At 44.7% G+C, this 71,659-nt stretch overlaps 1 protein-coding gene across 2 annotated transcripts; it reads left to right on the forward strand.

Annotated features, from left to right (window-relative positions):
• Nucleotides 1–10,141: 10,141 nt before the first annotated feature.
• LOC311230425 (lipid transferase CIDEC-like) lies at nt 10,142–32,047 on the forward strand. Of its 2 annotated transcripts, none has more exons than XM_084316698.1 (6): nt 10,142–10,264; nt 11,356–11,429; nt 12,083–12,236; nt 16,707–16,856; nt 17,595–17,779; nt 31,823–32,047. In XM_084316698.1, exons 2-6 carry the CDS (start codon nt 11,377–11,379, stop codon nt 32,004–32,006), a joined length of 726 nt encoding a protein of 241 aa, XP_084172824.1. In that variant the 5' UTR covers nt 10,142–10,264; nt 11,356–11,376; the 3' UTR covers nt 32,007–32,047. The 2 variants fall into 2 exon arrangements, with proteins under 2 accessions (XP_084172824.1, XP_084172823.1); XM_084316697.1 differs by lacking the exon at nt 10,142–10,264 and adding an exon at nt 10,294–10,364.
• Nucleotides 32,048–71,659: the final 39,612 nt, after the last annotated feature.

Below are 71,659 nucleotides of genomic sequence, written 5' to 3' on the forward strand. Positions count from 1 at the left end.
CCTGTATATTGGATTACTCTACCCAGACGACGGCGAGCCTTCCATGGCTTGGATTATGCTTTGTGTGCTTTGATTATTCCATGGATAAAGGCCAACACTGCTGAGTGTTGGAATTACCCCCCGGAGAGGACTCCAGGTGAGACGGCGCTCTACACGTGAGGTCGCCTCACGTCTCTCCGTTGTGGACCGGCAGATACCGTTCCACAGAGGGTCCAGCTGTATTCGTCTGCGGTCTGAGGTTCTGTGGGCACCGTGTCCAAGACTTTGGATTCTCCCAAGACACCGTCGGCCAGATGGGATACCGCCAGCGGCTTCTCTAACCCCCCCCCTCCTACTGTCTTACAACCAGCGGGACCCCCCCCCCTTAGTGTATCCAGCTATAATCATTTAAGTACCATCGCTATCGTTTCCTAAATATTCCAGGTTGTATACTTACTCCCTGCGCAACCAGAGATTGGACATTCAATGTTGATTTACCTACGAATACTCATTTGCCATAAAAGTGCATATTCCATATTTCAAATCATAAATGTAATTAAGTGATCGTTGTATACACCCTTTGCTGTATTAAACCTTCGATTTGGTACATTTGTGTTGGTTCGTTTCATCAGGTGGGAAAGTGTTCATCATACTTATATCTTGTACTGGGTGGCCAGAAGTTAAAGTACATGAGGTAGTGGTATTAAATATCATATCTAACAATACAGTCAGGGAATTGTACCCCTCAGTTACACTCTGTAAATAACTTATGTACAAATACCGAGGTGCCCCACTATGTTACCTGTTTATTGCACAATGTTGTTTTATTGGATTCTATTATATGTTGTACTACTGTATTGCACATCGTTGCGGGCAAGACCACCCGCATTTCATTGTATACTTGTATGCCGTGACAAATAAAACTCTTGACTTGACTTGACTATTATCATAGAAAACATAGATTAGGCAATATTAAGTTAACATTGGAGTGGATTTGGGCATTCAAGGGGGTAAAAAGGAAAACACGGACTGGCTCTCAAAGTGTTAACACACTTTATATTTATTGGTAAAGAGATTTGCACTACAACTCATACCTCATTGCACCTTACCCCAAGTTGTACCTTATCCCATTTCTGCATTGTACTGTATATTGTATTGTAACTCAGTTACTTTTTTATTTAGATTTTTTACTCTGCATTGTATATTGTATATATTGAACACTTTTGTTTACACTTGTTTGCATACTTTTGACTTTCTATTTTATACTTATCTATTTTTATCTAGCACACTCTCAAAACAGAAAAAAGCATTTCATATAAAAGTATTCTGTATTTTTGTATGACAACTAATAAAGAAACTTGAACTTGAAACTAGTCTGACCAGTTTGTTTTGTGATGTGTGTAATCTTGTTTTTAGTGCCTTTGAGGTGCTTTGGTACCATGAGGTGCAAGCATAGTCGTAGTACCCTGGAATGAGGGTAACCAATTGCTTTTAGCTTGTCAATCAGAATGGATCGAGAAGCCTTTTGGAGGTCCAGCATGACCATGCCGCAGTATTTGCCCGCGTCCACCTCTTGTTTGATGTGGTTGTTCAAATAGAGAAGGCATGTGTCAGTGGAGTGGGATGTTCTGAAACCAGATTGGAATTTGTAGATTCGATTTTTTTCCGCAAGGTTTTTTTCAGCTCATTTAAATGCGTTAAATAAAAGCATCAGCTAAATTACTAAATGTAAATGTGAATGTAATACTGCATGTATTTTTGGAAATATTAATGATGAACATTTGGTAAGAACATTTGCAGCATTTTGAAATCAAGGTGTGAGCCTTCAGTCTTCAAATATGGTGCCACTCTGACCTCTGTTTGGAACCCTGTATATTAACATCTGTGGTGGTGTGTTCTAACCAAGGAGGTCGTACAGAAAGATGAGGGCTGCACTGAAGAGGGCTGCCCATTCATATCAACAGTGGTGGAAGAAGTACACAGTACTCTGAGGCAACAGTGGCTCAGGAGGTAGAGCAGTCGTCTGGTAATTGGAAGCGGCACGGTGGTGTAGTGGTTAACACTGTCGCCTCACAGCAAGAAGGTCCAGGGTTCGATTCCCGCTTGGGGACCAGGTTTCCGCGTTGCCAGGTACCCAAATGGGGGATCTCCCAGGCCTTTCTGTGTGGAGTTTGCATGTTCTCCCCGTGCTTGCAAGATTTCCCCCCCCGATAAGAGAAACCCAATGGAAAAACATGCACAACCAACAGATCGCTGACGCTGACGCTGACGCTGACGAAGACGCGCAGACTTGGATTGGTCCCTGGGCGCGGCCCCTCGTCGACGCCCTGTCTGCTCCCGGCTGCCCTTGGAGGGAAGGACAATGGGATTGAGCATCGGCAACTGAGAAAAAGACTGACTGACTGTGTGTGTGTGTGTGTGTGTGTGTGTGTGTGTGTGTGTGTGTGTGTGTGTGTGTGTGTGTGTGTGTGTGTGTGTGTGTGTGTGTGTGTGTGTGTGTGTGTGTGTGTGTGTGTGTGTGTGTGTGTGTGTGTGTGTGTGTGTGTGTGTGTGTGTGTGTGTGTGTGTGTGTGTGTGTGTGTGTGTGTGTGTGTTGCTCCCATTGCATGTCCAGTTCGTTGCATGCCGAATAAAGACCTCTAAAGAGGTCCTGCATTATTAAAAAAAAAGAAAATTCCCGGTTCGATTACAGCTCCCGGCAGCGTGTCGAAGTGTCCTTGAGCAAGACACTTAACCCCTATCTACTCCAGATGAGCAGGTTTGGCATCCTGCATTGTCGCCTCCACCATCGGTGTGTGAATGTGAGGCATAAATTGTAAAGCGCTTTGGATAAAATAACTATATAAATGCACCATTTACCATTTACTCTGGTAAACGTGAAAGGCATCCATTCAAATTTCTATTTGTGGTAAAGCTTAGGTGGTGTTTCATATAAGGACTCGGACAGCGTGGCCATTTCAAATAACGTCTTTATTATCTAACACAACTGCGCCTGCGCCACGCCTTACAGCAACAGCTATGGATGCCCGTAAGGGACATCCACTACATCTCCCCTTCTCCCAGGAATAAACCTAACATCCTCAAGTATAAACATCCTCCAGTATATTCAGACATCTACTACAGACATCCATTACATCTCTCCTTCTCCCAGGAATAAACCTAACATCCTCAAGTATATGTTGAAATACTCTCAAGAGAACCATAATGATGTAACATTACATAACATTCCTGCACAGATAATACAGGTAAGTGCCTTCTAGCTGTAAGGTGAAGCACTCCTTTTTCTTTTTTTCTTTTACTGAACGTATACCTTGAGCCATTCTGGCGGCTTTATCTGCCGTCTCGGAACGTCTCTCACTTTAGTCCCTGTACTCTCTCTCTCTCTAGTCAGGGCGCCTGGTGCTATTTCCTCCTCCGTTGTTTGCTCCTCCTGTGGAGTCGGTGTCTCTTGTGGCTCAGGGAGAGCTTGCAGATGAGCCCTGTTCCTCCTCACCACCTCTTCTCCTGCCCGGACCACATAGGAGCGTGGCGTGTCAGCCTTCCTGAGCACCGTAGCTGGCCGTTTTGAGGTGGAGATCCACACCGATTGACCCGGTCTCAGTTCCGGCCTCTGTGTGGCCTGGTGTCTCTCATTAAAGTTCTGTGTCTGTCTCAGTTTCAGTTGGTAGTCCTTTTCCTGAAAGGCCTTCGTTTTGGGCCATTGTGGTTTCAGGTGGGCAGGCGCCTGTGGCAGTGGGGAGCGGAGCTTCCTGCCCATCAGGAGCTCAGCAGGTGATGGTCCATGGTGCAATGGTGTGACTCTGTACGCTAACAGTGCCCTGTGTGGGTCTTCATTCTTACTCAACAGCGACTTAGCCGTCTTGACAGCCCTCTCTGCCTCTCCATTGCTCTGGGCAAAGTAAGGGCTACTTGTCACATGAGCAAAGTCATAATCTGTGGCAAAGGCAGCAAACTCCGCTGACGCAAACTGTGGACCATTATCACTCCGCAGGACCTCTGGGACCCCGTGTCTGGAGTACATGGCCTTTAACGCCTCGATCACTCCTTTAGTTGTGGTAATGGGGGTTTTCTCTATTTCAATGTACCTTGAATAGTAGTCTACTGCTAACAGGTAGGTGGTGCCCTTTAGGTAAAACATATCCACCCCTACCTTTTGCCACGGCCGCTGAGGCAATGTCGATGGCATCATTGGCTCTGGATGCCGTGTCTGACTCTTCACACATGTTTCACACTGTGTTACTACCTTAGCGATCTGACTACTTAAGCCCATCCACCACACTGACTGCTCTGCTCTCGCTCTGCACTTAGATATCCCCATGTGTCCCTCATGTAAACGTGCCAGCATTTCTGTTTGCAAAGTCTCTGGTACTACTATCCTCCGTCCTTTCATTAAAAGGCCTCCTGCACAGTATAGCTCACTCTGGTAGATCCAGTAGGGCTTTAGCTGCTGTGGCAGTTCCTCCTGTCTTGGCCACCCCTTTTTGCACTGCTGTATAAGCTGTCTGCAGACAGAGTCCTTTTGCTGTTCCTCAGCAATCTGTTGCAGCTTTGCCTTAGACGCTGGTAGGCCCTGCTGTACTGCCTCAACAAACACCTGTGCTTCTCCTTCCAGCTCTCTTTCCTCCTCTGTCAGTGTGCGCACGATTGGGGCCCTTGATAATGCATCTGCCGTTATCAGCGCTTTCGGAGGATACAGACCACTAGTCTGGATTAAAACTCTGGGAGAGGTGTTTTTGGCCAACAATTGGATAGCTGGTCCATATCCGCTTCCATTAAATGTACTAAACTAGGCTAGCTTGCAGCTGGATAGCTAGTTTCTACTGAACGCACAGAGAGGAAATTGGTATCTATCTTGAGAAGACGGTAACCACATTTCTGATCATTTAGAAAGTAGAGAAGAGCTTGATATTGAATGCAGTTAAGTATCTAAAGTAGAAGTACCTATTACGTTCTTGTATTCCAGTGGTTGGGACTGGGAGCATTCGGCCCTTGATCCATTGATGTCTAAAGGTTGTGTCAAGAGTCAAGACGAAAGTCTTTCTCTGGTCTGCAACCCCTTAACAATTGTGTGTATTGAGCTGTACTGTATTGTACCCATTCTGCAATCTGTTAATAAAATGTTCAATCAATCAATCAATCAATCAATCAATTAAAGTGGTATGTGGTCCATTTATATTGGCTCTGATTACGTCCTTTTGAAATTGGCAGGCTCTTCAAAGTAACTAGTAACTGATGGGTTCAGATAAATGTAGTAGAGTAAAAAGTACAATATTTCCTTTCAAATGTAGTGGAGTAAAAGTACAAAGTTCCTTAAAATTTAAATACTCAAAAGTGTACAAGTACCTCAAAACTTAAGTACTTGAGTAAAAAAAAAACATACTTTACTTTACACCACTGCACATCAATGCCACTTTCTCACCCAACCAGCACCCAGCTCATAAGCAGAAACAGAGCAGCAGCATTGATACAAAACATGATACAGAAAAAACCTGCATTGAGTCGTGATATATTCAAGATATTGGGATTCGTAATGTATAATAATATAATTCAAAGAGTACTCTGTGGACATATGCAACATTCAAGGTCAATTCGAATAGCAATATCTTTTCTACGGTTTTGGAAATTAATATTTTTGCATTGCGTGGAGGATTAAAACTGCAATATCAACGTCCGCCAGTAGGGAGGAGCGGTGGATAGGCTGAGTGAAATGGGGCCGTGTGTCATCCAGGTGAGGCTAATTGGTGTTGTCGTCGTGTTGAGTAGAGTGGAGACAAAGATTGAGAACTGTAAAGTAAGTATGTATACCACGACATTATTCCCCTGTTTTCGGGAGATTAGACCGTGAAGCAGCCAACAATCGTTTATGTTTAAAATGATTTTTTTGTTGCTCCAATTGCCTTTGCAAACAAGTGCATACGATTTGGTTGGATTCATTAATTTCACAGCATACAAATAATGCTGACAATCCAGCAAAATGTGTATCCATATGCATACTACACCATGTACATGTGTCCAGAGTTTGTTTGTTATTATGGCCATTCAACTGAATATTATTCTATTTTTCAAATGCGCCAGAAATTGGTCTAGATTGTTCAAGCTTTTTCATCTGTATAGTTTTGAGAAGAGGTCTGCAAATCTGGAGTAATACTCTCAAACGATATTGGCTTCACCCATTGGCAGATCCTATGTGTAAACGCAATAACTCTTTCATTCAAATCTTGTAGTTTCCTGTAGGCACTACATTATTATGGGGGTGTATTTCATTGGTCAAATGTATATACTCCCCTTTTTTTTTTTTACTCTTTTTGTATCACAAACAGTACTGTATTTGCGAATCTGGTATGTCATAAATGTATAGATGTAGCAGTACTGTCTATCTGTATGCATGTATGTCATATGTCCTGATGAATTGAAAATGGGGGACCCTGATGTAAACAAGACGAAAGTCTTTCTCTGGTCTGCATCCCCTTAACAATTGTGTGTATTGAGCTGTACTGTATTAGTGTATTGTACCCATTCTGCAATCTTAATAAAGTTTTCAATCAATCAATCAATCAGAAAATAGTTCCTACATGAAACTGCTCACAACAAGGACTGTGGATCATCTTGAGTAACCTGTGTCATGGTGTCTGAAGAAAGAGAGACATTGCTTTTGAGTTTAATGTATTTTTGGCGTGTTGAGCACCACAAACCCAGTGCCATTCAGCTCCATTGTACTGGAGTGATGGCAGACATGTACAAAACTAGGCTAATCACACATACACTTATCTGGATGGATAGATAGCACCCGGGTTAAGGGGGGGATATGTTGTTTCTATTATTATTTTTGGGTGAACTCAACTACCCCATTTAAGTATGACTGCTAAATTAACCATACCATTGTGAAATGCCTGCAACCTGTTTCTAAGCAAATTATGACACATTCCGAATGAATGAGAACTTTATTTAACAGATTGCAGAATGGGTACAATACAGTACGGCTCAATACACACAATTGTTAAGGGGATGCAGACCAGAGAAAGACGTTTGTCTTGTTTACATCACGGTCCCCCATTTTCAATTCATAGTTATTATAAAAGTATTTCCACTCGCAATACATTACACATTTTCTTTGGCCATCCAGGGGTAGTCTATACATTGTGTTCTTGAGGACTTCTGAATTGTAGAAAATATGCTTTTAGGAATTTTCTCATCCTGTCTGTTTTATGGTATGGTTTATTCTTAATCCCAGAGGGGCAACATGGTTTGCCACCAGAACAAATACAAATACACAAACAAGAAACGATAACATACAGTACAAATTACATAACACAGTAAAAAGAAGAGAAGAAGAGAGCCTCTCAACACAGAGCTAGCGGTGTTCATTAAAGTATTTAACCACAGCAGGAACAAAGGACCTTCTCAATCGCTCAGAGCATCGAGGTATCAAAAACTAAATGAGCTTCGCAGAGCATCAAATACCGTACCGTGTTCGACTCCCGGAACCGGCGACATTTCCTGCATGTCTTCCCCCCACATCTTCTCCAATTCTTCCCCTCCCGCCTGTAAAAGCTGTAAAAATGCTCAAATAAATCAAAGAAATATATATAGCGTTCAATTTAGTCCTAGTTCGCTTGGCTATAATGATCTCCAAGGAATCAGGAGAAAGGCCAATCACTAAGCCAGCCTTTTTAATAATTTTATTTATAAATACGTTTTTTTTGTCAATGACCGTGATGCTGCCCCCCAGCAGAGCACAGCATAAAAAAGGACACTAGCAAGGATACACATAGAATACATGAAGAAGTGACCTGCTGATGTCAAAGGATCTAAGCCTCAAATGAAAAAGTCGAGACTTAGTAGGATTTCTTGAACACAGAATCTGTGTTCTTCTTCAAGTCCAGCTTGCTGTCCATGGTGGACACCAAGATACTTATAGGACTGGACTATTTCTACCTCCTGCCCCTTAATGATGACGGGAGAGACATTCACCTTCTTCCTACTGAAGTTGATTACTAGCTATTTTGTCTTTTCGACATTAAGCTGTAAAAAATGTATAGGCCCGGTCATCACCTTTTGTTGATGAGACCGATAAGAGCAGTATCATCTGAGAATTTCTGCATATGGCTCATGGCCTTGCTGTGTCTGCAGTCCGCAGTATAAAGAATACAGAGAAAGGGAGCCAAAGGGGCTCTAGTTTTTGTCCAGATGACATCTGATATACTATATCATCCAGCCTAACAAACCGAGGTTGAGGAACAAGATATTTCATGCACCAGGTGATTGTTGAGAATGATATGCAGTTTAAACTGGATCGTTTTGCTTGCTAGGATATGTGGCTGGATAGTGTTGAAGGCGCTAGAAAAATCAAAGAACATTTCCCTAACAGAGCTGGCAGACGATTCAAGGTGGCTATAAATTAGATGGAACATTTTATTCCAATGTTTAAAAACATTTAATCCGTAAACAAAGCGGTAGGATTTCAGCTGTAACTGTTCTATTCAGTCCTTATGTCAAGAGCTCAGTCAAGCAATTTGAGAATAAAAAAAAGAAATCCTTCTGCCTTTATGGCCATCCTCCGGAAATCATCCCTCAAAGGCCTGTACATAATTCTCCCAATTCCCTCCTGGCCACCCATATTAAATGTAAAGTTGTCCATTTATCCCTGACAAAAACAATATTTCAGATGGTTGGATGTTCCTTTAAACAGTCCTTTAGAATCCTTTGCTCAATTTGACAATCCACAGACCTCGCCCACTGACAGAAAGTGGAACATTTATTGCCCTCCTTGCCTATATGGTACAGAAATTGGCTCAGTGCACGTCGCATAGATAATGTAGCTTAAATTGCATAACATGGAATGACTCAGTTGAAGGTGTGTGTGACGTGTAAGATGTCTCCATAGCATATAATGTGGACTGTGGTTAGACTTTGAACTGTTAAACGATTTATTTGTTTATAGTATGTATCCGGTCAGCATTTAGTTACTTATAGCACAGCAATGTGATTTGTCACTGACCAATTTTATTTCACATCTGTTCGTAAGGTTTAGTTTTGGTACCTTTTGTGTGGTTATTAGGTTGGACATTACTGGTCTAATTTGAATTCTAATTATTTATTTTCTTGTCTAGTTATTGTCAGATTAATTTGAGTCAATCTTTAGACCTATCATAGAGAGAGTGAGGGGGCAGAGAGAGGAGCCAGATATGCTGTGGGCTTACATAACTATAAATATTATTCACATCTTTTGTTAACACTGACCCAATTTAAAACATCGTCATACATCCGGTAGCCTACTGAGGTTTTCCCAGCCTGTGTCCACATAGATGACCCCAAATGGGCTTTTATTTTCACTTTTGTGTGATCGCACTGATGCCACAAGGTGCCAGTGTAGCTCTTTATTTGGTTTCATGTGATACAAGGCTGTTTTTCAGGTCAGATTGTGTTGTGTTGAAATCCCCCTCACTTCACACTCACTAACACATGATGCAGAAATACTTAACAACTCACAAATACCCTATGGTAGGCCTCTGTATTTGCAAATCTGGTATGTCATAAATGTATAGATGTACTGTCTATCTGTATGTCATGTATGTCATATATGTCCTGATGAATTGAAAATGGGGGACCCTGATGTAAACAAGACGAAAGTCTGTCTCTGGTCTGCATCCCCTTAACAATTGTGTGTATTGAGCTGTACTGTATTGTACCCATTCTGCAATCTGTTAATAAAGTTTTCAATCAATCAATCAATCAATCAATCAATCTCTGAAGCTTACTCTTCAACCAGTAGAAATAATAAGGCCCTATGGTAGGCCTCTCAAGCTCATTCTTAACCCTGTAGAAATAATAAGGCCCTATGGTAGACCTCTCAAGCTCATTCTTAACCCAGTAGGCTGACTCACTATACATTTCCCCATTTACTATTATTCACACGTCGGCCATTTTGCTCTTACAGTATGTCATAGTCCATTCTGATAAACATCGATATATACACCAATTTGTGTCTCATTGTATAATGCTCTGAACTGTAACTATATCGGCTGTGCGACACAGACTCTGTGCGATTACTTGAAGGTAAAGCTTTGATAGGGCTTTGATAGGGGAGGGACGGTGGGAGGGAATGGAGAGAATTACTCAATAAAGCTGACGTGCAACAACTCGCAGAAATCAGAGCAAAGTTGAACAAGTGGTGAAAGAAAGGGGAAACACTGAGAGTCACACAGAGGAAGACAACTGTACTGTATCTTAACAACATAGTAGTGACATCAGAGCGAGGAGTTGGTGTGGCAGAGATAAGACTAAGGTAAGAGGCATTAACTCATCTGGAGAACAACTGTACTGTATCTTAACAACATAGTAGTGACATCAGAGCGAGGAGTTGGTGTGGCAGAGATAAGACTAAGGTAAGAGGCATTAACTCGTCTGGAGAACAACTGTAGTGTAGTCGACGTCGTAACAACATAGTGGTGTGGTGACATATGATCAGAGCTTACATTTTATGTGTACTATGAATGGACATTGGAATCCTGAGATGTATCACTTGCAGTGTAGATATTTTGCCTTGATTATTACTTATTACAGATAGAAATTATCTGTAAATATTTAGCTCAGAGATGCATGTTCCAGTTTGAGGTGATTGCTCTCTGGTGGTGATTTGAAGTACTGCAGTGTTAGAGCTCACGTACAAACTGATGTTAGTTTTCAACCCCTGTGGGTATTTCAAGTAGCACTTAGTGGACTGGATAACTAAAATGGTAATTAAATAACCTTAGTGGACCAGATAGCTCTAAAATGGTCATGATGACATATCCTTAGTGGGTCGGATAACTCTAAAATGATCATGACATATCCTTAGTGGGTCGGATAACTCTAAAATGGTCATAATAACCTTAGTGGACCGGATGGATAACTCTAAAATGGTCATGACATACATATCCTTAGTGGACCCGATAACTAAAATGGTCATGAAATAAGTTATAATCTCCCAAGAGTTTCTTGTAATGATGAACGATCATTAGTCCGTACAAACAGTACTGTATTTGCAAATCTGGTATGTCATAAATGTATAGATGTAGCAGTACTGACTATCTGTATGTCATGTATGTCATATATGTCCTGATGAATTGAAAATGGGGGACCCTGGTGGAAACAAGACGAAAGTCTTTCTCTGGTCTGCATCCCCTTAACAATTGTGTGTATTGAGCTGTACTGTATTGTACCCATTCTGCAATCTGTTAATAAAGTTTTCAATCAATCAATCAATCAATGCAAGACATGGAACATTAATTGATGTTATTCAAAAGTCATCAAGAATTACAAATAAATACAAATATAATTACTCATAGATATCTGTCACACATGTCCCTGCCGTCTTGACAAATCCTCCCCCTCCAGATCTACACTCGCAGCCAGAAGATGGATTACGCAATGAAGTATCTGGGTCTCCTGAGTCCGACCTCCCTCTCCAAGTAAGATCACGGGTCCTTGTCCATCAGTGGGAGGTGGCTGTGACACTTAGTATTGTCCCACAGCACACACAGCACACGCATCCACACGCACACACTCACTTTAAACAAACAACTCACTGCAGCACCCACTTTACACACTTTAGATCACCTAAAAACACTTTATATTTATTGGTAAAGAATTTGCACTACAACCCATACCTCATTACACCTTACTGTAAATTGTACCTAAATTGTACCTCATCCCATTTCTGCTTTGCACTATATAGTATATTGTATATTAGTATATTGTATAGTATATTGTATGGTAACTCAGTTACTTCTACTCTGCATTGAACATTGTACATATGTACATACTGAACACTTGTGTCTACGTACGTGACTTCTATTTTTTACTTGCTATACTTATTTTATTTTATACTTATCTATTTTTGTCTAGCACAGTCTCTGGAGCGTAACAGAAAGAAGCATTTTGTATAAAAGTATTCTGTACTTCTGTATGACAACTAATAAAGAAACTTGAACTTGAAACTTGTCTTCATGCCAGATGGGTACTTTGTATCGTCTTTTGTCTGAACTCTCTGAAATCACACGTACCATCAGATTGCATGTCAACATTTGCAGCATTTAAAAAAAAAATTGTGTGTGTCTGCAAGGTGTGTAACAGCCAGCATGTCGGCCAGTGCTTTGATGACGCAGCAGATCCTGTCTGGTAGGACTCCTTGGCCAAAGCCTTTCCGGGTCAGCAGTGCCGATCGTAGCCTGAAGAAGGGCATCACGGCCAACGGGCTAAGAGACCTCATCGACAAGGTGAGACAAGAGTTTGGAAACAAGTGACGAAAGATGAGGCCAGAGACTATTTTTTAAAGGGGAGGCTAGACCAAGTCCTTCTCACTTCTCACATTTACTTCTCAAGGTAGCTCCACCTCATACAGCTGTGGTAGACCTCCACCTCATACAGCTGTGGTAGACCTCCACCTCATACAGCTGTGGTAGACCTCCACCTCATACATCTGTGGTAGACCTCCACCTCATACAGCTGTGGTAGACCTCCACCTCATACAGCTGTGGTAGACCTCCACCTCATACATCTGTGGTAGACCTCCACCTCCACCTCATACAGCTGTGGTAGACCTCCACCTCATACAGCTGTGGTAGACCTCCACCTCATACAGCTGTGGTAGACCTCCACCTCATACAGCTGTGGTATTTTGATTTGATTAGGAACATTACAAGTATCATACATAACATTGAAGTATCATGACCCTGCACTGCAGATGATTGCACCTAAACACATTACAGTGATTTGCAACGTGTGTTTTTTCCTGACATATAGCCCCATCTATTTCTAGACTCATGTTTTGAGCCTTTTTTCCTTTGTTAGTACATGAGGATCCAATATCTTTAACAACAGACCATCGTTTTTTAGGCTGTTTCAGTTTTTCGTTTACAGCGGTTATATGGTCATTTGACTTTGCTTTGTTTATTTTGTATTTTACTTGGTTCCTTAGTCTGACATAATCGTCATAGTCTTGTTGCTGATTTGTTCTTTTGAACATGATAAGGGCTCTGTCTCTACTCCTGATGGACTCCAATATCTCTTTCTGTATCACAAACGGTACTGTATTTGCAAATCTGGTATGTCATAAATGTATAGATGTAGCAGTACTGTCTATCTGTATGTTGTGTATGTCATATATGTTATGATGAATTGAAAATGGGGGACCCTGATGTAAACAAGACGAAAGTATTTCTCTGGTCTGCATCCCCTTAACAATTGTGTGTATTGAGCTGTACTGTACCCATTCTGCAATCTGTTCATAAAGTTTTCAATCAATCAATCAATCAATCAATCAATCCAGAGTAATCCATTTGGCAGTGTTCTGCTTTACCCAAATGTGTGTTGGAGCCAGTAAATCCAGCACTGATGGACATTTCTCTTTAAAAATATTCTATGTCTTTACTGCCCAGTATGTCCGTCCAATTTATCTCACTCAGTGATTCGATAAAGTGGTCTTTTGAATAGTGTTTCATTGACCTTGTTTTTACATAATCCCTTTGAGCGTGGGGAGCTTTAGTGCGTTTGCGGGTACAATATGTACCCGCAATAATCACTGAGGCCGTAGGCTAACACTCCTGACTGGCTCATTTTCTCTGAATCAGATACCAGGATCAGATCTAAAGTTGTTCTACTGCTGACACAAATACGCGTTGGTTCTTTTATCAGTTGTTTCAAACTATATAGTTGTGTAAGTTTATATAGTTTATCTAACAAGCCAGCCTTTTTGGATGATGCCTGCATATTCGTATTGAAGTCCCCCTACATTCATTATTAGTTTATTTTCTTTATTAGTTATATAGAAATACAGAATACTTTTATATGAAATGCTTCTTTCCGTTTTTGGCCACATTTATCTCATTGCAAACTGAAGTCTCATAGAAGTTGTGTTGCTTCGGGGGCCTATAGCAAACTCAGATTAAAATGGGTCGACTTTTGGGTAGGAGTATATCTACACTGACCATCTCCAATTCTTCCCGCTCCAGCTCTGCCCGGTGTTCATATTGTAGGTTCTACCTTACATATAGGCAGACACCTCCCCCATTACGATTTCGGTCGCGTCTAATAATATTATAGCCTGGAATTAGGGATGCTCGATATTGGCTTTTTTACCGATACCGATATACCGATATTGTCCAACTCTTAATTTCCGATACCGATATCAACCGATATCACATTTTAATGCCGATAATATCGGACATAATTTCTATAGAAAGGTAAAAAAAAAAAAACGATACCGATATTTTCCGATATCACATTTTAATGCCGATATCGGCCGATAATATCGGTAGGCCGATAATATCGGACATCCCTACCTGGAATGGTTACTTCATTATTCTCTACAGTGTCATACAGTACTGTATACCTGTATGTCATGTATGTCAGAAATGTCAAGATATACATCTGTATGTTGCGTATGTCATTAATGTCATTATGAATTGAAAATGGGGGACCCTGATGTAAACAAGACGAAAGTCTTTCTCTGGTCTGCATCCCCTTTACAATTGTGTGTATTGAGCCGTACTGTATTGTACACATTCTGCAATCTGTTAATAAAGTTTTCAATCAACAATCTAACCATGTTTCTGTTACTGCCAGTGCTGCGGGTCTAGTCTTAAATACAAGTAGTTTCACTTCTTAAATTTTCTGTAATAGACTCTGCACATTGACGTGAACTAAGTGCAACCCTCTTCTATTAAAACATGAAAGATCGACTTGATCCAAACGTGCGTGTTCTTCTTCCTGATCTTCCCTTGTAGTGCAAACATCATCATCCTTGACCCCAATACTTGGAATCGCTTGTAGACAACATACATTACACACAAGTGGAATTTCAGAGTGGAATCTGACTGCTTTGTTATATGCATAGTCCGATATCTGTCTGCATTTTATGTGTACAAATTTATCACAAATGTCACAAGCTACGGCTTTTGCATTTGATCTCAGAGTAAACCCGCAATTTGGACATCATTTTGTGGTTGGTAGACCTCCACCACCTCATACATCTGTGGTAGACCTCCACCTTATACAGCAAGCTGGAGTTTTGGCAACCGTTCGACCCAGTGTTTATGCACACTCAATCCGAGTGTAGTGAGCTCAGGAGGTAGAGCGGTCGTCTGGTAATCGGAAGGTTCTTGGTTAGATTCCCGGCTCCTCCCGGCAAAGTGTTGCCTCTGCCGTTGGTGTGCGAGCGAATGGGTGAATGTGAGGCACAAGTTGTAAAGCACTTTGGATAAAAGCGCTATATAAATGCAGTCCATTGACCATTTAGCGCAGAGATAAACTTCTACATGACTGCTTTATTCAAAATGGAGCTCCATTCAGAGTTCATTGGTTGGCTACTCACTGGACCATTTTATTTGGTACATAGGAACCTCACCAGGCTTAATATTGTGATCAGGGCCAAGACAGAGGCTGTGGATGTAGTAGACAGAGAGGATAAAGACTGAGTAAAGTGGAACAAGGTAGGGAAAACACGTCCTCCTCCTCCCCTCGCTCTTCCTCTCTTTCCCTCTCTCTCTATCCTTCATCATACGTTTCTGCCATGAATCAATGTGACTCAGCTGGATGATGAAAGGATGAGGAGGCAAAAGGATGAGTGAGTCAGAGCGACACTGAGGGAGGCAGAGAGAACGGCTGTCTCTAACCGCTCTCTCTTAACAACTTTAATTTACTGGCCTGTGACTCACTTGTTTTAAGGGAGCCATCTGTGATGCTGTGATGCGATTCTTTGTGCAAGTCTTCCCTACATTTTCAGGAAGTGTAATATATATCTTCTTGCATGTTTAAGTGTGTAACTCTTTGAGGGCGGCCGGTTAGCACAGCGGACTAAGCGTCTCTACCACCGCAGAGACACTGGTATCGAATCCGGCTGTCAGCGGTGCCTCCGGCTTAGCCGGTCGTCATACTGGCACAATTGGCGGTGTCAGCGGGAGGGAAGCCGGTGGGTGGTAATCTGGTCATTGTAAAACAGCGACTCCTACAGGTCCGTCAGGGCGCCTGCACAGCGAGGGAGGGAAATGGTGAAGGTAGTGTGACCTCCCACGCGTTACACTTCACCAATGAGTCCTCGCTCCCAGGTGAAAAGAGGCTGCTGCCTGTCTCCTATATATCGGAGGAAGCATGTGATAGACTTCAGTGCTCCCTAGACCGACCAGTGGGGGTCACATGCGCGCAACGACCAGGAAGGGGGGAATTGGCATAATGACTAAATTGGGATGGGAGGAAAATACAGAAAAAAGGAGGAGAAAAAGTGGATTAAAAAGTGTAACTCTTTGAGTGTGTAACTCCTTCAGTGTGTTTGAGTGTGTAACTCCTTGAGTGTATTTTCAGTGTGTTACTCATTTTGTGTGTGTTGGAGTGTGTATACTGTATTATCCCCTATACTGCTGATTTAATTCGGGATGACATGACATCTTGATTTATGGCTCATAAATATCCCTAAATATAATATTCTGAATATTGCCACAGAAACGGAACATACTGTACAAGACCTCAGAGACTAACATTATGACTCAGGAGCATCCCTGATAATACCAATAGTTTTCTGGTATTTGGTTTCTCATGACTGGAATAAGTCATTTGTACAATTATAAATGGGGCATGTTTACGTGAACGGCAAAAGATAAATCTACATTTTCACTGAAAATCACAGATTCACTTTCCAGGAAACTAACGTCATGTTCCCCTGTGATTTCTCCCCCCCCCCCCCGTCCTCTTAGGTTACAGACTCGCTGGAGATATCCTGCGTCGCCGCCCTGGTGCTTGACGAGGACGGGACAGGGGTGGACACAGAGGAGTTCTTCCAGACGCTGCCAGACAACACGGTCCTCATGGCCTTGGAGAAGGGACAGAAGTGGACTCCATGTCAAGTAGGTGTCATTCAATGTGGTGAGGTGCAAGATGTCTCACCATCAAAATGGTGATTTTGACTGGATAGGTAAATTTCTTTCATAATCATATATTGCTACTACTACTGATTTAAAAAAAATCTTTTTTATTTGTTCCGTTCATGGCAATGCGCAGCTCCACAAAAGCACAATAGCGTAATTTCGTAATAAAAGCTCCTCCCAATTTGCACATTCCATGAGCGAAAGGGAGCAGGGAGAAATAAATCATAATGTAGCCTGCCCCCTTACTCAAAACAATAAATAAACAATAGAAATAGATGGTCCGTCAATTACACATATTTAAAAATCAATACTAACAATAACATAAAAAATAAATGAAAAAAACTACTGCAGTTTCATAAAACATATAAAGCAATCGTCAAAAGCAACTACAAATATGTCAAGATTTTACATTTATTTCTCCAAGGTAAATACACAACACAACATATAACATGTGAATAAGACAGTGCTAGGCTAGCCGATCCTCCCCGACTTCCAGTAATTGTGCTGAGCTAGGTGAGCCGGATCTCTTGTCTCTACTCAATGCACAGAGACTGAGAGGACATTGGTATCTACCTTCTTGTCTGACTTTGCAGAAGATGGCAAATAGGCGACTTTCCCAAAACGTTGGCACGTTCCTTTAAGCTTGACGGCTGCTGCGTGTTACCGTTCCAAACGAAACGTCTCTCCATCCTCTCTCTCTCTCCATCCCCGCTACAGAACAGTCCCTCCAGAGTGCCTCTCGGCGACTACAGGCACAGGAAAGATGTGGCCAGGGTGACCTTTGACCTGTACAAGAACAGCCCCAAGGACTTCATCGGCTGCCTGAGCATGAAAGCCACCTTCTATGGCATTTACACGGTGTCTTATGACGTGCGCTGCTACGCCGCCAAGAGGATGCTGAAGTAAGTGTGAGAAGTGTCTGCATCCATGTGTGTAAGAAGTGTCTGCATCCATGTGTGTTAGTGTGTAAGAAGTGTCTGCATCCATGTGTGTTAGTGTGAGAAGTGTCTGCATCCATGTGTGTTAGTGTGTAAGAAGTGTACATCCATGTGTGTTAGTGTGTAAGAAGTGTCTGCATCCATGTGTGTTAGTGTGAGAAGTGTCTGCATCCATGTGTGTTAGTGTGTGAGAAGTGTCTGCATCCATGTCTGTTAGTGTGAGAAGTGTCTGCATCCATGTGTGTTAGTGTGTGAGAAGTGTCTGCATCCATGTCTGTTAGTGTGAGAAGTGTCTGCATCCATGTGTGTGAGAAGTGTCTGCATCCATGTGTGTTAGTGTAAGAAGTGTCTGCATCCATGTGTGTTAGTGTGTAAGAAGTGTCTGCATCAGGGGCTTTTTTAGTGTTAGAAAACATTGGGGGCTTTTTTTTCTCCACACAGAAATACGCAATTTTAGAGTAATTAGAGACAAATACTGAAGAACTAGATTAGAGTTTTTTAAAGTGAGGTCCAGGTCCATGAGAGGGATCTGGGCAGTCCCCATAGAAAATTCAAAGTTAACAGGACCAAATCATCAGTTTCTTATTTATTTATTTAACCTTTATTTAGCCAGATAAAACATTGATATGGTCCAAGAGGCCCCAATGAGAGTACAAATATACATATACATACATATATATACTAGTGCTGTCAAACGATTAAAATATTTAACTCGATTAATCGCATGATTGTCCATAGTTAACTCGCGATTAATCGCAAATTAATCGTTTTTTTTTTTTTTTTTACCTTAAACAGATCTTTTTCAATTTCCAAGTTTTAATACTCTTATCAACATGCGGGTCAACAAATGCTTGCTTTGTGCAGCCATTTAACACAAAAGGATGACCCTCATGCATTGCAAATTTGCATCAAATTCAAAACAGAGTGATGCACAAAATAACTTAAAAGAAAATAATAATTTAAAACAATGAATAAAGTGTGCATGAAATAATAGGGGAAAGAAAACGTTAGGAACTTGTTACATTCACACACACAAGGGCTAATTAATCACACACCCCCCTCTCTCCCTCACACACACACACTCTCCCAGCTCTTTTTCTCTTTTGCCCCTTCCTCATCTCTCTCACCCCCCTCTCTCTCTATATCTCACACACACACACACACACACACACACACACACACACACACACACACACACACACACACACACACACACACACACACACACACACACACACACACACACACACACTTCAGAAACAAACATAGTATCAATGAGAGCATCAATAATACACCTGAGTGAAGTCTAGTAAAAAAAAAAAAAAAAAAAATGTTAATCTTGAGTTAAAAAAATTAGTGGCATTAATAGAATCGGGAGTTAACGCGATATATTTGACAGCCTTAATATATACATATACATATACACCAATAACAAAATAAAAACACAGTTAAAAATCATACACATACGCAAATAAACAAACAAACATTATGCACAGCCTATGTACAAAAGAAATAAACAGTTAATCTCTAGTCTACAGTTTTCTTCGATTGCATAAACACTCAAATAAAAAGTATTACACAATTATCAAAACCTTACACTCAAGGAGCAAAACATAGGCCCAGATTTGCATCAGGGCCCTGTTCCTCGTACCTGGCTAACTGAGTTAGCCGGTTAATTTTCAGCATAGCTTGACTTAAGCCAGACATTTCCGTTCCCCGACGTCGGATTTTCTAAGTTGCTATGGTAACAGATCAGAAAGTTTTAACCTGCTCCAGCGCAGGTTTAAGTTCAGTTAGCTGGATAACCTGCATGGCCACACCCTCGCAAAGAAATCCCAGCTCGCTTCCTGAAATAATTCTCAGAGTCCAGATCCCATTATACCATTCTGAATTATGTTTTTGTGCTTAGTTTTTCTAGAGGGGGCTTTTGAAATGTAAAATAATAGACCTAAAATGCTGATAATAAATCATATTCAGCCTATGAATTTACTTTGTCCTAAATAATGCACGTCATAGTTATACGGATATGGCGATCGCGACACAGTTATTTTAATAACGGACTAAACAGATAATTGCAAATGTGAATCCTGCAGGGATATTTTTAATGAATGAAACCTATCGGGCGTTTGGCTCTGATTAGTTTAATATTCTTTGCTGTGTATTTGCTTAACGGAGCGCCCGGATTGTGTTTCATTCAAGCATAATATATACATTGAAGCGTCTATGCGTGGATTGTGGATATGAATTATGAGGAATCGGAATCTGTGGATTGTTTAATTGTATCACGGTCACTGTGACAGTGTCACACGTTGTTGTGATATTGTAACTGGGTTTAAAATATATGAGGAGATGCGCTGTTTGATGGATTTGATGACGTGACGTGACTTGATAAATTGAATGAGCCTTTGACGTTTTTGATGAATGAATTTGAGAATGCATTTATCTGTTCAAGCACTGTTATCTGATGATGAACATGAGGTGTCACTGGTATAAACCAACGGTTAATCAATTCAATGCATGTATGGATGATGTCCGAAACAGATCCTGATTAAGTGAAACTGTAGCCTCCCTCCAAGCCTCTCTTTGGGAACCATGTATTTATATAGTACATAATACCTAAGCACATACAGTACAGATATCATCATAATATAATTCGTATCAATTAGATATACTATTTGGACTTGTTTTTATCCTTATTCTGAAAGAGTTGAACTAATTATTTTCGCTAGCAAGATCTCATTTAAAGAAATATAATCTGATTGATTGGGGTAATGAGGGATTTAAAATTAGCCTATAGATTATGCATTTAACTTGTCGTCGAGGCTATTGAGCCGTACTGTATTGTGCAATCTTGTTAATAAAGTTTTAAATCAATCAATCAATCAATGCTGTTAGAAAATCAGGATTTCTGCGATCTACATCTGCTGTCTTTTCAGGTGAGGCGGCCGCGCGCAATTATCCTGAGTATCAAGTCTGGTTCGAATTAACTAGACTGAATCAGCGTTTGAGGAACAGGGAAAGCCCGGATTCAAACATCGGGTTAATTGAATCTGGATAATGGGACTTTTGATCGACTTAGTTGAACCAGGTACGGGGAATAGGGCCCAGGTTTAAGCACTATAAAAATGCAGCAGGTGAGTTCACCTGTCTTCAACCAAAATGGAAGGAGAGTGAAGTACTGTACACAGAGAACGTGAAAATATACAATACATTCACCAAACACGACACAAGACAACCAATGATGCAGACTGATGAAAATATAAATGTTCTCTCCATATACCCAAATCAGTCAACATGGAGAATCGCAACAAAAAAAATCTCTTGCCAGATCCAGCTAGGCAAAGAGATAATGTCTAGTATTTTCTTTACTCCATTTACATTTTTTTTCAATTTTTGTTTTTGTTTTACTGTAATTTAACCTGTACTGGATACAGTATTTTATGTTTGTCTGATATTTGCTGAGCTTACCGAGTTATGCAAACTGTAGTAGCATGAAAACTGGGACATGTTTTGTTGTGATTCTCCATGTTGAAATGTTGACTGATTTGGTTATATGGAGAGAACATTTATATTTTCATCAGTCTGCATCATTGATTTGGGTATATGTTTGGTGAATTGATAAGTAAATTATAATTTCATCAGTCTACAGCATTGGTCTTGTGTAGTGTTTGGTGAATTTATTGTATATTTGCTCATTCTCTGTGTACTTCACTTACAGTACTCTAATCACTGAGAAGTAGAATTGCTAAATGTGTTTTAGGTTAAGCACAGCAGTGTGTAACTGGTTCAAACTGAATTAAGTCATATGAAACGTGTGTTTCATATGGTAACAAAATGTAGTTTTTATAAATTAGTGTATAGTTTGTGTTTAATTTAGCAAAGGATCTGAGGTGTTCTGATAATTGTGTGTGTGGTTGTGCTAATTGTGTGTAGTGTTTTGAAACACCGGGCCCTGTTTTCAAAATCGTGCTTAAGCAATCGAAAAAATTATATACAAAATGTTTCAGTCTTCTCATAAAAAGAATATTAGATTTTGGGGTCTTTTCCTGCCTTTGGTCCGTTTTGCATTCACATCTCAAATGAACCGCAGCAGGGTTCACTTGCAAGAGTGAATGAGCTTTCACACCACCCCAAACCAACCGGACTATCCGAGGAAATGAACGAGGGTTGGATTAAAGCTTATTATAGTTTATCACAGTGTAGCATCCTGAATATTCTGCTAATTATTCAGAAGTGCTGACTAACTTGTTACTTCCCCTGTGTGCACAAAGAATGTGATAAACGGTGTTCCTTTTTGATATCTCGCCCGGACTAATGATGAGAGGTGCTCTTCTTTCTCCGGCTTCGATATGGATCATTAACATGACATTGAAGCATCTTTCTTCCTGCCTTGAGTGTCCTATAGTGGGACCAGTTGCGGTCGCCAGCAGGGGGCAGTGGTGGCAGGTGGAGCGGAGGAGGAAGGAGCAGCGAGTGAGAGATGATTACCTGGAGGGCGGAACAGAAGGAAGTCCTCTTCGACAGTGAACTCGGACGTGAGCGGACGTGAACGGGCGTGTGCTCTCGACGAGCCCCGTTTGAAGAGTCCCGTTGAAGAGCCCCGTTGAAGAGCAACGGGAGATAAAGTGTACTCTGCTATAACACGGGTTATCCTAGAAGTACAAGCGATAGAGAAGTGCGAGTAAGCGATACGGAAAGAAGAACCAACGTCCATAGATAACTTGTTATCCTAGAAGTGTGAGCGGTGTATTAGCATGCTGCTAACGGCTATAGTGACTCAAGTATACCACCAGGCGAGCGTCGCTGAAGACCGGTGGTGCATACAGCCACGTTGCGTTAGCAGTACAGACGATAGCAGGAGGGTTCACTAAGACCCACAGTTTAGCTGTGTTTAAGGTAGCCAACAGTTTAGAGCGCGCCAGCCCAGTCAGCAGCCCCGCAGTGGACGTCTCATCAATGCAGCAGAGGACACCTCTTCCTCCAGCAGAGGTCGCCACAACACAGCACGCTCCTCCAGTTCAGCCACTGCCCCTGCTGCCTACCCCAGCCCGCTGGCTGTGCTCGCGGGACCGCCCGACGGCCATCTTGTCACCCGGACGAGGGGTGTTGAGAGTGGATCCGCCATCTTGGTTAAGTACAGCGGTACTTCGTGTGCCAAAACAGTATCCATTTGAGCGAACGCTAACGACCAGTGTCTAGGGTTACCCCAACCATTATAAGCCGGCTTTAGTGTAGGTTTTTATTTGGTAACGTGGGCCCACATGTAACTTATTTTTGTGTATTGTGATAACTGTGTGACGTTCTTGAATTCCCATTGAACTCCTTGATACGTGCCTGGGTCTTCCCCTAATCCAAGCGGGGTTTTGAAATAATGTATTGAGCACTAGGTGCCTATGTTGGGAGTAGCGTTCCCCTAATATGTGAGTGAGAGCACCCGGTGCCTAATGTGATTATATGCCATATGAACCACATAAAGTATAAACTGTAACTTGCTAATTGACCAGGCTTATATAAAGGAGACGTAGATGGGAGCACGGTGTGCGTGTCTATTTCTGAGCCCATATTCTAACCTTGTTGACCGGGTAAATATATATGACTGTAGTATATTTATTTAACCCTTCCACCCTATTCGCAGCATATGGTTAAAGGTCTCTACAGGTGGTCAAGGAAGGGTACTGCTTTGAGTGGAGCCCAATATCTTTATTTAACTAACAGTCACCAGGTGTGGGAGGGCTAACAGAGGTACTGGGGGAAGTGAGAGTGTGTGGGGAACTACTGCTGACCGCCCTGGAAGGCGAGGAAGACCAGAGTACCACCCCCCAGGTTAGTAAATCCTGGGCCCCATCCGCTCCTGCTGCCCGCCCTCCAGAACGACGTTCCGGGCCCAAAGACGGGGGTTCAGATAGATTGAAATCTACTGCATCCCGCTACCAGGTGGCCGTGTACAACCACTCCCATAAGCAGGGATAATCCACCCTTCTACAACAGTATCATGAGCATGTCTTTGTCAGTGGACACTGGACATGGGTATGGATGGCTCCAGGTGCTGCTGCGTTAAAGTGCACATCTTCAATACCTAACTGTACTATTTAAAAGTGCAGTGCATGACACACTCAAAGGTTATCGCACCTCAGAGATGGCAGTGGACATGTATGACAGGACAAAGGCCATATGTAATGGCCTTGGGATTGAGGAACATACTACCAGCCAAAGGAGGAAGCAGAAAAGGATGGACGAGTATGTAGTTGAGTCATCTTGTGGCACAAGCTCAGACCTCATGGAAATCAGCTGAGACAGAGACTGTTCTATCCAGTCCTCGACAGGATGCTGCAAGCACTTGAGAGCAACTCATGAGTTGGAGAACAACGTATGAGAGGCATACAGGCATGTTATCCAGCCTCAGACCAGTTTCTCTCAGTGGAATTGCTGCAACCCCTCGCCACACATTACAATATCCAACTACTGCCAGAGGAGATCACAGTTGCAAAGTGTTTCCTGGCCAGGACAGGCAGAGATGCAGTCCCTACTATCCAAAGTGTCTTTTCCCTCCTGGATGATAATAATAATAATGCATTTTATTTATAATGCGCCTTTCAAGACACTAAAAAAAAGTCCACAAATCGGTGAATGAAACAATTATATAGGATCAATGAAAACTACTACTTGCTCAAAATCGATGTTTAAAAGTACTAAAAACCAAAGAAAAATACCAAACACAACAAACATTCAGCACAGACAATGGGGAGGCTAGGAGAAAAACATCCGGGGCTAAAGCCCCGGAAGCCCAGGGCTAACGACGCCACTGGTCTGCATCCATGTGTGTTAGTGTGTAAGAAGTGTCTGCATCCATGTGTGTTAGTGTGAGAAGTGTCTGCATCCTTGTGTGTTAGTGTGAGAAGTGTCTGCATCCATGTGTGTTAGTGTGAGAAGTGTCTGCATCCATGTGTGTTAGTGTAAGAAGTGTCTGCATCCATGTGTGTTAGTGTGTAAGAAGTGTCTGCATCCATGTGTGTTAGTGTGTAAGAAGTGTCTGCATCCATGTGTGTTAGTGTGTGAGAAGTGTCTGCATCCATGTGTGTTAGTGTGAGAAGTGTGTGCATCCATGTGTGTTAGTGTCTGCATCCATGTGTGTTAGTGTGTAAGAAGTGTCTGCATCCATGTGTTAGTGTCTGCATCCATGTGTGATTGATTGATTGAAAACTTTATTAACAGATTGCAGAATGGGTACAATACAGTACGGCTCAATACACAACATTTTTAAGGGGATGCAGACCAAGAGAGACTTTCGTCTTGTTTACATCAGGGTCCCCCATTTTCAATTCATCATGACATTTATGACATACACGACATACAGATATACAGTACTGTTACATCCAGATATTTATGACATACAAGATATACAAATATACAGTAGGCCTACTGTTTAAGAGACAGAGATCATAAAAGAAAATATATACATTTGAGGTGGAATAAACTGTACGTTGGAGGGGTTGGGTGGGTGGGGGGGGGTTTGTACATTTACCGTGGCCAGTTTAGAATGGCAGCCTCCCGTAGGTGCTCTTTGAGAGCGGTTTTGAAGGAGGGTAGGGATTCACATTATTTTACGGCTATGGGTAGGGCGTTCGACATTGTTGTGGCATAATTGAGAAACGTGTTTAGTCCCTTGTTTGAGCCGAATCTGGGTTTAACATGATTTGTGGAGCTCCCTCTGGTGTTGTGGTCGTGGTATTCACTGACCTTTGGGAAGTATTTCGACATGTACACAGGTTTTAGTGTGTAATCATGTGTACGGTATGTGTGTAACAACCTCTTACTTTGCATAATCCACATTGATTGTTAAAGTAGCGGGGGAAGCATGTGGGAACATTCAAATATGTTTTTCCTTTATTTCGGCGTGCAGTTGTCCGGTTGCACATGCATCCTCTACTTTCACCTGACGTCACAGCGCTCCCTTGTGGCCATTTTTCAGAGGCAGTTTTTTGCATCTTTCCAAGTGACTGTTCAGTTGTAATTCAAGTCGGCATGGGAGGCAAAATAGTGACCTAACCTCAAACTCTGCCCTCTTTCTTTTTAAATGTTCTTTTTATCCTCCAATTACAGCTCCAATTTCCTCAGACAAAGTAACAGTTGCGATTGGAGGATCAAGAGCAGAGGGCAGAGTTTAAGATGGGTCACCATTTTGCCTCCCATGCCGACTTGAGTTAATACTGAATGGTCACGACGAGGAGGATGAGGGGGGTCATGTGTGTTGCATGTGTGTCGCAGGATGACAGATGAGGGCAAAAGCAGAGTAGCCGAACATCCTGATCCTGCGGGAGGCACGCGTTGATCTCCAGCTTCAGCTCCTGTCAGAGGATTAAATAAAAAACCCTATTCGCAGCATATGGTTAAAGGTCTCTACAGGTGGTCAAGGAAGGGTACTGCTTTGAGTGGAGCCCAATATCTTTATTTAACTAACAGTCACCAGGTGTGGGAGGGCTAACAGAGGTACTGGGGGAAGTGAGAGTGTGTGGGGAACTACTGCTGACCGCCCTGGAAGGCGAGGAAGACCAGAGTACCACCCCCCAGGTTAGTAAATCCTGGGCCCCATCCGCTCCTGCTGCCCGCCCTCCAGAACGACGTTCCGGGCCCAAAGACGGGGGTTCAGATAGATTGAAATCTACTGCATCCCGCTACCAGGTGGCCGTGTACAACCACTCCCATAAGCAGGGATAATCCACCCTTCTACAACAGTATCATGAGCATGTCTTTGTCAGTGGACACTGGACATGGGTATGGATGGCTCCAGGTGCTGCTGCGTTAAAGTGCACATCTTCAATACCTAACTGTACTATTTAAAAGTGCAGTGCATGACACACTCAAAGGTTATCGCACCTCAGAGATGGCAGTGGACATGTATGACAGGACAAAGGCCATATGTAATGGCCTTGGGATTGAGGAACATACTACCAGCCAAAGGAGGAAGCAGAAAAGGATGGACGAGTATGTAGTTGAGTCATCTTGTGGCACAAGCTCAGACCTCATGGAAATCAGCTGAGACAGAGACTGTTCTATCCAGTCCTCGACAGGATGCTGCAAGCACTTGAGAGCAACTCATGAGTTGGAGAACAACGTATGAGAGGCATACAGGCATGTTATCCAGCCTCAGACCAGTTTCTCTCAGTGGAATTGCTGCAACCCCTCGCCACACATTACAATATCCAACTACTGCCAGAGGAGATCACAGTTGCAAAGTGTTTCCTGGCCAGGACAGGCAGAGATGCAGTCCCTACTATCCAAAGTGTCTTTTCCCTCCTGGATGATAATAATAATAATGCATTTTATTTATAATGCGCCTTTCAAGACACTAAAAAAAAGTCCACAAATCGGTGAATGAAACAATTATATAGGATCAATGAAAACTACTACTTGCTCAAAATCGATGTTTAAAAGTACTAAAAACCAAAGAAAAATACCAAACACAACAAACATTCAGCACAGACAATGGGGAGGCTAGGAGAAAAACATCCGGGGCTAAAGCCCCGGAAGCCCAGGGCTAACGACGCCACTGGTCTGCATCCATGTGTGTTAGTGTGTAAGAAGTGTCTGCATCCATGTGTGTTAGTGTGAGAAGTGTCTGCATCCTTGTGTGTTAGTGTGAGAAGTGTCTGCATCCATGTGTGTTAGTGTGAGAAGTGTCTGCATCCATGTGTGTTAGTGTAAGAAGTGTCTGCATCCATGTGTGTTAGTGTGTAAGAAGTGTCTGCATCCATGTGTGTTAGTGTGTAAGAAGTGTCTGCATCCATGTGTGTTAGTGTGTGAGAAGTGTCTGCATCCATGTGTGTTAGTGTGAGAAGTGTGTGCATCCATGTGTGTTAGTGTCTGCATCCATGTGTGTTAGTGTGTAAGAAGTGTCTGCATCCATGTGTTAGTGTCTGCATCCATGTGTGATTGATTGATTGAAAACTTTATTAACAGATTGCAGAATGGGTACAATACAGTACGGCTCAATACACAACATTTTTAAGGGGATGCAGACCAAGAGAGACTTTCGTCTTGTTTACATCAGGGTCCCCCATTTTCAATTCATCATGACATTTATGACATACACGACATACAGATATACAGTACTGTTACATCCAGATATTTATGACATACAAGATATACAAATATACAGTAGGCCTACTGTTTAAGAGACAGAGATCATAAAAGAAAATATATACATTTGAGGTGGAATAAACTGTACGTTGGAGGGGTTGGGTGGGTGGGGGGGGGGTTTGTACATTTACCGTGGCCAGTTTAGAATGGCAGCCTCCCGTAGGTGCTCTTTGAGAGCGGTTTTGAAGGAGGGTAGGGATTCACATTATTTTACGGCTATGGGTAGGGCGTTCGACATTGTTGTGGCATAATTGAGAAACGTGTTTAGTCCCTTGTTTGAGCCGAATCTGGGTTTAACATGATTTGTGGAGCTCCCTCTGGTGTTGTGGTCGTGGTATTCACTGACCTTTGGGAAGTATTTCGACATGTACACAGGTTTTAGTGTGTAATCATGTGTACGGTATGTGTGTAACAACCTCTTACTTTGCATAATCCACATTGATTGTTAAAGTAGCGGGGGAAGCATGTGGGAACATTCAAATATGTTTTTCCTTTATTTCGGCGTGCAGTTGTCCGGTTGCACATGCATCCTCTACTTTCACCTGACGTCACAGCGCTCCCTTGTGGCCATTTTTCAGAGGCAGTTTTTTGCATCTTTCCAAGTGACTGTTCAGTTGTAATTCAAGTCGGCATGGGAGGCAAAATAGTGACCTAACCTCAAACTCTGCCCTCTTTCTTTTTAAATGTTCTTTTTATCCTCCAATTACAGCTCCAATTTCCTCAGACAAAGTAACAGTTGCGATTGGAGGATCAAGAGCAGAGGGCAGAGTTTAAGATGGGTCACCATTTTGCCTCCCATGCCGACTTGAGTTAATACTGAATGGTCACGACGAGGAGGATGAGGGGGGTCATGTGTGTTGCATGTGTGTCGCAGGATGACAGATGAGGGCAAAAGCAGAGTAGCCGAACATCCTGATCCTGCGGGAGGCACGCGTTGATCTCCAGCTTCAGCTCCTGTCAGAGGATTAAATTGTGCAGAATCGACAAGTACAAGGTCCCTGAGCTCCTTCAACTTCTGCTCACATTGCGCTGTAAAATCATGGGATTTAGAGGCGTATCTGAAATGACAGATTTACGAGATGCTGTCGATGTGAGGAATGTCTGTATAAATCTAGATACTGTGTATTTTACGTTTCTCCGTGATTTATCTATGCCGGCTTGATCTTCTCTCGCTCGTCTGTTTTATCTTTGATGTCTATCGTCTTCTCTGTCCACCATCACGCTTTCTTTCCTATATATCTGACCTGCTCCGTTTGTCTGCCTCTACCCTCACCAGCGCCAGTAGGCTCTGCTGAAAACCTCATATCTCTAAAAGGAGTCAATTATTTCAGGAATTACCCCCCCCAGACCGACAGTAGGGCAGCATGTGGTAGTCTACACCCTCCATAGTCCGACAGTAGGGCATCATGTGGTAGTCTACACTACACCCTCCCCAGACCGACAGTGGGGCAGCATGTGGTACTCTACACCCTCCCCAGTCCGACAGTAGGGGATCATGTGGTAGTCTACACCCTCCCCAGACCAACAGTAGGGATCATGTGGTACTCTACACCCTCCCCAAACCAACAGTAGGGGATCATGTGGTAGTCTACACCCTCCCCAGACCAACAGTAGGGCAGCATGTGGTAGTCTACACCGTCCCCAGACTGACTGTAGGGCATCATGTGGTAGTCTACACCCTCCCCAGACAGACAGTAGGGCAGCATGTGGTAGTCTACACCCTCCCCAGATCGATGGTAGGGCAGCATGTGGTAGTCTACACCGTCCCCAGACCCGACAGTAGGGCAGCATGTGGTACTCTACACCCTCCCCAGACTGACGGTAGGGCAGCATGTGGTAGTCTACACCCTCCCCAGACCAACAGTAGGGCAGCATGTGGTACTCTACACCCTCCCCAGACCAACAGTAGGGCAGCATGTGGTACCATAGCTGTCAACCCTCCCGTTTTTCCCGGGATTCTCCTGTTTTTTCAACCTTCTTCACGCCCTGTTCACGGTTCACGGAATTGGCACGTATTTTGTACATATAAATTTTTACAAAATGGCTGCAATTCCCCTCCGTGACGACAGGTGGCAGCAGTGTAGATTAGAACGTTATCACAGGAAGTCAGACCGGGAGGCGTGTATCGCTTCCGCAACGGAATTCGGTTTCCTGGTTCCTCTGATTGGCCGCGACCCCCACGTGACCCGCCCCCCTATACGCCCGCTCTGCCGCGGACTCGCTCGCTTCCTCAATTTATACGCATGGAAGTATTGACTGAATGAATGAATGAATGAGAACTTTATTTAACAGATTGCAGAATGGGTACAATACAGTACGGCTCAATACACACAATTGTTAAGGGGATGGAGACCTGAGAAAGAAGTTTGTCTTGTTTACATCAGGGTCCCCCATTTTCAATTCATATAAAACGACTACGCCGTAACAAATCATTAAAAAAATATACCGTTAACTGGAATATGTTGTGCCTTTACACATATGTTGGATTATGTAATTGGTTTGTCATGACAAACAAATAAAACAACACACAGTGACTGCATGTAGTCACTGTGTGTTGATGTTGTAGCCACCTCCGCGGCAGGAATACTAAGCTCCCCCTTAAGCTCCAGGAGAGAGGGGAGAGGCTGAAAACCCGCAGTTCTTGCCCGCCTGATGGGAGCCGAATCCCCGCATCCGATTTGTCTGATGAATACCCCCAAACACGGAGGTCCCGAATGTATGGAAGTATTGATTGCGCCGTAACAAATCATTAAAAAAAAGATACCGTTAACTGGAATATGTTGTGCCTTTACACATATGTTGGATTATGTAATTGGTTTGTCATGACAAACAAATAAAATATTGCGTCGTTCTATATGAATTGAAAATGGGGGACCCTGATGTAAACAAGACAAACGTCTTTCTCACGTCTGCATCCCCTTAACAATTGTGTGTATTGAGCCGTACTGTATTGTACCCATTCTGCAATCTGTTAAATAAAGTTTTCATTCATTCATTCATTCAGTCAATACTTCCATGCGTATAAATTGAGGAAGCGAGCGCGTCCGCGGCCGCTTGCTCTGCCGCGTGCGGCAGCGGCAGAGCGGTGGATAGGGGCGTGGGTCACGTGGGGGTCGCGGCCAATCGGAGGAACCCGGAAACCGAATTCCGTTGCGGAAGCGATACACGCGACAGGGAGACGGTTGCGACCCGAAGAAGAATAAGAACAGCGACCCGTAAGCTCAGAGCTCAGGGGAGAGACTGATGCACCGATGGTGTCAAATCAACTTAGCCAGTGTCTCTTGATTGCCCACTCTGTGGCTTTTGTCTCTGGAACAAAAGGTTTGCAAATCTTCTGTGGATAAAACAATACAAAGTTACTGTATGTGATGCAGGAATGTGTAAATGTATTGGTGAACAGCCGTTTGCTCTGCGCCTCCCCTGTCCCCTCCTCCCATTCCTCCACGGAGAGCATGCCTTCACTGACGCCCAATTTCCTGAATGCGATTTATAAATATAAATTGATCCGTTTTAAAAGTTGTCGTGAATTGTCATGGTATGACAAATACAGTTACTGGTAACTCGCAGGCATTGCAGAGATATTGAGGAAAAACACAAAAAATGTACACGTTTTGTCTCCTGCCAATGTTGACAGCTATGTGTGGTACTCTACACCCTCCCCAGTCCGACAGTAGGGCAGCGCAACGACCAGGAAGGGAATTGGTAGAACGACAAAATTGGGGGATGGGAGGAAAGATGGAACAATTCTGGCACGAAAAGGCTGTATTGTCCAATAAGTAAAATGAGAACGAATATCCCATCATCAGCAATTTCAATGTGTTCAATTGTGACCTTTCATACATCTTCTCCTTTTCTATCCCGTGCATCCAGGGAGGCGCTGAGGTGGACCCTCTTCTCCATGCAGACCACGGGGCACATCCTCCTGGGCTCGTCCTGCTACATCGAGCAGCTGCTGGAGGAGGAGGAGGAGCGGGCGGAGAAGAGCCTGGCGCTGCCAGAGGAGGGCAGAGTGAGGCGGCTCAAGAGCATCCTGCTCGGGAACTCTGCCCAGTGACACTGGGGTTACAGTACATACTCTACCGTGGTGGACTGGATTCACGCTGTCTTAGACAATGTTAGACAAGGAGGGGGGGGGGGGGTGGGGGGGGCATAGGGGCGGAGCCACACTGTCACAAAGTATATTGTTTTTAACACGGAACACGTAGTCGTGCCTTGAGTGAAGGACGAGGCGTCTTCAACTGGCACGGCTGCTGTATCTTCGACACACTACGCGACACTCGCAGCACTTTATCACCGCGGTTTGTATCGCGATTGAATCTGTTCTATTCCGTTGAAATGAACACGGGATAATGTGCCGTCCCCGTATCGGCCCACGAGGACGGGTCAATATACACGTAAGAATGCAGTGAGGATGACGTCATTGATGATGTCATTGTTATTTTAACAGGCTGTTAAATGCCTACTGGTTATGTCGCCCCTTCCGGTAGACTTTGAGGAAAGGACTGTAAGCAGTACTCCGGTCGTTTGCTTGCTCTCTGTTACAGTTCTTTCCTATATTTAGCATCCAGTGGCGCACAAGTGATTCCACAGAAATGCACTTTAGTCGTAGCTGTTGCTATTATGATGTTGTGCAACATTTGCTCCGTGCTGTTTATCTTTTTTGCTCTTGTTGTTGTCAATAAATAAATGAAATCATTTATTACCTCTATCTCCACTTTTGTGACACTACAGAAAGTGCAGACTTTGGGTTGACCTTATGAACACGGCGTGTAAGGACACCCTGTGTAGAGAATGGTCTTACAGAGCCCATTAGGCAGAGACGTGTGTGTCTGTGTGTCTCCTGGTCAGCGTAATTGGTACCGGGTCCAGCTGTCTCTCCCCACAATTCTGTAATTGTCCCCTGCCTGCTGATGTACCGTCAAGCTGCAGCTTGGCTTCGCCTCAAACGAGGGAGAGGGAGGAAGACTGGGAACAGGGGACGGCCGGCAGCTGTGGGAGGGATGGAGTGGAGAGGGGACGGAAACCAGCCATTATACGGGCCGAGGAGCGGAGGACAGCTGTAGTCCCACTTTCTCCTCCTTGCCAAGGAAAATGGCAGGGAATGCAGGGCTGTCATCGTCACCATCGAGAGATTGAGCCAATTTGGCCCTTGTGTCTGATTACATAGAGAGAGGAAGGTAGCGAGCGGGTCCCTGGGTTTCTCCAGGGTTGGGTGCATTCGTCTGCAAAAGTATCTTTTATATAAGAATATTATAACAATAATACAATTAATGATAACCACCTCCCCCTCTCGTTAATCTGCTGCTTCTCTGCTTGCATTGTTGGTGAAGATATGGAAGTAAAAAATCATTGCTGCCGCAAAATGCATATTCTCACTCGTTATTCACGTGGAATGCCAACGCACCATCGTACTCTCACTTGTGATTCTCGTCGAAATACCGACGAATCTCGTCGAATACCATCCATGCCCAGGTGGATTACCTAATCAACTTTTTTCATTCAGTTTGCTATAGGGAACTGATAACTTGGTGTTAGAGAAAACATGCACACACACACACGCATATGTTTCATTCCATTATGTTGCATTCACATTGAAACCGGTATCAGAATCTCCCTCTCTATAAACGCCTACACGCACACATGCAAGATGAGAGAGAGAGAGAGAGAGAGTATATCCATAATATGGATATAGTCTAAGTGGGTGCTTCAAGCCAATATTATATCCTCATGTTTACTTGTGGTGTTCCGAAGTGAGATTGCCACAGTGAAGTAAATATCACACATAGACTCTGCGTCTCTTCACTATCACCATTGTCTCTGGCATGATTCATCGTGCTGTTGTTCCCTAATGGGAACATTCATGAATTCAAGCCATACAGATTGTGTTATCTTGAATGTCTTCAGGCTGTCAGACTGTGAAATGGAACAGTGTGACTGACGCGGGACCGCTTTGATTTCTTTCCACGTCAGGGTTCCGCAGATGTTCCCACCACCAGGACTATTTTGGTGTGGAGAATTCTATTCAAAATGAAAGGGTGGTAAACGCTTGTAGAGACGTTTTAATACTCACTGCCAGGGATGAAGATGTGGCTGTTATTAGCCTGTGTCCACATGCACAGTGTTCTGGACCTTGGGGCCAGGGAGGTAATCCTCACCAGCCAGAGTTTGAGGCTAATACAGAAATGTCAGTCAGCTAGATTAGCTGTACTAGTGCCCAAATCCTTAAAGGGGCATGTTACCCATTTTAGGGGGCAACAGTGGCTCAGGAGGTAGAGCGGTCATCTGGTAATCGGAAGGTTCCCGGTTTGATTCCCACTCCTCCCAGGCAGCGTGTTGACGTGTCCTTGAGCAAGACACTTAACCCCTAATTGCTCCTGATGAGCAGGTTGCACCTTGCATGGTTGCCCCCAGCCGTCAGTGTGAGTGAGTGAATGGGTGAATGTGAGGAACAGAATTGTAAAGTATACTTTGGATAAAAGCTGTTATATAAATGCGCCATTTACCATTTTAAGAATTCTCATGTAATTCACATTACCGTGCATCATGGTTGCCTCCGCCATCGGTGTGTGACTGTGAAGTGTGAACATGAGGCATACATTGTAAAGCACTTAAAATGCACCCCATTTATAATGTGCATTCTCAAAATGGGTGACATTACCCTTTAAGTTTCACCTCAGCTTACTTAATTTCAAATGTTTTATTTTATAAGTCTCCATCAATGCAAACAGAAACTTGTCATCGACACACGGTTGATTCAGCTCCTTGCCGTCCTCAGTGTGTGGAGGCTGATGTTCTTGTTTGACCTTGAACCTGAAGACAATTTACCATGTTCCATGTGCATCACTGCCCGGTCCCAAGTGTGGTGATGGTGATGGTTGATCATCTACCCCGTCTCCGCATTAAACCACAGTAAAGTAATTCAACTTGTGTTTTAGACCTGTACTTCGGGTGTCGTCCGAATGGCCGTCATAATAAATAAAACGTGGAACCGCCCTCCTCCTGTCACTAAGGCGCGAAATACAGTCACCCTCCGATAGGCTCCATCTAGGAATCGGACACCAACAACAACAGCCCAGAGAGCGAGAGGAGGCAGAAGCTCCACACTCACCAGACTGTCAGTGGCTGCTTGTGGAGCGCGCAGTGAGCAGCATGTGTCGGACTGGTCCAGCAGAGAGGAGGATGATGCACAACCAAAACACACATGTTGTTGTTGAACTTGAGACGGATCGGTGAACAACACGTGTCTCTGTCACAAAGAAAGGTAAGAACGCAAATGTCGTTAACGTTTGAGATTAGTGTGTAAACCGTTTTTTTCTGCTAGTGTGTGGAGCAATTTGACAAGCAGTTGTGTTGGCAGTGGCACTCGATCTGTACTCTGTTCATGTGTAAAAACAGCTCATCACCGAATGTAACTTCAAAGTGGCACTAGTAGTAGTATACCAACGAGTACTAGGCTACACATTACTCGTAGATTTTTATTTTCAAAATAGATATTTTGCTTTACTGACGGAAAAAGAATTAGCGTTACTTCTACTGATTATGCCCACTTCGCGGATATAGGTTCCTGTGGAGAAGTTGCGCGCAGCGCGCTACGATACTAGCCGTCCGTATTAGTATGCCATAATAACTATAAATTTTTAAACAAGCGCAACATAATATTGATTTCCTTCTGGAACATGGGCTGTATTACTAGGAACCGCGGGCTATGTAGTGGGAGTAGGTGCTTGACACAGTTCCAGGCTTTGAGGGCTGCGTGTTTCTCCCACGCTCCTCTGGGAACCTCTCCACATCCTCCCCTTTCAACTCAGACTACCCAAACAGCTGTGCATACTGTATATCAAAGTGTGTATATGTGGATAACGTGTGCACGTGCACGCCTGTGCATTGAGGGTGTGTAAGTATGTGTGTGTGTGGGGGGGGGGGGGGGGGCTCATATATGTTAATTTGTGCGAGTGTGGGCGTGCGTGTGTACATAGTGTTCTTAAAGTAGCTATGTTTATCAGTTTAGGCCTGTGGCAGTTTAAATCATTTGTCAGTTAATATAGGCCTGTAAAAATAAAGTGTCCTGAACTGGGCTTTAGGCCAAATGGCAATAATCTGTAGTCCTCCTCCTCCCTACAGCAGATAAGAACATGATGGATTTCTCTCTAAAAAAGCGACACCACTTTGCTACCGAATATATTCATTGCTCCTGTTCAATATTTTCCAAAGTATAAACGATGGCTCCTTCAGAAAAGTTACTGTTTTACAAGCAAAATCAGCTCATAAAAGCAATTACTATCAATAACGTCTGACACCCATTTTATTTTAAATGAAGGCTGAGTCATTTTGGAGTGAATCTCTTCAATGTGAAGATATATATATATATATATATATATATATACATAATTCCTCAGTCCCAACAGATGGAGGGAAACCAACAACAGAGAGGATGGAGAGGAGAGAGAGCTTCACTACAATATGAAACGAAGGTTATTCTATAACCCTAGTTATATGAATACTGACTGAGCGTCTCGCTCTGCCATAATGAGATATCGTCTCCATGCACCTATTGTGCATGTGAAAAAGTTGACACATGCACGTCACTTGCACGTGACCACGCCTACTCCTGTGTGTTCCTTCAAAACACAGGAAGTGGTCACGCTCTTCCAAGTTTGAATTCCATGCGTGAAAAACATCCAAGGGTCCTCAGGGCACTGAAGAGCGAGACCCTCAGTCAGTATTCTATTCATATAACTAGGGTTATAGAATAACCTTCGTTATATTTCATATACTGACACCGCGTCTCGCTCTGCCATAATGAGATCAAAGGGGCAGAGCGGACGCGTGGCCACGTCAAATGCACCCCCTGAGGGCCCATAAGCCCCTGCCAGGGAGGAGGGGAGTCCCGCCCACCCGCCCGTCCTAACGAGGGGGGGGGGGGGGGGGCAGGCAGTCAACTCCAACCAAAGTGCGAAAAAGGGACCAGTCACCCTAGAACGCACAGTGCAAGCGGGACCACGTGTGACAGAGCACTCCGTGGTCCACACCCACACACACCTGCTAGCCCACCTAATGGCGGGGAGCAGGAGAGGTCCCGGCCCTCAGGACTGGCTGGGAGACAGAGCCCCCAGTCATGTCCATGAGGTAAAACCTAACAAAAGGACCCGGGGAGGACCAGGAAGCCGCAGCGCAGATGTCCTCCACAGAGGCCCCCCCAAACAGGGCAGCGGAGGCCGCCACTCCACGAGTGGAGTGTGCCCTGATGTCTGCGGGGGGAACCAGTCTGGCCAAAGTGTAGCAGAGGGCAATGGCCTCGCATAACCAATGTGACAGGCGTTGCTTGGACAGCGCCTTACCCGCGTGAGAGCCACCGTAACAAACAAACAGTTGATCGGTAGCCCTGAGATCCTGCGTGCGACTAAGGTAAACCATCAGCGCACGGACAGGACACAACAGGTGAAGGCTCGCCTCCAACTCACTAGCGTGAGGAGGAGGGTGAAACGCCTGGAGCACAATATCCCTGGAGCGGATATTCTTTGGCACAAAGGCAATGTTATGTTCAGGCAATGTTATCGGCCTGAATAGACAGGCACTCTAGTGCATCCAGGGAGCACACAGCTCACCCACACGTTTAGCGGAGGTGATGGCCAGAAGGAACACGGTCTTGAAAGACAGTCGATCCAATGGCGCCTGCTCAAGAGGCTCAAATGGGGCCCCCAACAGCCTTTCGACAGGCTTGAGACGCCGTGCGCCAAGCAGGAAACGTCTCACGAGAGGGTGGCTGAACAGCGTTCTGCCCTCAATGCCCACATGACAAGAAGATATAGCTGCAGTGTATACCTTCACTGTCGAGGCCGACAGCCTATCCAGGATAGACTGGAGAAAGGACAACCGAGTCCAGGAGGCATGACACCGGGTCCAGGCCCCCAACCTCACACCACTCTTGAAACATACGCCACTTCCCTGCGTAAACCGCGGTAGTGGATGGAGCGTGCGCATTCTGGATGGTGTTAACCACAGTAGAGTTAAGACGCATCCCCTCCAGATTCACCCTTTCAGCAGCCAAGCCATTAGAGGCTGCCCCAGAACAGGAGGCAGAAACAGTGTTCCGCGTGCCTGAGAGAGGGCCCTCTGTGACCACGGGACAGGCCACGGCGGGGGCCACCAAGAGCTGAATCAGGGCCAGGAACCACACGGCTGTGCCCCGGTCCGGCACGACCAGGATCAAAGTCCTGCGCTCCTGACGTACCCGCTCCAACAGCTGAGCTATCAGGTGTATGGGGGGGAACGCGTACAGAATCCCGGGCGGCCACGGATACATCGAGAAGGCATCCACTCCCAGAGAGGGGTTGTCCTTCCGACTGACCGAGAACCACAGAGAGCACTGGTAGGACTGACTGCTTGCAAACAGGTCCATCGCGGCCTCCCCGAACCGGTCCCAGACCTGTCTGACTATGTCTGGACGTAGTCCCCACTCGTCTGGGTGGGGACCGCCCCACGACATCACGTCTGCACCAACATTCTCCCTGCCGGGGGTGTGGAGAGCCCTCAGGCTGCGCAGATTGAGAGACGCCCATAGCCAGAGTTCGACCGCCGCCCGGTGGAGACGGGGGGAGCGTACTCCTCCCTGTCTGTTGATATACGACGCCAACGTCGTGCTGTCCGTCCTGATCAGAACATGCTTGCCCACCACACGATGGCCGAGCTGTTTGAGGACTAGAAGCACTGCCTTCAATTCCAACACATTGATATGTAGTGCAGACCGGGCAGCATGGTCTTGCCAGCTGCCCCCTACTGCGTCGGTCCGATACGTCCCCCCCCATCCCGTGAGGGAGGTGTTGGTGAAGACCGTGATGTGTGATAGCCTGCTGCTCATGGGGACCCCGCTGGTGATCAAAGACAGTGGGCGAGGTCCCCCAGTACTGACATGGGAACCTTCAGCTGCTTCCACCTGCCTCTCACAGGGTCTATTTTCATACTGAAAAACCACCTCTGTATTCTCCTCATGAAGAGGAGGCCAAGAGGGACCACAGTTTGAGCAGATGCCATCATACCGAGCAGGTGCATCACGGACAGCGCCGTAACCGTCCTGCCAGGACGGAACCTCCCGAGCGCGCCGAGAATATCCTCTCGCCGCCGCTCTGAGAGGGTTGCCCTCATAGACCTTGAGCTTAGAATTAAGCCCAAGTACTCCACCTGTTGACTGGGAAGAGGAGTACTCTTCTTCCAGTTCACAGCAAAACCCAGGCTGGTGAGGATTTCCACCACCTGCCTGGTATGAGACCTGGTGATCTCCTCTGACCGGCTGAGGACCAGAAGGTCGTCTAGGTAGAATACAATTTGAATCCCCTGACGACGCAGAGGCCCCAGCGCGGTCTCCACGCACTTGGTGAAGGTGTGAGGAGCCAGAGAGTAGCTGAACGGCAGCCTCTGGTACTCGTACGCTATGCCCTGAAACAGGAAGTGTAGGTATTTCCTGTGAGGAGGGAAGATCGGGATGTGAAAATACGCATTGTTGGAGCCAAAATGCCCTTCTGTTTATTTAGTTTTATTTTAACTCGCGGTGCAGAGGTGTGGCATTATCAGTCACCATGGCAACCACCACAGGGGGTGGTTACCCATATATACTGATCAGTGGGTGACGAGCCCCAGGTGCGCAAGGGGAATAGCCAAACAGTTTTTGACCGTGTCTTGTCGTGTTCGTGTTGATGTGCCATATAGGTCGGCGTTCAGTGTTATTAGTAAAAAGAGTTTTTGTATATATTACTTGGTGGATAATGGTCAATAAAAGGATTGGCATATTGAAAATGATACGAGCACTCTGGACATTGAATTCTTCAAGCACGCGTCTAACTCAAGCCAGCCCACTTGCCCCTCGCAGTATGCTTATAGGTAAAGGCTCTACACGCATCCTTCAGGTCTATGGAGGTGAACCAGTCTCCCACTCTGACAGCGCTTAACAGGTGTTTGACGGTCAACATTCGGAACTTTCTCACCACGTTCAATCAACCGATTGAACGCAGACAGGTCCAGTATGGGTTTGACACCTCCCGATTTCTTGGGCACCAGAAAATATCGGGAGTAAACGCAACTCATCGCGTCCTCCCATGGGACCACAACGATGGCCTGCTTCGCCACCAGAGAACGAATCTCTTCGGCCAGAGCTGTCACTGCCGTGGACTCTGACAATAGAGTCCGTACCAAACCCAAAAACGGAGGGTGGGGGTGTGCAAACTGTAACACAAGCCCCGCCCTCAGCGTTCTCTCCATCCACGCCGACATATGGCACTTCTGTAGCCATACGTGGTAAAAATCCCAAAGCGCCCCGCCGCCAACTGCCGCTGGTCCGCTAAGAATCGTAAATAGGTGACCCGGTCCCTCCCGCTGTGCATTGCAAACCCTGGTTTCGCCAACCACGCGAGCAAGGTGTCTCGTGGAGTCGGGATATCGCACCCTGACTCTACCAATGAGGCAATTGTACCCAAGGGGGGACCCCGACAGAAAGGGGCGGTCTGATATGGGGGAGCGCTCATCACCCCCGGTGAATGAGGTAGTTCCCCCGCTGAGCATCTTCCCGTAGCTTGCTGGGGACAGCCTGCTCTGCGGCTGGACATGCATGGTGTGTGGTCCCCATGCTGCCCGATAGGGTGAGTCCCTACACACCGTAGCCCTGTAGTGATATTACTACCACCCAAATTACGTGTGCCTGACTCACTACCGCTGCTAGGATTGGAAGTCTGGACGGGGGAGGCACTAACGTAATACCCGGCCTGGCGAGGGCGGGGCTGGGGGAACCCGCGCTGTGACCTCCTGGGCCTAGGGTTCCCCCTCTGACAAAGATTTTTTGATACAGAGAACCCTGCTCCGTCGTCAGATATAACACCAGGCTCACCAAACGTGTGGTGCGGGAGCCTCCTGACAGTACAGCATCCTCATAGACAGACCCAGGCCTAGCTAGCAGCTGGGTGTCAGCCCCTGTCTTCATGAGAAGTTATATGTGGGGCCGCTTGTGCTTCACTAGAAGAACGCGGCCCGCAGCCAGAGGGGACACAACAGAGCCCTGAATCCCATAGTATAGCGGGGGGGGAGTGAACGGAGAGCGTGCTAGACACAGCTAGATGGCAACGTTTTTTTATGGCGTGCCCGTCTAATACAGCCGATCCCTCGGCCGCCGAGGCTGTCGGCACCGTGATAACCTTCTCTTTGTTTCCAGGTTATCCCAGGCGGGGGACTCATGGCCGCCGGTCGGGGGTCCCGCCGCAGCCGCTGGCGAGACCGTTCTCTCACCTCTGGCTGCGCGGTGTGGGGCGGCGTGGGGCCCCGGTCAAATACCGCCCGCGCCTCCGTTGACAGACCAAAAAGTCCATCCACGGAGAGGGGAGCCCTGAGGAGGAGAACTCTCCTCTCCTCCTCCAGGGGAGATTGCTCCAACCAAAGATGTCTGTGAACAAGAGTCGACAGCATCCTAGCCCTCCCTGTGGTTATTGCCTGCGGCTGGGTCAAAAGCTGAATAACCTCAAAACCATGCGTGATGGTTTTGATGTCGGCTGGCCCTAAGACCCCATCACCCGACACCATTTTTGACAGAAAAGCAGCCAATTGAGCAATGTTATTAGTTGCTGCTAAATTCTGTACTGCGGCGGTATAAGCTTCATCAGCCCACTCAGCCACCTGCCGGGCCGACTCGCCCCTTGGCGTCGGCTTCCGGGCGGGATACCGCTCTACCATGTCAGGGCAAAGGACCGATGCCACCTGCTTCTCTAAGCACGGCACACCTGTCCTGAGCCCCGTCGTCAGACCATCCACCCGTGTAAAGGGTAAATAAGCCTCAGCCAAACCCCCAACATTAGACACCGATTGACCTTCAGTAATGTAAGGGTTAAGCGGGGGGAAAACTGGACACAGTCCCCGCGGAACGCATGGGAGCGGCGTCCCGAAAGCATTAGCAGTAGCTGTGCGCGCCATGACAATTGGAAAAACATTTAACAACGTGTCATGTTGACCACATTCATCCAAATACACAGCCCCCCATCACACCGCCCGGTCGTCTCACGGGACAACAAGCAGTAATGAACATGCTAGTACCAAAACCTGCCGGTGTCGGCCCTACCTGAGCACGACGTGGCTCGACCGTCGCGCGAAGTCCGTCGGTCCACTGCCAATCGAGGACAAACCAGAATAGGGCCGCCGTTCCGAACCTCCGGCGAAAGTCCAACATTGTTTAATTTCTCCTTTCGCTTCATAATAACTTCCACTGGTTGAAAAGCATATGAACAATCTCACGCTGGAAAAAGACGAAGAAGGGCGTGATCGTGACCACTTCCTGTGTTTTGAAGGAACACACAGGAGTAGGCGTGGTCACATGCAAGTGACGTGCATGTGTCAACTTTTTCATGTGCACAATAGGTGCATGGAGACGATATCATTATGGCAGAGCGAGACGCAATGTCAGTATATGAAATATAACACTTTCAACTCTTACGAAAACTATTCAATATTAGGCGATGTTGCAAATTTGACAATACAATAATGAGACCCATATGAGCACAATATGAGCACATTCGATTAAATGCAGTAACATAGGACCAATATGTAGGGATGCACCGAATATTCGGCCGCCGATGATTATCGGCCGAAAATGGTCAAAAAGGCTCTTTCGGCTTTCGGCCGAAAGGGTTTTAGCACCGAAAATATATCACTGAATGTCAAAGAACAGGGTTACGTAACGTTCATAACCTAAAGTGTTGTTGTGATGACGTAATCAAAACGTGCAACGTGTACCGTGAGCTGTTTGGCAGCTCTTCCTGCATTCTGCAGCCTGTGATAACTAACTCCTCTTGGGAGTTGCGCTGTTTCTATAAACTCTGCGAGCAACGCATCCAATAAATGCGTCTTTTAACATGCTTTATATCCTCGCCATTACTATATGCCCGTCGCGGTTAAACGTTAGCGTTAAGCTAGCTAACGCTTCCATTCCTCTTTGACCAGTCTCTCGTAAGCTACGTCATCCCCCGCTAAGAGTCATGGGAGATGTAGTAAATACAACAGTCCTGTGTGTGTGTCTTTATGCAGATCGTTATGCAGTTTTAAAGCACCTTGGCTTTGTTCTGAATGCACTTTGTTGTAGTTATCCTACAGAGAAAAGAAAATGCACTTGACTTTAATGCACATTTTGTTGTATGCAAAGAGAAACTGTTTAAATTGTACAATCTTTCAGCAGTCAGTCTGGAATTAATGTATTCATTCAAAAGTGCTGAATAAATGTTTTATGGGCCCATAATAGTGATTATTAATATTATTTAAGTTAAGTTTTGCCATAATCATGTCTTTTGCCATAATCAGGTAGCTAAAAAAAAACATTATATATATATTTATATTAATCATTTTCGGCCTTTTGGCATTCGGTTTTCGGCCAACTGTTTCCTATTTTCGGTATCGGTTTCGGCCAAGAATTTCCCATTCGGTGCATCCCTACCAATATGTTACAATATACTGTGATCGAGCCCAAACAAACAATGTCCCAAGTCCCAACCAATCTTTTAAGTCACAAAAATGCAACCAAAATGAGTTTTAGAATGCAGGTTTATTGTTTATGCAGGTTTATTGTTATTCTCTGCTTATAACTGGAATGTAAAACCCAAACCAAAGGGCCATATTATTTAAACCTGAACAGCAAAATAAGAATTCTGAACTGCTGAATGGTTTTACAATATACAGTATTGTAACAATATGTAACTATCTGAAACAATATTTGTACATTGCAGCGACTTAGATCGCAGCCTCATGGATTGACCGTGTATCGTCTCCCCTAACATGGTTGATTTATTGATTGTTTGATTGATTTAGTTCATTTGATAGAGAGTGCTCTCATGTATGCTGAAGCTGAAGAGGCTTGTTGGGATACCCGATGAAGGTCGTTTGACTGCAGTGCTTATTTCCCCTCCTCCATCAAGTGGTTTCATTACCATTTGTTTGTCTGTGAACAGGATGTCTCAAAAATAACGACTGGTTTGACACAAAATTTGCCGTGAACATTCACAACTTTTGATGTTCTGTAGGGTTGGGTACCGTTCACATTTGTACCGATACCAGTACCAGTACCAGTGCCAGTTCCTGGAATTCGCTATCGGTACCCAATGGTACCTTTTTTCGGTACTTAACTCTCTCTGTAATAACAAAAAAATTATTTCAGTTGTAAAAAATGTGAACATTGTTATTTATTTAGAACATATAGTTATTTATTGTTGTAACACACCACACAAAATAAATTGCATGATCATATATTATGTTTTTAATGTAAATGTTTAAATATCAACATTATCTGGCCATCCTCTGTAAATACTATTAAACTCCTCTGACCTCGTCTGGTCTTTCCAAAGACCCAAGAGAGGGGACAGGCTCTCATCATAAGGCTCCCTCTAGTACATTACACTCTTCTACTAATATGTAAAGGTACTGAAATTTGGTACAGATTGATCTAGTGTGAATCGGTACTCTGTAGTACAGATGTAATTCGGTCGGTACCCTTAACCAGGGATGTGATTGCGTGAATTCATTGACCGCCAAACCCGAGATAAGTCGGGTTTCGCCGCCAATGGTTGAGCGCCATACCCGCGAATGATCAGGTTTTGATCCTTTGATCTTTTTCCTTTGATCCCCGCGCTAAACACTTGGCCGGAGCTCCCTGAGTCTCCCTGGCACAGCTGCCTAGAGCTGCCGTGGTATTGATGTTTTCCTTACCACACAAATTTGCGAAATATTTCAGACCGCCGCGGTTATTGCACATGCATTTTTTTTTAGTAGTCTACTCTTTATAGCATATAGCTTGCCTCTAGTCTAAATGTCTATCTTTAGAGGATGACTTTGCAGCATGAATATTGTTTGGGATTCGGCAAGCACGCATTCGTTATTGAAAGTGAAACACCAATTCGAAGTCTCCACTCTGGTCGTGCACCGTTCACTCTGTGTCGCGGGCAGGGGTGGTAGTAGCGCCCGGTGGTTACCCCCCCGACCCGTTCTTCTTCTTCTTCTTCTTCTTCTTCTTCTTCTTCTTCTTCTTCTTCTTCTTCTTCTTCTTCTTCTTCTTCTTCTTCTTCTTCTTCTTCTTCTTCTTCTTCTTCTTCTTCTTCTTCTTCTTCTTCTTCTTCTTCTTCTTCTTCTTCTTCTTCTTCTTCTTCTTCTTCTTCTTCTTCTTCTTCTTCTTCTTCTTCTTCTTCTTCTTCTTCTTCTTCTTCTTCTTCTTCTTCTTCTTCTTCTTCTTCTTCTTCTTCTTCTTCTTCTTCTTCTTCTTCTTCTTCTTCTTCTTCTTCTTCTTCTTCTTCTTCTTCTTCTTCTTCTTCTTCTTCTTCTTATTATAAAGTTACTACATGATTAACAAAGGCATTCGTTTTGTGGCATTAACGTTATATAGTTACACGTTCAATAACATCAGCGTATTTATTAGCATAATATTATTATTTTTTTTTTATTTTTTTTTCGGTTTCTCACTTGATTCGATACTCGACGTGTTTCGGTTCGGTACCTCAAAAGTACCGAATTCGGTACCCATCCCTAAAGATGACCCCCCCCCCCCCCCCTTGATGATTTTGTGAAGACACATATGTATAATTTATGGTATATACCCTTGTTTTGGAAGTATTTGGAGTTTCAGGCGAGCGACCCGAACGATTTGGGCATAATGCATATAACGCGTTTTATGTCGTGATCTAGGAAAAAAGACTAGATTATTTTGAAACGGGGTGATGTTTACCGTGGTATGGCGCACAAACGAAGGGATGTAGAAATGAACTGTTTGTACTATAAATAGTGCCTGTCAAATGAGCCATACTATTGTCTCCATAGCTATAATACAGAACACACTAAAATGGTAAATAACGCTGGCGCCATTGAGTAGAGATGAGAAAACAGCGTGGCGGTCAATGAGTTAAACACGATTACTCTACTTGATTTGAGAACATCACGACGACTGAATTTGTTTTACCTTTCTTCTCGAAAGGCTGCCTTTCTGTCATCTTCTACAAGTTACCTAAGACGTTTCAAAATAACTTGAGCCCTCCCTTTCAATATGAGCTCTGTTTGGGCTTGAGGAGGGAGGGGCAGAGTGCACCACTGTGAAGGAAGCATGCGCTGCATTTACAACACAAGACAAAATGAGAGCAACACAGCACGTGGCACAATAATAGTTTTATCTCGATTATCTTGTTTTCATGATCGTGGGAAGACGAAATCGTAATTTAAATTTAATTCCTATGATGACGATAATGATGATGGCGATTATGAAGATCAATAAGTGAAGCATGATTCTTCTTTAGACACTGTTGGTGGTCTCAGACTCTGCTGCTTTGAGGACACTATAGGCTATAGTGTATAGCCTATACATTCTGAATAGAAATTGTATACATGTATGGTATTGTAATATATCAAAAACAAAACTGTCTCTGGTGTTGGTGTCGGCTATGACCATTTTTGGTCTTGACTCAGTCGTGAATAAGTCTTGGGCAGGCTACGCTTGGACTTATAATGAGTCTTTTATGACTCTATCATGCCAGAACACACACCATCACACAGCATGTGGCCGTGTCAGGTTTCCGTGCATGCCAGGGCAAAATAACATACATCATGAAATAATGGTTGATAATCAAATAATGAAATAATGGTTCAATTCCAGTCTGTAAATACTTTTCAGCTTTTCTTATTCTATGGATTTAGGAGGTAAAGCAATCTGAAGATAACCACACACTCGGATTATGTGTTTTGTCAGATTATTAGGTTTGATTATTCCAGTGGATTTTACAGATTCTCCCGTAATCTGTAACCGATTGCATTTAAAATTGTTTTTACCTACCTAACCCTGTGTGTGTTTTGTGTGTGTGTGTTTGTGCATGTGTGTGTGTGTGCATGTGTGTGTGTGTGCGCGTGTGTGTATTGGATTGTCCTAATTGCCTTCACTCTCTGTCCCTCTCTCTTTTTCTCTCCATCTCTCTTTCCCTCTGTCACTCAACCTCTTTCTCACACTCTCCGTCTCTATTCCTCTTTCTCTCTTTCTGTGTCTCACTCTTTTTCTCTGTCACTCTCTCTCTCTCTCTCTCTCTCACATATACACATACTCACATGCACTGACCACACCCACCCAAGCATGCACAAACACAGTCTCTCTCTCTCCCTCCCTCTCAGTCCTTCCCTCCCTCTTTCTCTCTTTCTCTCTCTTTCTCTCTCTCCCCCCTCTCTCTCTCTCTCTCTCTCTCTCTCTCTCTCTCTCTCTCTCTCTCTCTCTCTCTCTCTCTCTCTCTCTCTCTTCCCCTCACATCTTTTTCATCCACATCTCTCTCCAGCTCACGTTGTTGGCGACTGGCTATTTCAGGTCCATATTTCAGTAAAAGCTTGAGGATGAATAATTAAAGTAACAGGACAACAGAAAGGCCTTGTGTTAGAGTGCTCGGGTGCATCTGTCAAGGTCGAATGGTACACTGGCTGTTTTGGGTGTTTTCCTGAATAATAGATTAGATATCAGCGGATGCATTGTTAAGCCAATACCTCCAGGGTTGAGGGAGTCAAGGATGTAATGGGAGCCCAATAATCTGATTAATAAAACAAACCTGCACCTGTATTCTGTTTCCCGTTTCCAACGGCAATAATAATGCATCACAGTTTATATTTAGGGATGGAAAATCGAATGTGAAATTGAACCGCATGGTAATGTGAGGTGTGAAGCTGTAGTTTTCAGATAACATTCTCTGTGTTTAAAAAAATAATCTCAATAAAGTTATCACAGAGAGACGATAAAAGGTAAATATCCATATATTTTCTAGCCTGATTTTTGAGAAATAAATAGGTGATTAATTGTTGGCGTCCTCACAAAAATGTTTCCTCGTGAAAAAACACACATAATAGCCTATATAATATCTCAAACATAATTTTGCACATCTTGACATGATTGATGGTCATATATAACACCATTCAAACTACAGCATGTAGGTTTTAATGATTGGTTAATCTAATTTAATTTGGATGCAAAGTAACCAAAGATAATCAGATTACTGAATTTGAGTACTCCAACAGATTAGATTAATTATTACAATATCTAAATCTGTGATGTATTGAATTTTGAAAGTATCCTGCCCGACCCCAAATAGCTCAAAAGGACAATAATACAATAGGAGTGAAACATATACAATAGGAGTGAAAGAGGCTTAAGAGGACTATGTCTGAAGTGTGGAGGACTACGTCTGAAGTAATAATAATAATAATTCATTTTGTATAGCGCTTTTCAAAGACCCAAAGTCGCTGACAATAGGCAAAAAAGAAACAAAGAAAACAAAGAAATATAGAACCACAGGGAAACGGAGAACAATAAGAATACACAGGAACATAAAACCACGAGTAACGGATAACAAATACGGGAGTGAGTAGGGGAGACAGTCGGGAAGAGAGTAAGGGAAAACCAAGGGGGGTGGGGGGCGGGGGCAGGAGAGGAGAGAACGTAGGGCGGGGGAAAATGGTGGTGGGTTGGAGGAGGGTGGTTATGGGTAAGGAAGGTTGAATGCTAGGGAGAACAGGTAGGTTTTGAGTCTGGATTTGAAGGTGGAGAGTGAGGGAGAGTCTCTGATGGTCTGAGGGAGGGAGTTCCATGCGGAGGAGTGTGGAGGACTACCGGTACATACTGATATCGTAATATGAAATGTTCATACCATAACAGTACATCTGTAATATGCAGTTCATATCTGCTCACTTGTTTTGAACATGGTCATGAACATTTTTGAGAATGGTCTCTCAACACATCTAATAGAGTCCGTGTTGGACAGGGCTGTGGAGCCGTGTATGTAGTGAATGTTTTTTCAAGGTGTTTTTATGTTTTCATCTCTGCTGTATGCGACCCTTCCTGATCTTTCTCCCAGTGACAACCCCCCCCCCCCCCCACCATCACTCTCATAGTTGATTTCTTTATTTATTTTTACACATTTGCATATTTCATGCCATGCCACTCTGCTAAACAGGTCTGCATGTACAACCGCACTCTTTGGCCTCCATAATGAAATGAGCCAGAAATATTTATGACCTGGAAAGTAATGATAATTGGATTCCTTCCGCATAAAAAGCAAGGATGAAACTGTAGCACCTGCAATTAGGAGCTGTAAAAGCCACAGACAGATGGTCAATATTCTAACAATTGCTTTGGAACCAGGCCATGCACTTATTCAAGCAATGGAAGGATGATTCTCATTGTAAGTCAATGGGAGTCAATGGGTTGAGAATATTTATATCTATCTATCTATCTATCTATCTATCTATCTATCTATCTATCTATCTATCTATCTATCTATCTATCTATCTATCTATCTATCTATCTATCTATCTATCTATCTCTTCTCGCTCTTCTCGCTCTTCTCGCTCTTCTCGCTCTTCTCTCTCTTCTCTCTCTTCTCTCTCTTCTCTCTCTCTCTCTCTCTCTCTCACTCTCTCTCTCTCTCTCTCTCTAAGGGTCCCACACTAGCGGTTGAAATAGTTTTTTGGGTGCTGCCAACTCTTTGACTGGTACTTTTCTTTTTTGTATTATATATATTTTTTTACACCTGTACTGTAGGCAAGAAATTTATCTAGCCAGATTTAAGAGTAGTAGGGGCCAAATGAAGCATATTTAAGAGGAGTAGGGGTTAGATGAAGCACATTTAAGAGGAGTAGGGGTTAGATTAAGCATATGTAAGAGGAGTAGGGGTCAGATTAAGCATATGTAAGAGGAGTAGGGGTCAGATGAAGTAAATAAAAAAAATTATTTATACTAAGTGCTAACTGGGTCATTCTCAACCTCTTTGGTTCTATGGTTCTAGCACAGTCTCTGGAGCGTAACAGAAAGAAGCATTTTGTATAAAAGTATTCTGTACTTCTGTATGACAACTATTAAAGAAACTTGGACTTGAAACTTGAACTTGAAACTTGAACTTGAAACTTGAACTATGCATTTGTGACTTGATAGAAAAGATTGGGTTAGCTGGATAAATCACTGAATCTAGTCCTATCATAGTCGTTTTTAATATCGCCAACTATTGAATCATTAACACATTGGGTGCCAACAACGAGAAATCTTGTTGTTGGCCGCCATGCATTGAGTGCCAATGACGAGAAATCTTGTTATTTAATCGTTATTTCTTTTATTAGCGATATCCATAAATTTTTCATCCATCCAGCCTCACGTTATCATTGGGACTGGCTCTGAGCTCGAAAAGGGCAAATACCGCCCCCTATCGTCTCCCGGATGGTATTGCACCCATTAGAATGGAGTCAATGGAAATACATGAGAAAAAAACTCTGGGCTCCACATTTTACTTCTGAGCCATGTACCCTGAGACTATTGCATTCATTGAGGCAACCGAAAGCAGCGTGGATTATCTGTTTCGAGGTATAACGTTGGATCAATAAACGCAATCGATATTTGGAATGGCGATCAGGAATTGGATTCATCTTTTTGCAAAACATCTGATGTGAGGTAAGGACTTTATTTTACCAGTCTTGGGGTAATCAGAGTTTTTTTTTCACAGCGTTCACAATGTGTCTCATGTGTGTATGTGTGTGTGCGTAACGTTAGCGCCAGGCAGGGCATAGATAATCGATTTTTCAGCCCGCTTCTCTAGCGTGCATAAGTACACATATACTATCGATAATCTAGCATTTATTTGAAAACTATTCATAAATAGGCCGAAAAATGACAACGTGTTTTGTGTATTCCAGTAAAGGGCTATTTTCGCGGATTTTTCTGAAATCACTAGAAATCTTCAAAACTATACTCGTATTCAAAACGGTATAAAACGGAAATGTACTGATGAAAAAACAATCCGTTTCGTACATGTTGACTGCAAGCAAGTCATTGATAAGCGACGGTTGTATTAGACACATAGCCATAATTTAAGATATAGTTTATGCGTTCGCAAATATCCCCATCCTCTCATTGACAAAAGCGCTGGCACTCTAGCGATAAATCGTGCACCCCCTGCTGGCAACCAATGTGTTAAGGTATCCAGTTGATATTTTGACCACTAGAGTAGTTGGCGCCATGGAGCACAGTAGGAGAAGAGGACAGTGTTTTTCCAGCATGCGTACAAGGACGTACAAGGACGTACAAGGACGCACAAGGATGCCATGAGAACGCCACAAGCACAGGGTAGAACACAAAGTGTGCATTGGAGGCGTGTAAGAACACACTTATATTGATTATTCTATATCAGTGATTCTCAACCTTTTTGGGGTCAATATAAGATGTTCAGGTCCATAACCCCCCCCCGCCCCTTAACCCCCCACACCTCATGGGAATAAAATCTTTGGTTGGTTTGTGGTCGAGTCAGTCACTAGAACCTAGGCTATTGTACACACATGACTTTATATTAGTTACTTGGGGACCTTCTGGAATTGAGAATTACTCCCTGATCTCTTTTATAAAGACACATTTCCACAGGATATGATTTTACCCACTTGACTTGACCTGCTCCTGGATTTTACCCACTATTATGTGCAATTTGAGTAACATGTCAGGTGACTAATATGTCAAAATAACCCCAGAATAATTACTGTAATAACGAGTGCACTGCCTCAAGGAAATAATTAATTAACTGGTTCCTGTGAAGCTAATTTTGTGCCTGAAATTACTGGGATGTGTATTCGCATTGGATTGATGTTATCAGGGGACCTTTTCACCAAAATACAGTAGGTAATTGCAGTTTGTACCACCAATGTGTGTATTAATTAAACATTACAAAGTGACACATTCTCTGTTTCTTAAGTGGGAATTTAGGATTTTGATCGTGCTCACTGCATGTAGGCCCGTCTCTTGAGTCCAGTCAAGTTGTTGCTCTGATGTGTAGAAATGTGCTACAAGGAAATAGGATACAGGAGCCTCAGTTCGTGCCACAAGGAAGATGCGTCTGTCTCGCTCTGTTCGCCTCCGTCCGTTTACTTTGCATGTGTTCAAGCCGCCTCTAAACTTCCCTCAGAGTGCCAAGGAGAGCATCGCATGGGGACTGCTGTCATCTGTTCAAACCTTCTGAGCTTGTGATTCTTGTACCGGATCTCCTCTCTGGTAAACAAGAATACCCTGAAGACTCTGGCAGGAGCACTCATTCAAGGGTACTACGACTATGCGTGCACCTCATGGTACCAAAGCACCTCAAAGGCGCTAAAAACAAAATTACAAACATCACAAAACAAACTGGTCAGACTACTACTTGACCTTACCCCCAGAACCCACCTCACCCCTGCCCACTTTGACAACCTAGGATGGCTTAAAGTAGACGACAGAGTACAGCAACTTGCAATGGGCCTGGTCTACAAGATACACTATACGACTAAGGTACCCATGTACATGTCAAAATACTTCCCAAAGGTCAGTGAATACCACGACCACTACACCAGAGGAAGCTCAACAAATCATGTTAAACCCAGATTCGGCTCAAACAAGGGACTAAACACGTTTCGCAATTATGCCACATCAATGTGGAACGCCCTACCCAAAGCTGTAAAGGAATGTGAATCCCTACCCACATTCAAAACCGCTCTTAAAGAGCACCTACGGGAGGCTGCAATTCGAAACTGGCCACTGTAAATGCCCAAACCCCCCACCACCCCTTAATAGACAGTCTCCTCCCCACCGCATGTATATATTCTCTCCCCGCCATATGTATATTTTTCTCCCACCCACCCACCCCCTCCAAATGTACAGTCTCCACCCCACCGTATGTATATTTCTCTGTTGTGTATGTCATAAATGTCGATATGAATTGAAAATGGGGGACCCTGATGTAAACAAGACAAACGTCTTTCTCTGGTCTTCTCTGGAACTCCAACATTTTGGAAATTACAACTAACTTTAGGTTAGTTGTAACGTTAGTTTAGGTTCGTGTTAACGTTAGATAATGTACAAAATAAACGTTTTCCGCTGCTATAAACGTCGCACTTTTATTTTGACAACCCCAGAAAGGAAGTCATTATATATGCTTTGCGATCCTGGTCTGTGTTAGCTCCGGTTAGCTCAGAGCGTCCGGTATATAACAATACCAGCCATTGGATTACTGTTTTCTAAATTGGGGAGGCTTTTAATCGTCAAGGTAAGAGGATTTCAAGTCATGGTATCCATAAACTTCAATCGGTTTGGATCTTTTGAATGAATGAGAATGTAAACACACACGGCGTCACGTTGAAATCACTGGCTGCGCTCATAGAGTAGTGGTTGGTCAAAAAAATAGTTCAGAGTATATTTGCTTATAAAACGTAATTGTCTAATTCAATTATTTTTTATTTCTCCACGTGGTGAATACACAGGTCACAACATGTTTACATGAACGTTTTGGAGTTGTATTTGCAGTGTATTCTGCAATCTGTTAATAAACTTTTCAATCAATCAATCAAACTATACACTGTAAGGCACTGTAAGGCTCTGGATCTGCCTCACTTCCAGTGATGAAGCTAAGCTATGCTAACGGAGCGTCTGTTCCCAAAGCTAAATGCACGCACAGAGACAAAAAAGGTATGTATCTTCTTGTCTAACTCCAGGGAAGATGTTAAATAAGCTAATTTCCCAAAATTTTGGAGTTCCCCTTTAACAATTGTGTGTATTGAGCCGTACTGTATTGTACCCATTCTGCAATCTGTTAAATAAAGTTTTCATTCATTCATTCATTCAGCTTTTACACATTTGATTTTTCCAATACACAAACAGCATCCCACTAAGATCTGGCCCCAATTCTTATTGGCCAGGTTTTATTTGTCTAATTATGGTATTAATTGCTCATAAAGACATGAATATCATAATATATGTGTTTCCCTAAAAGCTCAAAATGCTGTGTTTATGTCTGGATTCCATTTTTTAAAGTCAGATTGTATAATTCCATCCTTAATTTCCACCAAACAGAAGATATTAAGCTTTTTTACAGTTTATAGGCCTAACACTTTAACTGGAATCAGCAACTTTCTATGTTGCATTGGATAGTTGCTCAATGCATCAATGATTCAGAGCAACGGAGACAACTGATGGGCAGGTGATGGAAGTCTGCTGTTATGTTTAAAGTATAAGTAGGGAATATTGCACTCACCGGAAAGGGAAGTAGTTAGGCTACTGCTCTGATGTAAACAGACACACATTTCCCCCGGCTCGTGACTTGTTTGATTATTGTCATTTCGCGGATTAAAGCAAGTGAACAAATAGAATGTTGTTCTTATTTATAATCAAACAACTTAGCTCAGCCAAGTGAAGATCGCCAGCAAGAAGGAGGACACATGTACGCAAACAGATCACGGAGACGTCGGCAAATAACGCCATCCGGGAATCTGTATGCAAATGGTGCCACCTAAAGGACAGAACTGGTAGATAAACCTGCTTTGCTAATTTCGTGGAGCTACTGGGAATACAGTGCCAATGACGTCTGTGCAAGTTGAATGTCAAGGGTTGTGAATATATAGCTGAACATAAGGAGATAGCAGTGGTAGTGGCCATGCTAAACCTACACGCAACGGAACATGCTGCAGCCTCCAGGACGCCGAGGGCTAATACCAAAATGGAGAAACTCAGGCGCCCCTCTATAGCGCTAGCCGGGACAGCAGAGACTTGGTCATACTTTATAACCCGCTGGGGTGAGTACAAGAGGGGCACCAAACTCGTCGGACCCGATGTTGTCACACAGCTTCTAGAGTGCTGCGAGGAGGATCTGAGGAAGGACCTCACTCGCTCGGCGGGCAGGAGCCTGGTGGACAGTGATGAGAGAGATGTCCTCGCGGCCATGAAGACGCTCGCCGTCCGTGCGGAAAATATCATGGTAGCCCGAGTGGCCCTGTCTAACATGCGACAGGGACACGAGGAGCCCATCCGGTCGTTCCACGCCCGCTTGAAAAGGCAGGCGGACACATGCAAATACGAGATGAACTGTACAGGGTGCAATCAAGTCAACGACTTCACAGAGGAAAAACTATGTGACGTGATCGGAAAATACAGCTCGATCTGCTTGGTGAAAAGAACCAGGATATTCCATTAAGGGACATGATAGAATACATCGAAGCAAAGGAGTCTGGAAAGCGCTCAGCGTCGCGCCTGCTCGACCCCCAAAGCACGGATATGGTCAGTAGCTCATACCGGCGGGGGAAACAGCAGGATCTCCGCACCAGAGGGGCTACCAGGCCTGAGACACCGAAGGCCAAGCCTGAAGGAACGTGCGTTTACTGTGGCGGGATGGGCCACGGCAACGAGTGCCCCGGATATGGCAAGACGTGCCGGAAATGTGGCCGCCAAAACCACCTTGTGTCCGACGAGCAGACGGCAGCCTTTGTCGAGCTATGCACGCTCACCGTGGCCAGTGCGGGCGACCAGCTACACACGCTCCCCCTCGCTCACCACCTATACGACGATATGTGTGACAAGTGGATGAAGCGCACATCCAACCCGCACCCCTACATTAACCTCTCCCTCACTGCCAAGCGTGAGGATTACAGAGCACTGGGCTTCGACCTCCCGAAACGCACCCGCACGGTAACCCTGCCCGCCATGGCCGACACAGGGTGCCAGAGCTGCCTGATCGGGATAAAGGTAGCACAACGAATGGGCCTGAGTACGGAAGACCTCATTCCCGTGTCCATGACCATGAAGGCGGCGAACAACAAAGGCATTCGGATTCTCGGCGCCACGGTGGTCAGATTCTCCGGTGACAGCAACGACGCTCGGAGGTTGGAGACGCGCCAAATCGTATATGTGACGGACTCCTCCGATCGCATATTCCTCTCCCGCTCAGCCTGCGTGGATCTGGGTATGATCTCCGACAGTTTCCTAACGCTTGGGGAGGTGAATCTGGCGACCTCAGGACTATGCGACTGCCCGCAGCGTGCGGAGCCGCCAGCTAGGTCGACCACGCTCCCCATGCCGGCGACCGAAACTAACGCGAGCACCTACTCAAGACGTACGCTCAAAGCACATACAATACATGCCCCCACCAGCCCTTACCAAGAATGTCTGGCCCGCCGCTCCGTCTCATGCGCGACGAGAACGCGACGCCGGTCGCCCATCACACCCCCATCCCCGTAGCCATACACTGGCAGGATGAAGTGAAGGCGGCCCTCGACCAGGACGTTCGCCTTGGGGTGTTGGAAGAGGTACCTGTTGGTACACCGGTGACGTGGTGTCACCGCATGGTGATCTGTGCGAAGAAGAACGCCAAACCGCGACGCACAGTTGATTTCCAGGCGCTCAACAAGCATGCGTTCCGCGAAACCCACCACACGCAGTCCCCATTCCACCACGCGAGACGCGTGCCGAGCAGGAAACGGAAAACCGTGTTCGACGCGTGGAACGGCTACCACAGCATCCCACTGCACAGAGATGACCGCCACAAGACAACGTTCATCACTCCGTGGGGGTGCTACCGGTACCTCTCGGCCCAGCAGGGGTACATGGCATCGGGGGATGGTTACTCACGACGGTACGACGAGGTGGTTGCGGACATTGGTAACAAAACCAAATGCGTGGATGACACACTGCTGTGGGCTGACATGATCGAGGAGAGTTACTTCCAGGCGATAGAATGGCTGGATGTATGCGGCAGGAACGGAATCATCCTCAACCCGGAGAAGTTCGTCTTCGGCGCGTCCACGGTAGACTTTGCGGGCTTCACGATCACCATGGACAGCGTACGACGTGCGGCCGCTACCTGGAGGCGATCCACGACTTCCCACGTCCACACAACATCACTGACGTCAGATCATGGTTTGGGCTTGTCAACCAAGTGGCCTACGCCTTCAGTATGCCTGAACGTATGCTGCCGTTCTGGAAACTCCTGCAGAGCGGAGCGCGCTTCGAGTGGTCTCCGGAGGAGATATTCTGCGAGTCGAAGGACATGATTGTCCAGGAGATCGAGCGCGGTGTCCGCATCTTCGACAAGGCCGACATGCCTTGCCACAGACTGGTCGAAGGAGGGCATCGGATTTTGGTTGTTTCAGAAGCACTGCCTGTGCACACCAGTTAGACCCTTCTGCTGCACCGACGGGTGGAAGATCACCCTAGTCGGCAGCAGGTTCACGCATGCAGCGGCGTCCAGATACGCACCTGTGGAGGGCGAGGCCCTCGCGGTTGCAGACGCCCTAGACAAGGCGCGCTACTTCGTATTGGGCTGCGAGAACTTGATTGTGGCAGTCGATCACAAGCCGCTACTGAAACTCCTTGCGGACAGAGCACTTGATGACATACCCAACCCCCGCCTCAGGAACCTCAAGGAGAAGACCCTGCACTATCGCTTCCGCATCGTCCATGTCCCGGGCATGAAGAACAAGGCGGCGGATGCCATGTTCCGCAGGCCGGTCGGCACCTCGCGGCCGTCACTCATGAACCTTCCAGACGACAGCGCCGCCGAGGTGACCCACCTCTCGCCCAGCACGCACACCGACGTGCTGTCTTTCCTGCGCCGAGCTGAGCCGGAGGACGACGGTGACATTGAGGATGGTGACCTGATGTGGTGCACCGCGGGGCTGGAGTCATTACGGTCTGTGACATGGGATCGTGTCAGGGATGCCACTAGCAGCCATGTGCGTGTTCGGCCGCCCGATACGTGATTTCATCCCGATTGCCCCCGGAAAGTACAGGCCGCATGAGACTTGGAGCGAGACGCTGACAGCGAGGGAGGAGGCCCTCCGCAAACGCCACATCCGCACAGCGAGCACCTGGGCAGAGCACACTAAATGCCTCCCTCCGCTCGTAGTGGGGGACTTGGTCCGTGTGCAGAACCAAACGGGGCTCCACCCCAACAAGTCACGCTTCGGAACAGGAGATTCCTGCGCAAGTTCTACCCGTTTTGCGATGACCGGCTTCCGCCCCGATCGATCTATGATGATCTGCCAGTCCGCGTCGCTGCGCCAGCGCCCGTCGTCGTTCCTCGGCTGCCTGACCTCACACGCAGCTCTGGGTTGCCCGTGACGGGGCCTCGGTCCGGCCTGCCACTTGCACTGCCGTCGGCAAGCTCTCCTCAGCGCTGGACACGGCCCGCCTCTGCCCTGCCGGTGACACCGGCTCGGGACCCGCTGCCGGCCCCGTGGCCCCGGTGGCTCTGTCTCCGCCGGACTTTGTCGCGTCGCCGCCGCCGCTGGCATTGGGATTGCGCCGGTCTGCCAGGGCGACCTGCATGCCCGCCTGGCACAGTGACTTTTCTATGGACTGACTTTACGTGGGTGGTGCTCATGTTGTATGCTATGCTTATTGGTTCGCAACTTGTGCACTTGACTCTGCTGTTTACTGTTTGCTGTTGCAGTATTACTGTTCTAGGATTGTTTTTGTTTTATTTCAGCCTTTATTGTAGTCGTGTTAAAGACTCGGGAGGAGATAGGGAATATTGCACTCCGGTTACGTAGATTGGTGCACGCACCGGAAAGGGAAGTAGTTAAGCTACTGCTCTGATGTAAACAGACACACATTTCCCCCGGCTCGTGACTTGTTTGATTATTGTCATTTTGCGGATTAAAGCAAGTGAACAAATAGAATGTTGTTCTTATTATATATGAATATGAACCTGCTGGGGTAATTAAACTGACAATATAATAATAATAACTTTATTTGTATAGCACTTTTCATACAGAGGTTGCAGTTCAAAGTGCTTCACAACAGTAAAAAATACAGGCATAAGCGAGCATAAAAGATAGACAGGTAGAATCACAGTGTTTCACATTAGGATCTAGCATCCCAATAGGCTCTCCGCTTACAGTTTTCAGTAACACAGATAGTAAAAATAGTTTAAAATGATTCAGTTTAAAAATAGTCAAAAAATTATAAAATAGAACGGACATAAAAAATACAGGCATGAGCGAGCATAGCAAGGTATGGCAAATCACAGTGTTTCACATTAGGATCTAGCATCCTAATAGGCTCTCTATTCAGTAATACAAATAATCAGTGTTTCACATTTGGATCTAGCAAATAATAAAAATAGTTTAAAATGATTCAGTTTAAAAATAGTCATCAGTAAGAAGTAAAAGGTGCAATAACCGACACATGAATTTGATAGGCAGTGTATAAGAGTAGGCAGGGTAAGAATAGTGCAGGTAAATACAAGTTGTGTCAGGATATCCCTGATGTTTCCTCTTGCCACTAGGTGGTAGCAGATATCTATCAGTGAAATGCCTGAGCAAAGAGATAGGTTTTAAGCTGTCTTTTAAAGATGTCTAGCGAGTTGGCTTCCCTGATGTTTTGGGGTAGTTTGTTCCATAGTTTTGGGGCATAGTTGATAAAGGCTGCATTACCGATCCTCTTTTGACTGCTTCTGGGAGCCTCTAGTAGTCCAGCAGCTGATGATCGCAGTGTTCTTGCTGGTGTGTAATTTATTAGAGTGTTGGCGATGTAGCTAGGTCCCTGTCCATTTAGAGCTTTGTATGTAAGGAGAAGGACCTTAAAGTCAATTCTAAATGTTACAGGAAGCCAGTGTAAAGCAGCTAAGACTGGACTAATGTGCTCTCTCCTTTTGGTTCTAGTTAGCAGTCGGGCTGCAGAGTTTTGGATTAGCTGAAGCCTCTCTGTGGTTTTCTTAGGGAGACCTGTGAAAAGTGCATTACAGTAGTCTAACCGGCTAGATATGAATGCATGAATTAGCTTCTCAGCATCGTTCTGATTAATAAATGGTCGTACTTTTGCTATATTTCTGAGATGGAAGAACGATGTTTTCGTCACTTTGCTAATATGAGAATTGAAGTTCAGTTCTGAATCTATGACTAGTGACCTCAGATTTGATCCAAGGGGTTAGTCCCCCCAGGTTCTTTATTAATGTGAAATATGAAAGCAATTATAAATATGCACAGTCTCTGGAGCGTAACAGTAAGAAGCATTTTGTATAAAAGAATTCTGTACTTCTGTATGACAAATATTAAAGAAACTTGAAACTTGAAACTTGAAATAATCTCAACACCATTCTGCACCCAGAGTCCCCCAGTACTCCCTGAATTCCCCCTTGGGGGGGGGGGGGGCGGTACAGCCCCCATTGAGAAACCATAGTCTCTATACGATCTGACTTGGATTCTACAATTTTGCCAAACTGAAAGTGATGGATATTAACACATTGGTTGCCAGCCGGATATGGCGATTTATCGCTTGGATGCCACCACGTTAACACAATGGGGACGAACAACGGATATATACATGTTTCAATTCCACCCGTTGTGGACAGAAGCACGGATATATACGTGGCAAGTTGTTTTGACTTTTATTCCATTTTAATAACCTATTCAAGGTCGCCGAGCTGCACTGCAGATTTACCCTACTCTTTGAATTTGAGAAAGTGCAATACCGGCCAGATCCTCTTAGGGGCGCTATCGCGATAATGCAGTGTGCCCTGTGGCTGAACGGAGCATTTTCTTTTTTTTACTTTCAATGGAGTTTTCAGTTAGCTGGATTCTGGATGTGCAGCATGTAGCTTGGATTACGTTTTGGATTGCGGATTTCACTATGCAATAAGGGGATTTATCATCAGCCAATGGACATATCGATCTACCAGATGGCGATCGATAACGGGGAAATGCTCGGGGGGATCCAACCGGCCCGATCGAGCCTTGTTATGATACGATACGATCGACCTATGTGGCTACTTAGATGAACACGCTTATTGGTAATCAATAATAAGAAACAACGTCCCCCGCCCCCCCCCCCCCCTTTTTTTTTTTAAACTTTATTTTTTAGCGTTTATCGCTTTTCTGGTCAAGCATGACCGACAGAAACAGGTTGAAATGGGATGTAGAGCAGGGGAAGACATTCTGAGAAATGACGGCGGGTCCGGGAATCGGACTCGTGTCCCCCAGATCCGTGACGAGCATGGTTTTCCCCGACGCAGAAATAGCGCCGAGATATGCGGTGAGCTACGGGAGCTCCCCCCCCCCCCCCTTTCATGCATACATGCTTGAGGATCGTGCCGATCATATGCAGTTTGAGTTTTAACTGTAGCATCTGTATAACGGAAATGCCATTGGATATAACGTTAGCAGCTATTAGCCCTTTATCTCGCCTTCCAGGAAATATACTAGACCAAATGCCGTATAACGCTTATATTCACGGCGCTATAAAATGAGAACGTATTGATGAATTTTTTTTTTCTTTAATCCATTTTGAAGGGACGGTTTATGGTCCCAATTGCCAATGAGAATGGACAGATAGCAATACTATAAAGTATAGATTTAGCTCTACAAACAGCCCCAAGTCTGTTTACATTTGCCGGTCCTCTAGAGATTTATTAGACGCATCCCAATGGCCCCGAATGTGTTAATGAATGGGAGGACGAGCACATTTGCGAATGCATAAACATTATCTTAAATTATGGCTGTGTCTAATACACCCGTCGCTTATCAATGACTTGCTTGCAGTCAACATGTACGAAACGGATTGTTTTTTCATCAGTACATTTTAGGGCTGAACGATTAATCGATTTTAAATCGAAATCGCGCTTTGGAATGATGCAATTATCAAATCTCAAAAAAAAAATCCCAATTTTTTTTTTTTTTATTTAAATTGAAATGTTTTAGTTTATTTAACCAGGAAGTCCCATTGAGATACAAGATCGGTTTGGGAGAGGGAGGTAAGTGGTTTTAGATTGTGTGTTGTGAAGTTTAGACTTCAGAGAGGGAGAGAAAAAAAGGTACCGTTGGGTACCGGTATCGATTCCCAGGTAAAAATAAACATTTTCAGGCTTGGTGTCCCGAAAAGACCCACGCGTAGGCCAGATGCAAGCCGCATTTTACAATAAACCTCTGTGGGGCTGCTTAAAGAAATATAAATTATAATCGCAAATGTAATCGCTATATATATATATATATATATATATATATATATATAATATAATATCTGTCCGAAAAATCGCTATTAGATTATTTCCCAAAATCGTGCAGCCCTAGTACATTTCCGTTTTATACCGTTTTGAATACGAGTATAGTTTCGGAGTCATTTACTGGAATACACAAAACACGTCATTTTCCGGCTGATTTATGAATCGTTTTCAAATAAACGCTAGATTATCCGAGAGTATTTGTGTTCTTATGCACGATACAAAAGCGGGCTGAAAAATAATTTATTCGTGCCGCACTCAGCGCCTAACGCCACACACACACACACACGTTGTGAAATCTGTGAAAAACAACTCTGATTAACCCAAAACTGGTAACATAGATTCCTTACCTCAGATCAGATGTTCTGCAAAAAGATGAATCCAATTCCTGATCGCCATTCCAAATATTGATCGCGTTTATTGATCCAATGTTATAGTCCGAAACGCATGATCCAAGCTGCTTCCAGCCTCGCCAGTGTATCTGGTAACACGACACTGCTTGCCAGAGGTGGGGAAACCCTGGGGCGGAGTTTTTCTCTGATGCACTTTTTCACTCAATCCAATCCAATGATGTGCATTACCATCCGGGAGACGATAGGGGGCGGTATTTGCCCTTTTCGAGCTCAGAGCCATTCCCAATGATAATGTCAGGCTGGACGGATGGAAAATGAATGGATATCGCTAATAAAAGAAATAACGATTAAATAATGAGAAATCTCGTTATTGGCAACCAACGCATGGCGGCCAACAACGAGATTTCTTGTTGTTGGAAACCAATGTGTTAACAATGCAAGAGCAAAGAACATGGCGAAAATGCACTTTGCAAAGGTTCTGTGAGGTAAGAAATGTAATTATTAGAACAACAATAGGAAACTGTCTATTTGAGTGGAGTGATTATAAACAAAAGCGAGTTGTTTACAAGAAAAACTCTGTTGGATACATTTAAGGATCTAAATCATATTGTAAGGCCTGAGGTTTACCCATATCAAACTACCTGTAGGACTGCCATCAAAAACTACCTGTAGGACTGCTGTCAAAATGACCTGTAGGTCTGCCATAAAAAACGACCTGTAGGACTGCCATCGACAACTACCTGTAGGACTGCCAGCAACAACTACCTGTAGGACTGCGGTCAAAACTCCCTGTAGGACTGCCAGCAACAACTACCTGTAGGACTGCGGTCAAAACTCCCTGTAGGACTGCCATCAAAAACGACCTGTATGACTGCTGTGAAAAAACTACCTGTAGGACTGCCATCAAAAAAATACTTGTAGGACTGCCATCAAAAAACGACCTGTAGGACTGCTGTCAAAAAACGACCTGTAGGACTGCTGTCAAAGACTACCTGTAGGACTGCTGTCAAAACTACCTGTAGGACTGCTGTCAAAAACTACCTCTAGGACTGCCCTGTCTCTTAGTTTGGACCCATGGATAATCATATTTTGAAAGTTGCATGTCAAAAGAAAAAGACTGGTGTTTTCTCAAGTGTGGTAGTGAAGGGGTTAACATTGAAATAGGTGCGCTCCACATTGATATTATTCAGGTAGTGAAAGTTGGGATGCGTCTAATAAATCTCTAGAGGACCGGCAAATGTAAACAGACTTGGGGCTGTTTGTAGAGCTTTTTTTTTTTGATCAAATTTTTTTATTGACATTCTCACAAAACAAGACAACACATTAACCACAATCACAATACATAGAACTTCACAAGAAAAAAACAAAAACAATAATAATAATGACTAACAATTATACAGACAAGAGAAAAGAAACCAGAGTTCAACCTACTAAATTAATTCCAAGGGGTACTATCTAATAAATGGTCTTTCCCAGTGTTCAGTCCCGCTTCCCGGCCGTGTGACCCTATATTAATAAAACGTACATCTCCAATCCACCACAAGGACCATTTTTTGGGGGAACACGACCTGAAACCAGAGCAATGAACCTTCATGAAAAAACAAAAACCTGTAGGTGTTCCATAGACTCACAGAGACCGTGTAAAAGTGGCCAAACAGTGAAGAACTAGTTAAATAGCTGCCCCCCCATAATATCCCCAGCTAAACTCAAGATGACAAGACAAGGGACAAGACAGACAAAAACATTTCCTCCTCCCCCTCCCAAGAGACCGCCGGACTCACCCGAACACGCACCCCAACCCCGCTCAGCCGCACACTGCGGTCTTTACCTTCTCAGCTGCTGCGAACCACAGGTCAATTCCAGCCTGCCCCACCCCAATCACCCGGGCTGTGGATATCTCAAGATAAATCACATCCAATAGAGTTAGGGACCAGTTAATCATTGTAAGCTTCTCAGGCTCCTTCCATCTCATTGCTATTAGCTTCTTCGCTGCTGTGACGCCCGCTAGGACAACCCTTTTCAGTTGTACGGACGCGGGTAGTGTCGTTATATCGTTCAGGAGTAGCGTAACAGCTGTGAATGGGATAGTTAAGCCACACAGATCTGAAAGTTTGTCCGTTATTGACCTCCAGAAGCGGGCCACTGGTGGGCAATCCCAATACATATGCATATAAGTGCCTGTGGCCTTTTGAGAGCACAAAGTGCACCGAGAGTCGGTTATCAGTCCCATAGCAAATAGCTTCCTAGGTGTAAGATAGGTTCTATGAATATAATTAAAATTAATTTGCTGGTGATTGGGGTTGCGGGAAGATAATGCCACATTTGCCCAAACATCATCCCAGTCAAACTCGGGGTCCAACTCCGGGATATCCACACGCCAGATTGTATCCAATGATAAATTTTTATACGTGGATTGAATTAAGAGCGTATAAAAGTCGGAGACAAACCCTCTGGATGTCGTCCTGTCCACTATGAGCCTGAGGAAGGGGTGTGGGTGCAAGGCTTGAGCCCACGGTACGCCATGCGCCCTCAGTGCTGACCTTAGTTGAAGGTAAAGAAAGAAGGACTCGCCGGGAAGATCATAAAATTCTCTTAAGTCCTGAAACGCACGGAGGCCGTTCTTATCATAAATATCCTCCAGAGTATGCACTCCCCTCCTTTGCCATTGAGGAATATTAACCGGCTTGTGTCCAACAAGTAATTGCTTGTTATTAAAAATTGGAGAGTCCAGGTGCCAAGGGCATTTAACCCCACACGACCTCTGTACATTACGCCACGTTTGGATCACGTGAGTTATGATCGGTCCATACCTCAGCCGGCATTTCGCAATAGAGACAGTGGAGTACACTACATCCTGCAATCTTAGCGGAGACACCGCCGCCGCTTCTAAGGAGCGCCACGATACAGCCTCTACAGGGTCTAGCCAGCACATCAGAGGTCTCAGTGAAAAGGACCAGAAATAAAGTTTAAAATCAGGGATTGCGAGGCCCCCATCTTGTTTCCTACGTTGAGTAGTAGCCCTTTTGATTCTCGGGCGTTTGTTATTCCAGACAAACTTAGATACCATCGATTGTACCTTGCGCCAGTGGTCTATTGGAGGGGGCAGGGGGAGCATTGAGCTAATAAAATTTATCCTTGGCAGGATGTTCATTTTGATTATGGAAGCCCGGGCTTGTAAGGAGTTAGGAAGGGACGACCACCTGTCTAGATCCTGGCGTATTTTATCATAAGTACCCGTGAAGTTGTACTTAGTAGTTTGGTTCAGCGTGGGGAATATCTCTATGCCCAGGTATTTAAAATGTTCTACTATGGGGATATCAGCTGGTAGTCGTACCGCCTTGGCCAGTTCATTAAGAGGTAGGCAGGCTGATTTGTTCCAGTTAATCTTAAAACCTGACAATTTACCAAAGTCGTCGATTATCCTCAATAATTTTGTGGCCGACCGGGAGGGGTCGTCCATGAAAATCAGCAGGTCATCCGCATAGAGAGCAATTTTGTGTGGAGTATTGTTGACCATTATGGGGACGATGTCCTCCGATTGCCTAATAAATTGGGCCAAAGGTTCGAGGGAAAGCGCGAACAGTCCCGGGCTCAGAGGGCAACCCTGTCTAGAAGATCTGGAGACTGGAAAGAGTGTGGAACAGTTTTTGCCTGTCAGTATCATCGCAGACGGCGAGGCATACAGGACTTTAATCATATGAATAAAACTCTTTCCAAGACCCATGACCTCAAGTACCTTCCACAGGTATGACCACTCAAGTCTGTCAAACGCCTTCATGGCATCCAAAGACAGAACTGTGGATGGAGTTGTATTGTCTTTACTGTTATCGATTACATGCAACAGCCTCCTAAGATTATCTGCAGCCAGACGCCCCGGGATAAAACCAGTTTGATCGCAGTGTACCAATACAGACATAAATCTCTGCAGGCGACGGGCCAGCACCTTGGCAAACACCTTTAAATCGGCCCGAGAAGACTCAAGGGTCTATAGCTACCACAATCATTGGGATCTTTGTCCTTTTTGAGAAGTAAAGAAATCAACGCCATATTGACATCTCTTGAGAACTCCCCTTGTTCGATAGCGTAATTGATCATATCGAGCATCAATGGACCCAGTTGGTCCCAGAAAGCTAAATACACTTCGGGTGGAATACCATCCCAGCCTGGCGCCTTACCCCTCTGCATTTCAACAATAGTCTCCCTCAATTCTACGAGAGTAATCGGTCTCCCCAGTTCCTTGGCCTCTTCCTCAGAAATGTGGGGTATCTCAAGCCCGCCAATGAACGATTCAAATCTAGAGTCATCCAGATTACCCTCTGAGCTATATAACTGTGAGTAAAACTCTTTAAAAGTGTCATTGATCTTTTTCGAATCAGTAGTGACTGCACCCTGGCTCGTCTTAATCGAGGGGATATCTGAGAAATGATCATTTGAGCGTATTTTCATTGCCAATAGATGGCTAGGTCTGGAGCCGTGAAAATAGTAATTTTGTCTTGTCCTATGTATCAAAAACTCAGACTGTTGTTTAAGTATGGAGTTTATTTCTTTTTTGACTATCTTACGTTGTGTGTTTAGTCGTTCATTATAGTCAGTTTGCAAGGATGCGTATAGGTCCGCATATAATGATTCCAGTCCTTCTAGCTTTTTTGACCGGGATTTTCGCAAATTGGAGGCAAATAGTGTGACATGACCCCTGATGAATCCTTTCAATGCGTTCCACAGGACCCTAGGGTCTTCTACTGTGCCAACGTTGATCTGCAAAAATTCAGCTAGTTTACTCCTGAACTCAGAACAGAAGTCATCGTTCTTTAGCAAGGTCGAATTAAAACGCCATCTGGGAGCTCTTGCGGAGAGCCTGCCAAAGGTTGCCGTAAGGAAAATCCCCTTGTGGTCTGAGAGAGCCAAGGGAACCAATGAGACATCGAAGCTATCAAACATATTAGGGGACGCGAATGCATAGTCAATTCGAGAGAAGCTTTTGTGTCTGGCTGACAGGTGAGAGTAATCTCTGAGGGTGGGGTTGCATAAGCGCCAGAGGTCTGTGAGCCCCGTGTCTTTGGCCCACATCCTGAGGGCCTCAGAGGCCCGTTTCTGGTCGCTCGTTTCAGAGGGCCCGGACCTATCCATCTCCGCATCCCAGCACGCATTAAAATCGCCACCCACAATGAGAGCGTATCCATTAAGTTCCAACATATTCTTCGTGATTGTGTTATAGAACGCTGAATCAAATGTGTTAGGAGCATACAATGCTATTATAGCCATTTTCCTATGCAAGAATTCAACTTTTGCTATAGTAATCCTTCCCTCCGTGTCCGACCATACATCCAAGATTTTGATATCAAGGTTACGTCTTGTAACTATGACTACTCCTTTCGTCTTATCATCGGCTGAGGATGAGGAGATAACGTGATATTGCCGATTTGCCAGTCTTGACACGTCACCTACCATTAAATGTGTCTCACTAAGGAGAGCAAGGTCAATATTTCTCCTCTTCAATAGCCAAAGGACACTGGCACGCTTGTGTGGGGCGTTAAGCCCTCCTGCGTTCCAAATTAAAATATTCAATTTAGCCATGGTCGAGCTTGTATAAGTGCGTAGAGAACATACCCGTGCAGCCAGGCTGAGTACAGAGGTGCCGATCCCGGCGGGCCCGGACGGTCAATCCCAGGAGTTCAGAGGAGGAACACTTACACATATATAAGACAACAGTACATAGAACACATAAAAATACCACCCCAGCTACAGCCCCCCCTCCTTCTACTCTAAACCCTAACCCACCCGTCCTACTATAAGTTCCTCTATACCCACTCTCCAATCCCCACCCTATGCCCCATCCACTGAGGATGGTCATCTTCCTATCACTTCCCACTAGAGACATGGATCAATAAGACGCTTCCCACTCCCACCCCCCTCTAGATAAACCCCTGAGTAAACCCCCACTAGTCCAATAAACACAAATAATAATAAAATAAAATTCAATAAAGATATCGGTCGAAAACCACCTGAGCCCTGGCCCCAACATGAGACAACCATAATGGTAAAAATAGCCATTATTAAATAATAACTCCGCATCAACCTGCGGCCCTCTATTTCCGAATCTGCGCTTCAACATCACATTGTTATAGCCCAAAAAGGTATAGGAAAATTCAATACAAAATTAAATTAAAGCATCCCAGCCGATAGTCTAAGGCAGGTTCGGGTCACAGGTTAATTGTGCAAAATTGTGTGAACAGTGTCAATTAAACAATGACAAAAAAAAAGGAGGAAGGGAAAAAAAAAAAGGGTTATGGTCAAAGTGCACCCCTTTAGCCGTCCCTCTGATCAGGCACAACGGCTGAAATGACCTAACCTATGTAAGAATAGAATTAAACACAATCATTCATTAATCAATCCGGGGATGGTAATAGGCAACACCTGACACCACCTGTCATCATACATTGTTTCAATAAAGATATCGGTCGGAGCAGTTAGTCCAAGGTAGGATCGGATCACAGTTAAATTGCTCATTCAAATGCCATTAAAACAGCGACAATAATTATTATATAATTACTCAGCATCAACCTGTAACCATCTACCTTGGAGTCTGCATATTAATGTATCAACGTTATAGCATAAGTGCCTCACGGAAAATTCAAAACAAAATTAAGGCGAGTCAGCAGTTAGTCCAAGGTAGAACCGGATCACATTTAAATCGCGTATATAGATGACATAAAAACAGCGACAATAGGAAAGAAAAAGAAAGGAAGAGAGGGTAATGGCTAGAGTGCAAGCCATATAACCATATAGCCATGAAGTGCAAGCCATACCCGACCCAACCTGTTATCAAATATTGTATATGCATATTCAACCGACCTTGGCATCTACTTTGGATCACCAAAGCTCAAAACAACCTGGATATAAAAAAAAAAAAAGCATACCAGAAGTTAGTTAGGGACTCGGTCACTCTTGAACTGTGCAAACCAATGTCCCTTTGAACAGCAACAGCAACCAAAATACGTAACCATTAACGAATGTCTCAGCGCAGACCATAGTCGAAGCCCGCTGGCTAGCCCGAGGCTAGCGCGTAAGCTAGTGACGAATCCGGATAGCACGTTAGCCTACTATGTACATTGTTCAGCTAGCTCGTTAGCTTCCAAAGAGGCGATACACAAGTACGACCATGAGGTCAGCTTTAGCAAGTAACAGAAGTCATTGGGAAGCCCCGCTAGTTGGATGGGCAGAGGACAGTTAGCATGTCTGGGCATGACAGCAAGTGTTTGTGAATAGTCGACCTAATCAATGTATATAGGCCCAAACCGCCAAGTCACTCACCCTCCATAGATATCAAGCAACAGACTCGGGTGTCTCCGCGAGATATTCCTTCGCTTTAGCCAACGACCAAAACAAACGCTGACCACCGACCTTCTCCAACACAGATAGTTTCGCGGGAGCGAATAACGTGGGCCTCAGGCCTAGTTTCCATAGCTTAGTCAGGACCACCTTGTACTCGGCTCTCTGAGCTTGAACCTCCGGTGTAAAGTCCTCGAAAATGGCCACTTTGTGATCGCCAAGCCTCAGAGTGCCCCTTCTGGTACGAGCCGACCGCATGATGAGTTCTCTCTGCTGGAGTCTGTTCAGCTTGACTATGATGGGCCTCGGTTCTTTGTTCACGCCGGGAGAAAACCTGCCCGCTCTGTAGGCCGACTCACAGATAGGAGGCGAGGGGAGGACGTCCGTCCCTAGTATCTTCTGCAGCAGTTCGGGCATGGTCTCAGAGAGACGGCCTTCACCGCTGGTCTCCGGTACTCCAACAATCCTGACGTTGTGGCGTCTATCCCGGGACTGCATCTCCTCCATCGCCGACTGTAGTTTGTTGACTTCAGTCTGCCTAGCCAGCAGGGCGGATTCAAGACCCGCCATCTTCTCACACTGTGATGATACCTCCGTCGTTAGCATGGCTAATTCGTTAGCATTAGCCGATGAGGCAGCGTGAATCGTCTCCATCTTGTCTGTCAGCGGGACTATCGCCAGCCGTATTTCTTCTGATATCTCACGACGGAGGCTGATACAGAAATCCGCCAACACTTTCTTCTGTGTTTCAGCGATGCGTGCCTCAGAGTCTGCGTGTACTTTCTTCTGTGCTTCAGCGATGCGTGTCTCAGAGTCCGCGTGTAGCTTGGTCATGACCAAGAGCACAGCTTCGCTTAACTCCCCGACAGCGGGAGACGGTGCGGCCATGCTCGGCGGTGTCGGTGTCGTGCCTAATTCTTTCATGGCTCTGGTTTCCACCCCCGCCATCGTAGAAAGTCGAAAAAAGTTGATGAATGTATACTAAACACGACGACCTAGCAAACAGATAAAAAACAAATAAAAATAAAATAAAGACTAATGGGGAGAAACGTATATTCAGCACGGTAGAAGGGAGCTCATGTGAAACACGTCTACTCCATGATCGCTCAGCTCCGCCCCGGGCTGTTTGTAGAGCTAAAGTTGATATTAATGTAGAATCCTTGCCCTTCATGCCTCCTGTTGGTACGTTTGATGAGGCTATTTTCCTCTCTGTGGCGGTGGCCACCTACCAGACCACTTACTGTAGCCTCAGCAGGTGTCCTGCTATAGCCTACACCACAGTGTGTGTACTAGTGTGTGTGTGTGTGTATGTTTATGTTTGTATGTATGTATGTATGTATGTATGTATGTATGTATGTATGTATGTATGTATGTATGTATGTATGTGTGTGTGTGTGTGTGTGTGTGTGTGTGTGTGTGTGTGTGTGTGTGTGTGTGTGTGTGTGTGTGTGTGTGTGTGTGTGTGTGTGTGTGTGTGTGTGTGTGTGTGTGTGTGTGTCTGTGTAAACATGTGATCATATGAGTGTGAGGGTGTTTATGTAAGTATGGATGTGTGTATCTCAGTGCCAAGATGTGTGTGTGGATGATGTGTCATCTCATCGATGCCCTGTTTGTGTTCCGAGCAACAGTGAGGGTGAGCGGAGGCCTGTGTTTTGTTTGGGTAAATGATGACATTTAGTCCCCGTCAGGCAGTGACTACAGAGAGAGGCCCGGTGCTTCGTTGGGCAGTCTGTGGTCATAACACGCCCAATGTAGAACCTCAAAGCCCAATGTAGAACAAAGCCCAATGTAGAACCTCAAAGCCCAATGTAGAACAAAGCCCAATGTAGAACATCAAAGCCCAATGTAGAACCTCAAAGCCCAATGTAGAACAAAACCCAATGTAGAACCTCAAAGCCCAATGTAGAACCTCAAAGCCCAATGTAGAACAAAGCCCAATGTAGAACATCAAAGCCCAATGTAGAACATCAAAGCCCAATGTAGAACAAAGCCCAATGTAGAACATCAAAGCCCAATGTAGAACATCAAAGCCCAATGTAGAACCTCAAAGCCCAATGTAGAATATCAAAGCCCAATGTAGAACCTCAAAGCCCAATGTAGAATATCAAAGCCCAATGTAGAACCTCAAAGCCCAATGTAGAATATCGAAGCCCAATGTAGAACATCAAAGCCCAATGTAGAACCTCAAAGCCCAATGTAGAACATCACAGCCCTATGTAGAACCTCAAAGCCCAATG

The sequence above is a fragment of the Notolepis coatsorum genome (assembly GCF_963971535.1).
Source record: "Notolepis coatsorum genome assembly, chromosome: 6".
NCBI classification, from domain to species: Eukaryota; Metazoa; Chordata; class Actinopteri; order Aulopiformes; family Paralepididae; genus Notolepis; species Notolepis coatsorum.

Bases quoted from the DNA above. Each gene is read 5' to 3' on its own strand.
- LOC311230425 (XM_084316698.1), top strand. From the start codon at position 11,377: ATGGATTACGCAATGAAGTATCTGGGTCTCCTGAGTCCGACCTCCCTC. The intron at 16,857-17,594 runs GTAGGTGTCATT...TCCCCGCTACAG, and splicing joins AGAAGTGGACTCCATGTCAA to AACAGTCCCTCCAGAGTGCC. The intron at 17,780-31,822 runs GTAAGTGTGAGA...CCGTGCATCCAG, and splicing joins GCCGCCAAGAGGATGCTGAA to GGAGGCGCTGAGGTGGACCC.